Raw genomic sequence first — 72,089 nt, 5'->3', positions numbered from 1 at the left:
GAACTAATATACCGTTGAGACATTTTCAGTGGATGTATGAAGTAATTTCCTCCAGAAGTAAGTGTGTTCCCCAGAATCACACTGGGTTTCTTGTAGGACGTCATAATACATTTAGATTATTATGTGCATTAGTTTCAGATGTATTATTAAGTAAATACTTAATTCATATTTAATTACGTATTTACTTAATAATAATAAAAATAATTATAATTAATAATGTATATGTAATTGAAACAAATAGAACTACTAATAAAAATAATTATTATAGTGTTTTATAATATGTATTATTATTTGTAATTGTCATTACTGTTGTTTTTATTACAGAAGGAAGAAGAGATGGATGGTTATGGGACATAAACATCTAATTTAATAAATATGCATTAATGACACAGTTATAAATTCTCTTACTGGTTTCTGTGCTTTTAGTTTGTAGAATGTTGGATCAGCGTAAGTGATCTCATCATTACGAGTCTGATCTGTTCCTAAAAATAATAACACAAAAACAACAACAAAATGCAATCTTAAATTTTCTTTCTTTCTAAAAAAAAATTAAATAAATACTTTTATTATTTTAACACTTTTACAGATGTGTCAGCAGTAGGAAACTCTTACCTTCTTGGTCTGTTTTTCTGTGTCTCCTGTAGATCCAGTAGATCCCGATTGCTGCTACGATCAGCAGAAATCCAGCAGCCGCAGCAGAAATCAATGGTATCTGAGATTTGGAGCCTGGAGAATGTGAAGTAGAGTTTGAAGTAGATTATGGACCTGGTGTTGAAATGGCTAAAGAGAGTCATTAGTGTGAGTAAATATGTCTGATCTATAATAAACACTATAAAGAGCAGCACACAGCTGAGATTTTATAATATAAACAGAGTTTAGAATATATGTATATGCTACTTCAGATGAAGCTTTTACAGTCACAAGATATTTTACCATTCATACCTGAACATGTGTGACGGAGTTGACTGATGTCCAGATGTTGAGTCTGGTTGCTGATGGGATTGTGGAGCACACAGCTGTAGGTGTTTTTATCCTGATATTCCACCTCCAGAGGTAGAGAGAGACTGATGCTGAGATCAGACACACTGATGCTGGACAATAAACTGTTTCCTTTGTACCAGGAGAGAGTCACATGACTCACATTCACCACTGAACACAACAATGAACAATATGATGATGATGATGAAGAACAGTTTGAAAAGTTACATCTGATGACAGGAACAGGCAGACGAGCTGGAATAAAAAGAAGACTTCAGGGAGTAATTGACAAGACATTGCTGACTTGAAATGCTTCTTGATATATTGTTCAGTAATCTGCCTCTAGGGTCAGTTCTTCCTTTATTATGCTCGACTATTTTGTATTTATATTAAATAAAGTGTTGTATTTATGTTGCTATAAATTGAGACATCTTTAAATCTTAAAGTTAAGAATTTTATAATACATTGTATAATGTATTAATTCTAACACTGCACAACTTACAGAAATACTTGCTTATTTTAAAATATATTAAACTGAACTTTTTTAAGGAAATTTGAGTGTCTGTGCAAAACCCACTCACATAGTTCTATGGGTTGGCTGCTATAAGAAATAGATTTAAACATTAAACAAAACTATTAATATTTGCATCTCTTAAGTATATTCACCCACTGAAGTGTGAGTCTGAGACAATGCAAACATTTATTACATTGTATGCATTCTGTAAAGCTGCTTTGAAACAATGGGTATTGTGAAAAATGCTATGCAAATGTAACTAACCCAAATGTAGCCTAAACAGAATCCAACTTTTCATTAAAAGTAAACAGAATGAGGTATTTTGTGAAATTCCCTGAGGGATAGTAGTATATAAGGGCAGACAACAAACACAGTGAACTTTTCATAGTTTGTGAAAAGATGCTTTAGAGACCACCAGTTTGGAATTGTTCACCCAAAATTACAGTGTGATATTCATATCTATTTTTATGCATTCTTGTAAGCTGTGGGAATGATAGAGGACCATCAAGTGTTTTTGAACTGAAGAAGGCCAAATCATCATAGTTATGCCACTGATAGGAAGCCAATCTCAAGATTAGTTTTACTAGAAATAGTGGAAAGAACAAGCACACGTGTAATTGTGACTCACCATAGACAGTAACATTGAATCCGTATGTGGACGATTGTGTGCCTCTTTTGATGTTTACTGTATAATTTCCAGAGTCTGTGGTTCTGGTGTTTGTGATGGTCAGAGATCCAGTCTGATGATCCAGCTTCAGTCTGTCTCTGAATCCCACAGCATCACCATCAGATGTGTTGAAGATTTCATCCTCTTTATTGATTATAGCTATACGAGTCTCTGGATGTCCAAATGTCCATGTTATCAGATCATGTTTCTGTAATTCAGTAACACCAGTCTGTAGAGTGACTGAATCTCCCTCCGTCACTGGCTTCACTGCATCTTTATTACCAAACACTGGAGAACAGACAGAGTTTATTTTTCAGTCACTCATTAAAGTTCTTGTTATAGTTAAAATAAATGACATTGGTTTAATCAAGGTTTATCTTTAATCTTGTAGTTTTGAAATGATCACAATCTTTCTTCTTGACTTTGACACGAGACTCTGAAAACAAAGTAAAGTGAGCTTTTTTTCTTTTCAGAAAAGTGACTATTTGAGCTGATTTGACTCTAGTTGAGCTCAGGCCAGACCGTATGTGAAGGACCTTTAGCTCCAGCTCATGTTGAAATTAAACATCAGAAGTGAAATAAAACTGCAGCAGTTATTACATAGCAAAGCACCACAGAGACTGATCTGTTTTGAGTACATTTAACGGGACATCAGCATCTCTGGTGATGATATTAGGCAAGAAGAAACATAATTTTTAACAATTAGGTCAGGTCATCGTGACAACAACATCCAGTATATGAAGTTTTATGTGGAGCATTGCAGATAGGCTATACATGATCCTCATCATCACTTATGATCTTATAGTCTGTGAACACCAACAAATCTATAAACGAGAAACACAGATCTCTCAATTTCAACTGTTTATAGCTCTAATTTCACAAGGGGCAACTTTTAAAACTCTGAAATGACAGCAGTCTAGTTCTTCTGCTGTTGTCATTTAATTTTTATTTCTCACATTTATTTTATAAACAAAATCCCCCCCAAAAAGTCTGCACTCTACAAGATATCATTCAGAAGATACAGTATCCAGTAAAAAAAACAACAACAGAGCATAAAATAATGCAAATGTTTCAGCCAATAGCTTTCAGTGTTCATCAAAACACTACAGCAGGGGTTTCAAACTCAGTTCCCGGAGGGCCGCAACCCTGCTCCAACTAACATACCAATAAGCCTAAATGACTCGATTAGCTGGATCAGGTGTGTTTAATTAGGGTTGCATCTAAACTGTGCAGGGCTGTGGCCCTCCAGGAACTGAGTTTGACACCTCTGCACTACAGTATGATCTTCTTTGAAACTGCCATTTAATATCCATCAGTTATTTCAGTTACAAACAAAGACACTATACTTTTACAGAATCTCTAGATGATCTGAATGAATAGTATTACAGTCCCATTACAAAATAAATTAGTAAAGCTTTATTAGCTGTACATTTGGTTTTCAGAACGTAGCAAAGTTGCTTTGTTTTACGTATTTAAATAAGATGTATGCCCTTTCCCGCTTGTGCCATCAGACAGAAAAAGCCAACTGATGTTTAAAACACTACAAATTCTGATTTCATCATTTAAGATGTCAATGATTGAGAGACAAAGCACAAAGTAGATCTCAGAGTGAAATGCTAGTTTGATTCTTATACAATCAAATCTATGAAAAATATTTGAAACTTACCAAGCAGATGGCAAAAGCACAAACAGCAAAAAACAAAAAAGCAAAACATTTTCTTCAGCAGCTCAGAAAATGAGAAATGTATAAAATTCCTACAGAGAAGCTGTAATTACTTTAGATGAAAACTGTTCCTGTTTGTGTTAGTATGTGTCTGGTGTGGGTTGTACTTCTAGTCAGCTGTTTTCTTTTTTTCTTTTTCTAAACCACAGTCTCTCATGTTTTCGGAGCGCTACATGCCATCATATTAATGATAATGACCTGTCTCACTCTTGTAATGACTCATTTAATTTATTAATCTAGTCTAGAAACTTGTAACAGAATTTAATCTAATCTGCAGTCAAACAGCAAATACATACATGCTCAAATGAAACTCAAAAAACTTTACATAACACATTGATTACAGTACATTAAAAAAAGTATAATGACCTAAAAGTTAACTGGAGTCAGGAGTTTAAAAAGCTGGAAATAGTTTCTAGAACCTGGTTTAAAAGCCTTGCTGTTGATCAGTCCACTGTAATGCTATGTTCTTGTGCTGAAATAGCGGCAAATGCTCAATGTTAAGCTAAAGACTGGTTATTTCTAAACAAAATCACCATTGGATGACACCACAAAAGAAACCAGTCAAACCAAAAATTATTCAGACACCAGATATAATTTTTGTTTTTGTTTGTTTGTATGTTTGTTTTTTAGTGGCTGCAGGACACTATAGTTAAATAATGTAAGTGAGGATAGTGGACTATCAGTAAAATTGATAAAAATTTGGGACCAAAAATTTAATTTGACACTTTGACCATTTTCTAAACTATCGCGAATAAACTGATAATGTGAGAAATGTTGAAGGTGTCTGAATACATTTTGGTTTGACTGTATATTCCATGGACAGATGAAGCACACAAGTAATTTAACTTTTACATTTTAACAGAAGAGAATACACCATTTGAGGTTTCCCATAAGAATATTGCTAAACAGAAACGAAGTTATTCAAAAAGAAATGGTGTAAGATTCCTCCTGACCACTGTGTTGCAAATACAGGAAACACTTGGTGGAAGTTACTGCTGCCAGAGCAGAAACGACCAAATAATAATTAAAAAAGAAAAGAAAAACAAAATAAACACACTGAAAATGTATATTTTGTATGTTTTTATCTATTGAGTGATTGACTCGTGCAAAAGAGCATATTTCTCAGTAGTTTAATACCTCTTTAGCATTTTTAAGACTTATGCTATAGGCTACTACTTCTTTTTGCTTCCTCAATTTCAGTAGATGTTTGTAATAATTAAACTGTCAATTGCTTTTCATTTACAAAAAGACAAACATAGCTATCTCAACTTTATCACGTTGGTGGACACAGCTATTTCCTGTTGCCAAAGGTCAATGTCATTTGTGTTGTCAGACATCCCCAACCCTCCACTGTGTCGCTTAGTGCTTGTTGCTGGCGGTGTAAATGCATTTATTCATTTCAAAGAATATAGAGCATAACAGTTGGATTCCAGAAGTAAAAGCTCCATTCATTTTCCATAAGGAAATAGATTTTTAACCATAACTGCAACCAGACAGACCTGTTATGAGCTCTGATGTTGCTAATCAGTTCTATAGGCATTTTGTTAAAGCCATCTGCCATCTGTGTTCATTTGAATTATTTAAAAAAAATAAAATAAATAATCGTGCTTAATAGCGGAATCCATGGTGAAAACTACATTTCCCATTATGCTGTACAGACAATCCCAGCAATCAGAGAGCTGCAGCGAGCAAAGGTCCCTAAAAGACACACTTTTTTGACACACGCTATCTGAGGAAGGCTGGGTTCTTTTTTTAATGTGCCATGTTTGAATAAAGGCCTTTTAATATTTTGTTACTGAAGTGCCTTGGATTCGTTTTTCTATAAATAAATAGCATTTTTAGTGAGTATCAGTGTTATTGTTCTGCCCTCTGGGTATTATCTTGTTAGAGTAATTACCTCTAGCGGTCAATTATAGTATTGCGGCCTGAACCAGGAAGTTAATTTACGAATCTAATCTCATGGTGGAGATCGTTCCAGCTGCAATAATCCTTGTTGCGTTCCGAATTCTCATTAGCAAGAACTGCCTGTAAGTGATTTATAATTTCTATGTTACAGTATTTCTGCCAATAGATTTGTGGCATATTCATGTTGATTTAAAAATCATAAAACCTGTTTAATTCATGACTGGTAGTTTACCCAGATAAGCTATTTAGTTATGTTATTATTGTACAAGCTACAATTTCATCTTAATGTATTTTTTGTGTTTATTTTCTGTTTCACTCCTTTGTTCATGTCTACATGCAGTCTCTATTAAACGGAGCTAAAAAGCTATATCCTGACTCTTACGTTACTCATGAAGGGAGTTTGGTTGGCTGTCTAATATTGGTTAAGAACATCAATTGGAGGACAGTACAGTGAAAGGCACTTTGGTCAGAGAATTAGGACGTCGATTATGTGCCAGTAATAAGCACCATGGACAAAAATAAGGATGGCGACAGAGCTTCTCAGATGAGTGCTGGTAGCAGTCACACATCAGTATCAACAGCCAGCGCAGCGGCAAGGGCCCGTGCAAGAGCAGAAGCAGCTCGCATCCGTGCATCCTTTGTGGAAAAAGAAGCCAAGTTAAAGATTGAGCAAGCAGAGAGGGAAGCTAGAGTACTCCTTGAAAAGGCTAGACTTGATGCTGAATTGAGTGCTCTAACGCTGCAGAGAGAGGCAGCAGCAGCTGTAGCACAGGCAGAGATATTAGAGGCAGCTGAGGAACAGTCAAATGTACCAGATGACAAAAGTGCTAAAAAATCATTGAAGGAAGAATGTATGCAGCGTACTAGTGACTATGTTACACAGCAAGCAGAGTTAAAAAATGATTCACGCTGTGATGACTTTGTACCTGTAAAGCAAGAGGAAAGCTTAGTTACATGGGACAAGATACTTGAATCCTCGTCACGTAAACCTCATCCACAAATCCAGGTTAAATCTTCAGAGGAATGCATGGCCTTGTCTGATTCTTACTTTTCACCACTGAGAACAAGCCCTAACGCCCCAGAAACTAATAACCAACAGTGGTCACATCCTCAGTCAGGCGCTCGCATCAGTTTGAATGCCACAGCTCAATCTTACGCTCCTCTGCACTATGCTTCCCAGGCTGAATCAATCAAAGACTCTCCTATGGCAGACTTTGTTAAATTTCTGGCACGTCGTGAATTGGTGACTACAGGGCTCAGTCAGTTCAACGACAGGCCAACCATTCACGAAACGTGGTGTGCTGTCCACTGTGAACAGCATCTTTGATCCACTTGGCATGGTCTCTCCAGTCACGATACAAGGCCGAGCCCTACTGCGGGAGCTCTCGAACTACACCTCTGACTGGGATGCTTTACTTCCCGAAGAAAGAAGGAAAGAATGGGAAACATGGCGAGACTCTCTGCATGACCTAAAGCAACTGCATATTCCTCGAACGTACATTTCAGTTTCCCTCTCGGAAGCCAAGCTTGTAGAGTTGTGTCTTTTCTGACGCCTCCACTAAAGCAATCAGTGCAGTGGCTTACCTCAGGGCCATTGACAATGATGGAAATAGCAATGTCGGATTTGTCTTAGGTAAAGCCAAATTAGCACCACAACTCAAACCAACTATTCCACGTCTCGAACTTTGTGCAGCAGTATTGGCGGTCGAAATTGCTGACCTGATTCGGCATGAGATAGATCTTAGACTGGATGCCATAAGATTCTACTGCGATAGCAAAGTAGTCTTAGGGTACATACACAATGAGACAAAGCGTTTTTATGTGTATGTGCATAACAGGGTTCTTCGAATTCACCAATCTTCCCGACCGAGCTCAACCCAGCTGACCATGCCTCTAGAGGAGTTGCCGCATCTCAACTCAATGATTTGGCATGGCTCAAGGGACCACTGTTCCTTTCCAGACCTTACACATTCTTGCAGGAGGAGCAGGAATCCTATGAACTTGTCTGCCCAGAACACGACATCGAGGTAAGGCATGACATCCTTAGCTGTTGCACTCAAATTGGACTTAATGGTTTAGGGACAGAAAGATTCAAGAAATTCTCTACGTGGAAAGCTCTTGTAAGGGCTATTGCCCTTTTGATCCACATTGCTCAGACAATCAAATCCAAGAATGGTTGTGGAGAGCACGGAGGGTGGCATCAATGTAGTAAACCTCGAACCCCACAAGACCATTCACTAGCCCGGAATGTAATTTTGAAAGCAGCTCAATAGGAGAGCTTTCCTATGCAATATGCATCCCTTTCTGAAGGGAAAGCCCTTTCAAAAAGCAGTCCTCTCTTAAAACTCGATCCCATTCTCAATGAAGGCCTGATCCAAATTGGAGGAAGATTGAAAAACTCTCCATTAAGGTCCAAAGAAAAGAACCCATTGATTCTACATAAGCACAACCACGTCTCCATTCTGTTAGTGCGTCACTACCATGAGAGAGTAGAACATCAAGGGCGTCATTTTACAGAGGGAGCCTTGAGAATGGCTGGGTTCTGGATTATAGGAGGGAAAAGGCTGATTAGTTCAGTCTTACACCATTGTGTAACCTGTCGTAAGCTCCGCGGAAAAATGGAGGAACAAGTTATGGCAGACTTACCACCTGAGCGCCTAAACATAGATCCCCCATTTACCTACGTTGGATTGGACGTTTTTGGACCTTGGATGGTCAGAGCGAGGCGTACTAGAGGTGGACATGCTGAGAGTAAGCATTGGGCTATATTGTTCACTTGCATGAGTGTAAGAGCGGTGCACATTGAGGTCATCAAATCAATGGATGCTTCCAGCTGCATCAACGCATTGAGACGATTCTTTGCCATACGAGGACCCGTAAAGTAGCTAAGGTCCGATTGTGGCACGAACTTTGTGGGAGCGAGCAAAGAGCTAGGGCTGAACAAGTTGCAGCAGGAAGAAAGGTTTCTCAGATATTTCGGTGCGCGGAACTGTTCCTGGGAGTTCAATCCTCCTCATTCTTCGCACAGAGGAGGTTCTTGGGAACGTATGATTGGAGTGGGCCGCAGAATCCTGGATTGCATCTTACTGAGAGAGCATGCTCCTTTCTCCCATGAAGTCTTGTGCACACTTATGGCCGAAGTTTCAGCCATCATCAATGCTAGACCTCTCATTCCTGTATCAACCGACCCACAGTCTCCATTTCTCTTGACTCCAGCAATGCTGCTTACTCAGAAAGGGGCAGTCCCATCTCCACCAGGGGAATTTAATGACAGGGACCTTCTTCTCAATCAGTGGAGACAAGTACAGGCACTTGCCGATGAGTTCTGGCTCAGATGGAAAAAGAGTACTTACCAACCCTCCAGAGTCGCAGGAAGTGGAATGAAATTCGTCGCAATTTGCAAGAAGGCGACATCGTCTTATTGAAGGACAACCAAGCTGCTCGTAATACGTGGCCAATGGCAGTGGTGACTTCTGCAATAATCCTTGTTGCGTTCCGAATTCTCATTAGCAAGAACTGCCTGTAAGTGATTTATAATTTCTATGTTACAGTAGTTCTACCAATAGATTTGTGGCATATTCATGTTGATTTAAAAATCATAAAACCTGTTTAATTCATGACTGGTAGTTTACCCAGATAAGCTATTTAGTTATGTTATTATTGTACAAGCTACAATTTCATCTTAATGTATTTTTTGTGTTTATTTTCAGTTTCACTCCTTTGTTCATGTCTACATGCAGTCTCTATTAAACGGAGCTAAAAAGCTATATCCTGACTCTTACGTTATTCATGAAGGGAGTTTGGCTGGCTGTCTAATATTGGTTAAGAACATCAATTGGAGGACAATACAGTTATGTAAGCCCAATCATGCTGTTTTTTTGTTTGTTTTTTTTAATAAATAGAATGCTCTTTTTTTTTTTTTTTTTTTGCAGAAAAAGGTAAAAACTGTAACTGACTGCCATTATATGATTTATTGAGGTGCTTCATGGGATTCAAGTTAGCCTTTATGCTTTTTCCAATGGTAAGACAACAGAAAAAAGACAATCTCTGTCTTCAGCTCCAGTATGTTATTAATTAAGACCCTAAAGAATCATATCAACATGTTTCACGTTTTGTTTTTTGTTTTTGTTTTTCAGCAGGGAAAATGTTAGCTACATGACATATCCAGTGATGCAACTCAAACTCACATTATCATGTCCATTTTTAATTGAAAATATGGTATTTATGTGATTCACGTGTGTTTTCAACATACTATACAAATAAAAGTGCCTGTGCGCATATTTTAAAATAGTATTTGCAAATAGTTCAAAATGTATACTTCTACTATAGAATTAGACCATGGAATAGTGGCAAAGAAGCTAGAGAAATGATTTTAAGTCAGACCAGATACATTCCTACAGTACCATTATCAATAACTCCACCTTGGTTGTTTCCTGCAGTCCTCATACATTTTGATATGCTAGAGTTAATGAAAAGAATCTGGAAACATTGTAGCTGTTGTTGAAGATAGACTACAAACTGTATGTCCCAGTATATACTGATGGATCTAAAGATCCTAATACAGGGAGAACAGGTTTTGCTTTCAGTATTCAATCCTTAAATAATTCTGTTAATAGGAGAACATCAGATCATTTATCAGTATACACAGTAGAGATTATGGCAATAGCAACAGCACTACAGCGGATAGAAGAGACTCAAATCAAAAAGGTTATACTTTGTACAGATTCATGTTCGGCATTAAAGTCATTGAAATATTCACATCTCACAGTCGACAGGATATAGTAAATGAGATGAGAATATGAAAATCTTTATAGATTTAAGAATATGAACATCATGATATTTATATTTATGATGATATGATATTTATATTTATGTGGATACCGGCTCATACGGGGATGAAAGGTAATGAAAAGGTTGATAGTTTAGCAAAACAGGCTTTGGAAAATGAGGAGGTCATGAATATTTCACTCAAAGAAGTAATTAAAGCATATACAACGAAGGAGTGGCAACACAAATGGTATACAGTAAATACAGGACGTCATCTTTATGAAATACAACGAGAAGTAGGAGTAGTGAGGATAACTAAAAGAAGCACCAAATATTCTAACAAGATTAAGTGTTGGACATACTATGCTGAATAAAACCTTAAAAATAATAAATAAACATCCAACAGGATTATGTGAGCACTGTGGAGTAGTGAACGAGAAATAATGAAAAATTAACTTAGAAAGATGGGAATGGATGAATTAAAGCTTAAAAAATATAGTTACTTATGGACTAGAGAGTTTATTTCTTTATCTCAAGAGAACAGGGCTGATTAAGAGAATTTAGAGTTTTTTTTATTTATTATTATTATTATTGAAATGGGTAAATTCTGGTCCACACTCCAATACAGTAGGTGGCGATAATGCACCTTAATGTTGGTGCTACCCGCCATAAAATCGAAGAAGCAGCAGCAGCCATTTCAAAGATAGGTGGCGGTAATGCACTTATGGCTGTGTCCAAATTCAGGGTCTGCATCCTCCTTAGGATCCTTCCTACCCGGTTGAAGGAGGAGGGATCCTCCGACGTCCGCAAAACCCGGAAGTCGGTGTTTGTGAATTTGGACAGCCTACCCTTCTTTCAGTTCCCTCCCTTACCCGTTGCTCATATCCTGTCACCTAGCAACCGTGACAGCGCCAAGCAAGAAGCGGGAAAATGGACAAACAAAGAGTTATTCTCCTCATTTTAATTATTTTGGAAGAAATAAAGCAATTAAATAAATTAAATACTTTCTTTGCTCGTTGTCGGAGAGTTTTTTATATCAGACTACAAGACAGTCACATCCAGGTAAGCCATTATAGCCTATTTTTATTTGTTTTTAAGTATTCTACTAATTTCTCCTACAAATTCATTGAGCCGAAGCATAAACTTTAGCTTGTTTTGTCAGAGAAACTCCTCTCCCACTCCGCTACCGCTCGCTTCGTCCGCCATTACAATCTGCCGAAAAGAATTATGGGATAGGTAGGACGGGAAAGGATCCACCACACCCATCCTTCCAATTCGGGGAAAAGGAGGACGTATTTGAGGGCCACATTTGAAGGATCCTACGAATTTGGACAGCCTTCGTCGCGGCGCTGTGATGTAACATCCTTCAAATGAGTACTCCGAAGGATGCAGACCCTGAATTTGGACACAGCCTATGTCTGCGATCCGCCGTAAAGCAAGAAGAAGAAGCAGAAGTAGCAGCAGTGTTCAGATACTCGCCGTGCTTTTTTACGTTCACAGTAGTAGAAGATAAAGACTCTCTATATTAAGATCTAATCAAGACAATTCATCAGCACACTCTCAGTAGATAGAAAGTGTCTGATTCTCAGTCAGTCGTTGATTCTGTGACTCTGGCACACCTACAAACACCGGATCACATTACAAATAATATTCACTCACCATCTAACATTTTTCGGAAACTCCTGTTTTCTGAAATCTTCAGCAATATGAAAAACATCTCATTGTTCTTTATGTTCTTGTTTGCGGAAGGTAATCTTAAATAGTTCTTAAATATTTTCGGTTTCTGTTCTGGAGTTGTAAGGACATATGATAACAGTATAAATGTAGGACAGAAGTTTCTGTTTTTTATTGTAACTATATTGCGTTGCAACTTTTTAAAAGACAACTAGCCTATTTAAAACATATTTCTTGAAATTGGTCATTATTAATTTCGTGTTTTTAAAAAAAATCTATACTAGTTGTATAATTTTCCTACAGGTGATTATCCAGGTGTCTATTTTTGGCTTTGGGAAGGAAGATGCTGATAGTTTGCATCTTAAATCATCTGATCTGTTGTTACAGTCCCATATGAAATGTATATCTATCTTTTGGAACCGTGCTAGTTTAAATTTATGAGCATCACAGGCCTTTATACTGTTCAGATTATTATTATTATTCAATTGTATTATTAAACCTCAAATCTGACTTCTGAGGCAGCACAAGGGTCTAATGATCGACAACAAGCTATAGGAATTTAATAAACCAAGCAAATATTTAATTACTAAAATGCTGATTTATTGTTAGAAATTGAGTCTAAAGTTCAAAAATAGCTTATCTTATCTGAAACAATTGCAGTTATAGGGTTGTGGAAAGTCATAGACAATTACAGATATAACTATACTGCCTTTAAAATGTGTTCATATGAAGAATGTATTAATCATATCATGGCGTTCAGACATGCATTGGTGCCTCGGTATGCATTCTGGAAATAAATATTTACCAGATTTCAGATACAGCACATGAAGTCATGTAGGATTTTAATTTCATTTTCTGTCTGTGTAACTGCTCCTATTTGTTTTCCAGGTGTGTTTGGTGATAAAATGTCAGTGTCAGTGAAGGAGGGAGATTCTGTCACTCTGTCCCCCAAGTTTACTGAAATAAAGAAAGACGATGTGATAGACTGGAGGTTTGGAGACATTCTCATAGCTAGAGTAAGAAATAACAATGTCCCCTCAGTGTATGAGGATGCTCTTGATGGGAAATTCAGAGGCAGACTGACGCTGAACGGTCAGACTGGAGATCTCAACATCACAAACACCAACACCACAGACGCAGGAGATTATGAAGTATCCAACAGCATCAACACCTTTTAAGAGGACCTTCAGTGTCAGTCGTGAGTGTCTAATGCTTTTCAGTGTTATTATTAACTTAGTTTTCTCTCTGACAGTTCAACAGCATATTTAAAATAATTTTATGGTGAAACAGAAAGAAAAAATACAGCAAGCTCAGAGTATAGAGCTGTACAATTAATCATTAAACGACTGTGATCTCAATTCAAGCACGCAATCTAATTTCTAAATAACAGCAATTCTCTGGTGTCTATTAACCATTGACAAAGTCCTACCAGAGCATTCAAGTCTGCATTTACGCTGCCGCTGACACAGAGCAGTTATCATGTTTTGGTATGAAACAGCTTCACAAACTATCTTTTCAACTACACAGTATTATTTGTGTCTAACAGTCATTCATATTATCATAGAAGCACTGGAATAAATGTTTATGGTTTAGATGATTACATTGTTTTGCCACATGTATTTGTCATTGATTCATTCATTCAAACCATTTTTTTAAAGTAAATTATTCGAATGAGTGCATCATCAAACTGCAGCAATGAATATTTTAGCCTCTAGTACATTGTTTGTGGGAGAATCGCGATCTCTGAAACAAAACAACCATTATTCTCAGTTTATCAAGAATCGTGCAACTCTACTTGGGTACCCATTGTTTAACTATGTAGTAACACCAAATGTGTTTGACTGACAGAACCCTCGCCTTATCCGAATAGGAATAGGCCCTTTCCTGAACCTGTCGACTGTTAGTACTGCATGGAAATCAACATTTGATCATTTTTTTATTCTAAGTAACACTGAAGAAGATATTGGGGTTGAAAACAGAATTTAAAAAAAAAACATTTGTTGTTTGTCGTCACTGTATCCAGGAAGTCTAAAATGTGGTTTAGACCAGTCATGGTCTGAATAGTCACAAATATTAGTCATAATGTGAGCTCACAGAGATGTGTGTTTGGGTGGAGGTTTGAACGTCAAAACTATTATGTTGCTGAAATCAACTACACCTCTTTGTAAGAAATTAGTTTTTTAATACTCTTGAACTCCTCATAAGACCAGTAATCAAGTTCTTCGGTCTTAAAACGACAGTTCACCCAGAAATAAAAATTGTGTCGTCATTAACTAGTTTTAAACTAGTAATTATTTTAGTTGTTCTAAACCTGCATGAAGTTCTGTTGAACATAATGGAAGGTGTTTTGAAGAATGTAGGTAACCAAATGGATGCTGGTTCCCATAGACGTATAAAAAATGAATACTATGGGAGTCAATGTGGACCAGTAACTGTTTGGTTACCTACATTTTTGAAAAGATCTTTTGTGTTCAGCACAAGAAAAAAAAGAAATACAGGTTTGGAGGGAGAGTAAAGATGACAAAATGTTCATATCTGGGTGAACTATCCCTATAATGTAATGTTAAGAAAATGACATGACTGACACCGGTTGGTCTAACAACATAGTAACAACTGCAATTATTAGTTTAAATATCTGATAAGAAATTACATGAGAACCAGAATCTATCTTATTAATGTGTGTTTATTTATTTTTATATAAAACAAGCACTTTAAATATTGGGGTCAGAAATTTTATCGCACTCTTCTCTCCTAGAGGTTTCTAGAAACACACGAGTTTGTGTTGAATGTAAGAACCTTCTAAGTCACTTCCATTCAAGATGTTAATCACTTTTAATGTGAAAGCTCTGTGACACTTTAATTGCTGAAGTTATTTTGCGTTTGTATTTGCTTGTACGGTATTATAAACTGTGCTTTACTTTTATGCTATACCACATAGTTTCTCTTAATTGCACTAAAATGTAAATTTAAACAATATGGTAATGTTGAATTGTTACTGTTGTGTGAGTTTATTGATTCGATTTCTGATTGTTTCTGATTTATTTTATTAGAGAAGCTTCAGCTTGAAATTTGTCATTTTGAGCCATTTTGAGGAAAAAAATTGCCATTTTGAGCCTGATGCAAAACATCCACATCATGTTGCTTCTGAATAAAAGTAAGCTATTGTCCAATGTCCTGCTAGATTCTCTTCTCTCACAATTGTGCTCTAGCTTCTAGTCAAAGCTCTTAAACCACTGATACATTAATACACAGAAAAGAAAAAACATGGAACTACCAGGCAATTTTCATATTTTACATGAAAAAAAATTGAAATCAATGATAGAAAACTGAAATCTGTTGTCTATTGAAATATGTAATAGTTATGCTTAGCTCTACAATATTCTATCAGCATATTGGACACTTTGTTATTTTCATAATAGCCTTGTTGAAGTAGTAAGTTTGGATACATCTTGCTGTTTTGTCCTTTACAATTTAAAAATTGCACTGTAAAAAAAAAATGTTGAGCCAAATAAAAATTTTAAGGCAACCAGCTTCAGCACATTTTTTAGTTCTCTCAACTTATTTTTGTAGGAGATTCTCAACTTTTTATTGCATAAACTTAAAACTAGTTGAAAAAACTCAAAAATGAGTTGAAGCTGAAGCTAGTTGGCTCAACTTCTCATCATTTTCTTTTTTTTTTTTTTACAGTGTGGGAAAATGCGGTTTTCAAAAATAGTTTTTTAGGCAATTGTTTGTAGGGCAGGGGTGTCCAATACGGCTCCTGCAGTAATACCCCTATTTTGGCTATTTCTAAAAACGGAGGTAGATTTAAATATAATGAAACTAAAGGAAAATGGGAGGTGAGTGAGAAAGGACACCTGGCAATTCAGTACATAAGAAGCAAATATTACAGTTATTTACTGTATATAGTTATACAGATGAGTCCAAAGATGAAGATAGTGTAGGCATAGGAATATACCAGCACTGAATGTAAGTATTGTGAAAAGATTAGGCCTATCTGATCAGCTGTCAGTTTACACAGCAGAGATGATGGCTATTATTGTAGGGTTGTAGTGGGTGGTGGAAGTAAAACCAAACTGTAATGTTGTGTTAATGCTGTAGCAGCCTTTTACGGTATTTAAAATATGAAATCTAACAGAGAAGACTTAATACTAGAAATCCATCAAAGTTTATTTAGATTGTGGACACTTCGGATAGATGGGAGATTTTGCTGGGTACCTGCTCGTGTAAATGTAAAATGAGAGAGCAGACAAAATCGCAATCAATAAATAAATAATAAAAACAAATCAACCAGGATGAGCAATATTATAAATATTCATTTTGGTAAAGGAGAAGCTAAGGCAATGATCAAAAATAAATGAGGAAATGACAGGTCAAATGGGACATAGATAATAGTGGAAGAAAATATAACTGTGTACAGAAATCTATCAATGCACAGGGTGTGAATAAAGGGAACAGAAGGGAAGAGTCAGACTGGCCGAACCAGACTGAGGTTTGACCACACAGTGCTAAATAAAACATTGTTTTTGTTAGGTAACAGTCAATCAGATGAACATTTGGAATGTAAAATCACAGAAAGGGCAGCACATTTACTGCATAGCAAGTCACTGAATCCTCAAACCATCTTGACAGGTAGCAGTTCCCAGGTTGGAGAAGGTGCAAATGATCCCTCACAACTCTGTATCTGGAGATCAAATCATCTCTCAGGGTGAAATTTTCTTAAGTATACCGTTCTTTCTGACACAACTTTTTGTCTTGAGCTAAACTGCTTAAAAAATGTTTTTAATATAAATTGATTCAATTACATCTGAATACACTTTTGATTGTGCAGTTTGTGTATATTCTTGTATATTACTTCTAATGAAAACTGAGTTTGTCTTGCTAACTAACACCAGTGACCCCTTAGAACACAAATATAAAGGATGTCTTTGATTTGAATCTGGCAAAAAGTCACACTGAATATAAGATGCCAAATATTAATTGATGAGTAGTCAGTACAATATATAACCTAGGGTCTGGTTTTACCCCCAAATTGAACATACATAAAGATGAGTTTCAAGCTGAATGCTAACACTGTATTGCTTTGTAACATCTGCAGGCATACTTTCTGTACAAATAAAAACATTGTAGCCAGTCTGAAAAGTGTGTCATGTTCTGTCAGGTGTGATTTAAGCCATGCATGTTCTGTTCCTGTGTATGTGTTCTTTTTTAATAGGGGCTTTAAGGGGTGGGTGTTCTTCTGAAGAGCAAGTCTGCGCACTCGTGTGTGGGTGGAGTTTTTTTTTTCGAGAAGCGTTTCAGTTTTTTCGGAGCCGATGATTTTCACAAGCATTTATGTCATTAGTCTCAAACTCAATTCCTGGAGGGCCGCAGCTCTGCACAGTTTAGCTCCAACCAGCTCCAAATCACACCTGTTTGGAAGTTTCTAGTGATCCTGAAGACCTTGATTAGCTGGATCAGGTGTGTTTGATCAGGGTTGGAGCTAAACTCTGCAGAGCTGTGGCCCTCCAGGAATTGAGTTTGAGACCAGTGATTTACGTTAATAAAAGCAATATCCTAGAATCAAGTGAGTCTTTTCACTTAGTTTGATCGCTACAATATGAAAATGTATTTTTCTTTTTTTTATTGGCAGAAAGACAGCTTTATCATCTGCTTTGTCATTATAGCCATCTTTCTAGTGTGCTTTTAAAAAGTACTGACATCATTAATTAGGGATTTGATCAATTTCCCGTGACGACGCCTGCATACAGCACCTCATCCTCCTGCTTGACTCTCTGAAAGACACAAAGAGACATCTCAGATCTGTTCATTTTTCAAAAACACTTACAAAAATAGATTGTTCGCTAATATATTAAACATTCAGTGTGGTAGTCTTCAGGGTGATAAGATGTACTGGGCAGTTTGACCACTTTTTGTTTTTTTTAAGATTCTTATTGCATCACATATATTGTAATGTCAAAATAATGTAATGTAAAAATACTAATTTATTATCAAAAACTGTGGAAACCAAAATTTAACAATATATTTTAAAATGTAATAAAGTGGAAATGTAAGTGCTGCGCGTTGGGTTTACTGTGTGAATTAAAACTTAACTTCACATTAGCAGGTCAATACATTGTAGTGCTGTTCCTCCAATTTCATGAAACTTTTTTTTTTTTATGGTTTCATATACATTTCAGAGGCCATTAACATCAGTGTGTTACATAGGGTGTTTAATTTGAGGTTTTTGTCAATTCTATCAAGCAAATGTTTCTTTATTACACTCATTTGTGCATAAATCATCAGAAATGTGCTATTTTTTCTCACATTGGCTTTCTGATAGCCCCAGTTTCTGGTGAGACAGTTCATCAGTGCCTGTTTAGTGAAACCACGCTTAACATGTTAGAAGTGCATTTACAGTTGTGTTTATGAGGATGAGAGATCTGTATCTGACCCTGGCCATGTGTTTCTTCCCCTGTTTGGTCATTTCTCTAATGAATATTTTGAAATGTAATCTTATTTTATTAAATATTGGAGTTAGGGGTGGACCACATATGCTGGAAATCAGGTTGTTATATCAAAATGATGAAGAAATACAATTCTAAAATAACACTACCAGAGTTACTCAGTGAGTCAGTGAATGCTAGGCTGCTGTCACTTTAAGACCAAATGCATTGATCAAATAAATTTACACTTGTTCGATTTTCTCCCAACAGCTTGAATTCACTAAAAAATAACCAGCTGTGTTTATGTGAATACTTGCCATGAATAGCATCACCTTTAATAGCGCTCTTTATTTTCCATTTTTTCTTTGTTGCTCTAATATGTCAATAACTAAGCCATTCAGTGCTAATATATTTATAGTCTTGTATGAATATAAACAATATATAGCTAAATCTCTGAGCTGCCATTTTGTATGAGTATCATTGCCACATTCAGGGCCGTTAAAAAGGTCTTCGATGCTTAACAGTCTGCAGTTCTAGTCTAAAGCTTTAGGATTTTTTTTATTATTATTTCTCAGCATTTGTGAGTATGAATTCGTGTTTGCATGATTAAAATCAGACATGGAGCCCTGTCCACTATATATACTGTACAAACTTGTTTGCACATTTTGCACTAAGTTTGCACATTTATTAAGCTCTGCATCTCATTTAAAAAATATATATTTTTCTTTTTCTAATCAGGCTGAGGTCCAATGGACTTCATGTCGTCATGTAAACCATCTTTATTTTGTATAACTTTTTATTTATGGATTTTTATGCTGTTGAGGCATTTTTATGTATGAAGTCAGTTCCTCTCAAGTACATTATTTTCAAATGTATTATTAATTAAATACTTAATTCATATGTAGTAAATTATTTACTTAATAATAATAATAATTCATAATCCATAATTACAAATAGTACTACTGATAAAAATAATAATTATTGTTTTTTTAATACATATTTAGTAATATTAATCAGAATTATTGTCATTACTGTTGTTTTTATTAAAACAGAAGGAAGAAGAGATGGATGGTTATGGGACATAAACATCTAATTTAATAAATATGCATTAATGACACAGTTATAAATTCTCTTACCGGTTTCTGTGCTTTTTGTTTGTAGAATGTTGGCTCAGCGTAAGTGATCTCTTCATTACGAGTCTGATCTGTTCCTTCAATAATAATTAAACCAACAGAAAAAAAAAATACAATATTAAATTTGTTTCTTTCTTTTAAATACTTCCTTGTTTTTTATTGTTTTATTATTATTTTTTATACTTTTACAGATGTGTCAGCAGTAGATAACACTTGCCTTCTTGGTCTGTTTTTCTGTGTCTTCTGCAGATGCAAAAGATCCCGACAGCAGCTACAATCAACAGAGATCCAGCAACAGCTGCAGAGATCAGCACTGTCTGAGATTCAGAGCCTGGGGGATGTGAAGGAGAGTGTAAAGTCTGTGATAAATGCTACAAAAAATATTATTAACCCAAATTTAGCCTAAACAGAATTTAACATTTCATTAAAAATAAACAGAATTAGGTATTTTGTGAAATTTATGTTATATAAGGACAGACAACAAACACACTGAACTTTTCATAGTATGTGAAAAGATGCCTAGAGACCACCAATTTGCTATTGTAAACCCCAAATTACAGTGTTACATATGGGACATTTTGTAAAATCAATTAAAATCAAGAATCGGTGATTTGTTAGTTCTCTTTAACCTTTTTTTAATTGACGAAAGTACAAAGAACAAGTTTTGAATGTTTGACTGACCAACTTTAGTGTATTTTGTATATAGAAGAATAGATATAATAGGTGAGAGGATCGTGATTGGGTGTAAAAGGGACATTTCAGTCTTTGCCAGGAAAGCTGGATCATCATTTTGTGACTAATTTCATGACAGAATTGACAGGAAATCATATTTCTCAATGCAAAACTTTCACCATCTACTATGCATAATATTGTGATTCAGGGAATCCAGCGAAAGCAGTATGTGTGAGGCATGGTAGGACAGTTCAGTTGACTGTGCACAACCTTTGAGGCCTCAGATGGCATTGCATAGGAAACCATCATGCTGCATGATGTCCATGGTTATTTAGATCAAGACAATGCCAGGTTTCATTTTGCATGTGCTACAACAGTGTGGTTTTATAGACACGTGTGGATGTGGATCAGTCACCTATTGAAAATGTATTACTATTAAGTCATAAAAAGAAGAATCAGACAATGATGACCACAGACTGATGAGCAGCTGAAGTCTTGTATCAAGCACAATTGTGGAAAAACATTACTTGCAGAACTTAAAAAAAATTAGCATCCTTAATTCCCAGACTATTAAAATTTTTAATTAATAGGACAATGGATGTGACACAGTGGTAAACATGCCTCTGTCACAGCTTTTTTGAAGTGTGTTGCAGCTATCAAAATCAAAATTAGTTTATATTTACAAAATAGAATTAAGTTGGATTGGATAAATAATTGGAAATCTGTTCTTTGTACTTTTGTCAATTAAATAAAGGGTAAAGAGATCTTGTTTGTTCTTGTAAGCTGTGGGAATGATGGAGGACCATCGAATGTTTTAGAAATTAATTCCAAATCATCAAAGTTAAGCCACTGGTAAGAAGCACATTTTAAGATTATTTTTCTAATGAATAGTATAGACCGAACAAGCTCACCTGTAATTGTTGACTTATCATAGACAGTAACATTGAATCTATATGTGGACGGTTTTGTGCCTTTGATGTTTACTGTATAATTTCCAGAGTCTGTGGTTCTGGTGTCTGTGATGGTCAGAGATCCAGTCTGATGATCCAGCTTCAGTCTGTCTCTGAATCCCACAGCATCACCATCAGATGTGTTGGTGATTCCATCCTCTTTATTGATTATAGCTATACGAGTCTCTGGATGTCCAAATGTCCATGTTATCAGATCATGTGTCTGTAATTCAGTAACACCAGTCTGTAGAATGACTGAATCTCCCTCCGTCACTGACACTGACTTCACTGCATCTGTATCAGCAAACACTGGAGAACAGACAGAGTTTCTCAGTCACACATTATGTTCTTGTTAAAGTACCTTAGCATTGGTTTAATCAAGGCCTATCTTTAAGCTTTTAGTATTGAACTTTCTTGCGACTCTGAACACTGCGGTGAAGTGAGCTCCTTTTTTTTCCACAGAAAAGTGACTATTTGAGCTAATTTTCATCTTGAGCTCAGGTCAGACTGTGTGTGAAGGACCTTTAGCTCCAGCCCTTGTTGGACTTAAACATCAGAAGTGAAATAAAATTGAAGCAGCTATTATGGAAAACACAGAGACTGATCTGTTTTGATTACATTTAACTTGACATCAGCATCTCTGGTGATGATTTTAGGCTGTAAGTAGAATTACTGACAATACAACTTTCGACCATTAGGTCAGGGCATCGTGACAACAACATACTGTATATGAAGGTTTATTTGGAGCAATGTAGATATATCATTATCATCAGTCATGATCTTAGTCTTTGTTAACACCATTTGTGGTTGTTTTCCAAAAGTCTATCATCGAGAAACACAGATCTCTCATTTTCACCTTTTTATTGCTCTATTTTCAACAAACTAGTTGTTCTGCTGATGTCATTTCATTAGTACATGTTTTATTTCTCACGTCCAACAAATAAAAAATAAAAACCAAACCAAAAATAGTCTGCACTCTACAAGATGTCCTTCGGAAGATATCGCAACAGGGCATAAAATAATACAAATGTTTACATACAAATATAAATGACTGATTTATTATGATCCCTAGAGGAGCTGAATGAACAGTATTACAGTACAGTCCCATTACAAACACACAAACTGTATATTACCTGAATAAACTGATACAAATCAACAAAGCCAGTTATACGGCATTATCTGTACATTCGGCTTTTGATACTAAAAAAAACATTTTTAAATAAGATTAATGTTCTTACGAGTCTGAAATTCTGATGGGACATAAGCTGTATTTATATTGCAGATACTTGTACCATCAGACAGAAAAAAAGTCAGCCGATGATTATAACATTACCAACTCTGATTTGAGAAATACACTGAATGTGAGACCAAACACAGAATAGATCTCACAGTGAAATTCTAGTTTGATTTATGATTCTAGTACAACTGAAACTATAAAAATATTTCAGACTTACCAACCAGATGCCAAAAGCACAAACAGCAAAAAACTAACGAACAAAACATGTTCTCCAGCAGTAAGGAAAGGAGAAATAAAAGTCTGAGATGAAAACTGCTGCAGTGTGTGTTAGTACGTGTCTGTTGTGGGTTGTACTTCAACTCTGCTGTTCTTTTTTTTCTAGACCACAGTCATGTTTTACACAGAGCTGTCTGCCATCATATTAATGATACTGTATTGATTTATGACCTCTCCCACTCTTGTTTGGACTAGATTCATTTAGTAATCTAGTCTAGAAACAGATATAGCTTAATTGTCCGTTTCCAAGTAGAAAAAAAAAACTGCAAGAGGCAATTTTAGGCCAAAGAAAGTGAACTCTGAATGTGAACTTAATTTACTAATATCTGAATTTCAGCAAAGACTAGTGATATAATTTAAATTAAACACAAACAATGTATGTTTTCATGACTTTGAGAAAATGATGGTTGTTTCTGCTTTAGCTTCAGTAACTTCCACCAAACATTTCCTGTCATTGCAACACAGGGGTCAGGAGGAATCTTGCAACATTTCTCTTTGAAAAAACATTGTTTCATTTAAAGCAATATTCTTATGGTCAACTTCAGAAGACTGTCTTCTGTTAAATGTAAAAGATAATTTACTCATGTGCTTTGTCTGTCTATGGAATATGGCTTCTTCTGTGGTGTCCTTTCATGCTGTTTGTGTTTTTTGTTTAGAAACAACCAGATTTTCCTTCAGAGAAAAAGTATTTCACGAGCTGAAGATTCTTATTAACATTACGAGCAGAAGCATTGCTGAACTTTCTCCATTTATAGAAAGAGCATATTACGCTGGACTGATCAACAGCAAGGTACTTCAAGAGAACTTTTTTTTTTTTTTTTTTTTTTTACAGAAAATTACTTCCTGCTATATTTAAATCAACAAACCTGAAACTGAACTCAGCAACTTCTCCATTCATGAAAACATACATTGTGTTTAATTTGAATTCTATTACTATTTATGCTGACATTCAAATATAATTAAATGAAGTTACGATTTAAAGCAAATGCTAAGGTAGTTTACATACAATTTATATACTGAAAACAACGAAGCAAAAGGAAGTAGAATATGCTAAAGGTTAATAACAATTACAAATCATGCTCTTTTTTTCATTACAGAATAAACACAAAATTAACAAATCAAATGTTTTTTAACTAATAAACCTTTATAAATGGACCAGTTGTGAGCTCAGAGGTTGTCAATTGATTGTTTATGCATCTGTTGTAGCCATCAGTTCACATTAATAGCGAAATTATTGGTGAAAACTGCATTACCCATAATGCTGTGCAGAAAATTCCACCATTTTGAAAGTTGCAGTGAGGAAAGCATGTCAAAAGACACCTTTTGTACTGCAAATGTAATCCTCCTGCTCTCTCAAAACACTTAAATATTTATATATGCATAGTTTGCATTAATATTTCTTCTTTTTTCCATTTGATTGTCATTTGTAATGCTTCATGGGATTGCAGTTCTTTCCCTCGCCAAAGGTCACAGTCTTGTAAATGTGTTGTTTTGTCCAAATATCGTGTAAGGCTTTGCTTCAAATAAAAGTTTATAATGATGTGATTCTCCTCATAGCTGGTTAGCATAGTTCATGGCTTATAACGCTTTAATCAATACTTTTTTAAATTGCATTGCACTCTAGCTATATTATGTGGATTCCCTTCACTGCCTCAAATGTAGCTTTGCTTACACATACAATTATTATTATATATATATATATTAATTTGGAGTAAATTTTTATTTTTATTTTAAATATTGCATCAGCTATTATATGAGTACACCGAGGCCTACATGTAAGTAAGCAGGTAAAACTAAAATGCATAAATACAAGTTGGTTATTTGTCTGCATGCTACCTTTTGTTGGATGCTGGGTAAAACTAAATATTTTAAATGGTTTTTATTAGGCTATTGATGTTATTATTCATTCCTAATATAAAACTGTCTGATCTATCCACAAAATATTTGGCAAAAAACAAACAAACAAACAAACAAAAACGTGCATCTACACTCCCGTCCGGAAGGTGGCGGTAATGCACCTATATGTCCAACCGGAAGTCATATCAAAAGAAGACGTTGCCGCGCCCGTGTTAGATACTCTGTGCTCTTTTGTTTTCACAATTATAGAAGATAAAGACCCGTAAACGCTTTCTGCAGAACACAAATGTAATTACTAAAATTAATCAGTACATTTTCAGTCGATATAAAAGTCTCTTCGTTGATTATTAGTCAGCGATTATTTCTGTCGATCAGTTTTATTCTGTGGCAGTTAAGGCGGAGCCGATTACAAAATAATATCCATCGACCATCTCCAGAAACTCGCTTTTTGACGAAATCTACAGCGATATGAAAAACAGTTTGTCGTACTTTATGCTCTTATTTTTTACGGAAGGTAATGTTTATCTTTCTTTCTTAAACTCTTTCGGTTTCTCTTTGTAAAACCCGTGTCTGTAGCTTATCTTGTTCACGCTGTATTATTAAATGAATAAATAGACAATAATGACATTTCTGTATTTATTGTAACTATATTACGTAACAATTCAAGTGTAATACACTCCACACTTTCTTAAAAGATGTCTATTATAGTTTTAAATTAATTCCGTGTTTTAAAGGCTGTATACTTGAGCAAGGCACCGAACCCCCAACTGCTCCCCGGGCGCTGCAGCATGGCTGCCCACTGCTCCGGGTGTGTGTTCACGGTGTGTGTGTGTGCATTTGTTCACTACTCACTGCTGTGTGTGTGCACTTGGATGGGTTAAACGCAGAGCACCAATTTCGAGTATGGGTCACCATACTTGACAATACGTCACGACTTTACTTTACTTTTTTATACTATTAGTAGGCCTGATATTTTTAAGGTGTTTATTGTTTTGGGGGGGGTTGAGAATGCAGATGTTGATAGTTTGTCAACATATATGTTGTTCATTCCCATATGAAATATATTTAGGCAGCTAAGTATAGCGATAGATGACATTTACAGTAAAACAGTACGCAATAATAACGTATTGGGGTAAATTATAGTTTTAATTCAAAATAGATGCCACCTTATTGGGACAATAAAGCCCTCCCTACACCTACCCGATACTCGTATTTTCAACTTTTTGATTATTTTCTTCATTTTTATTGAAAATAAATGCCTTTCCGATGCCATATGAGATTTGAAAAGGGAGCCCAGATAGCACACGTACGTCTGCAAGATGTCTGTTAAAGATCTCTTGATCTGGAAAGCACCTGCTGTCTACAAACGTGTGGCAGACGTCTTTCAGATGTCAGTTTTACCTACATTCTATATCATAAACATCTTAAAGACATCTAATAGATGTCTATTTGGCGCACAGCCATATCACCCTGTAGCCCAAGACTGGTTGCCCACTGAAGCTAAGCAGGTTTGAGCCTGGTCAGTACCTGGATGGGAAAACTTCCTGGGAAAACTAGGTTGCTGTTGGAAGAGGTGTTAGTGAGGCCAGCAGGGGGCAACGCCCCAGTATAGTGACGGGGACACTATACGCCCCAGTATAGTGACGGGGACACTATACACCCCAGTATAACAAGATGGCGCCGGTGAGATCGGCTGCCGTCACGACTGCTCCGACCAAACTTTGTCTTTTTTTGTTATTTTTTCGTATTGTTAACTATATACACCGGTTTCTTTTTGTAAGATGGCCATTCTTACATACGACAGGGCCACTCTTATTTCTATTGGTGCACAATGCACTAACCTTTCGCCGATTTTGAACCCGGACCCATCCTGGCCAAGCGAGATCCTGAGGAGGAACAAAGGACCCGACCCGTACCGGCGTCCTCGAGGGAAACGAGCCGGCGTCAGGAACAGGCTGAGGGCTCGCGCACACCGCGCTCCCTTACCAAGTGTCCTGCTCGCCAATGTCCAGTCGCTGGATAACAAACTCGATGACCTCAGGGCAAGAGTCAGGTTCCAGAGGGACATTCGGGACTGCAACCTTCTCTGCTTCACCGAGACATGGCTGAACCCAGCGGTACCAGACCACGCCATCCAGCCGGCCGAGTTCTTCTCGGTTTACCGCATGGACAGAACGCTGGACTCGGGGAAGACTAGGGGAGGTGGAGTATGTCTGATGGTGAACAAACACTGGTGTGACGGCGCGAGCATTGTTCCCCTCTCACGCTCCTGCACACCGAATCTTGAACTTCTGACCATCAAATGTCGCCCTTTTTATCTCCCTCGGGAATTTAGCTCGGTCATCGTCAGTGCCGTTTATATTCCACCTCAAGCGGACACGGACACTGCGATATGGGATTTACATGAAACACTACACCTTCACCAGACACAGCACCGGGACGCCGCATTCATTGTTTTGGGAGATTTCAACAGTGCCAACCTCAAGCGTGCACTGCCGAACTTCCATCAGCACATCAGCTGCCCCACCAGGGGCGAAAGGACATTAGATCACTGTTACACCCCATACAAGAACAGCTACAAGGCACAGTCACAACCACCGTTTGGGAAATCGGACCACGCCGCCATCTTCCTCATGCCTGTTTACAAACAGAGGCTGAAACAGGAAGCCCCGGTGCAGAGGGAGGTCCAACGCTGGACGGACCAATCGGTGGCCGCTCTGCAGGACGCGCTAGATGACGCAGACTGGGACATGTTCCGGCGCAGCTCTGATGACGTCAGCTTGTTTACGGAAGCGGTTGTGGGATTTATAGAGAAACTAATGGATGATACGGTGCAGAAAACCATCATCAGGACGTTTCCCAACCAGAAGCCGTGGGTGGATAAAACCATCCGCGACGCCCTGAGATCCCGCTCCGCTGCCTACAACACAGGGCTCATCACCGGGAACATGGATGATTACAAGGCTGCATCTTACAGCGTGCGCAGATCGGTGAAGGAGGCGAAGCAGCGCTACGGGAGGAAACTAGAGTCGCAATTCCAACATGGCGGCTCTAGGAGTCTGTGGCAGGGACTTAGAACCATCACGGACTATAAAACACCACCCTCCAGATCGGGGAATGCGGACGCCTCTCTGGCTGACGAGCTGAACACTTTTTATGCTCGCTTCGAGGCTGCAGCTAATCACGCTAACGGCGCTAGCAGTGCTAACTGCATGCACGCTGAGGAAGCCGGTGAGGACAACGTATTCACCATCACGGAGCATGACGTGAGGAGGGCATTCAAGAGAGTGAACATCAGGAAGGCAGCAGGACCAGATGGCATCACAGGTCGGGTTCTGAAGGCCTGCGCTGACCAGCTAGCACCGGTGTTCACCGAGATCTTCAACCTCTCCCTGGAACAGTCCATAGTCCCCTCATGCTTTAAGCAGTCCACCATTGTTCCTGTCCCCAAGAAACCGCAGCCCACCTGCCTAAACGACTATCGCCCTGTAGCCCTCACATCAGTGGTGATGAAGTGCTTTGAGAGACTGGTCAGAGACTTCATCATTGCATCACTACCAGACACACTGGATCCACTACAGTTTGCATACAGACATAACCGCTCCACGGAGGATGCCATCTCACACCTCCTCCACACCACAACAAGTCACCTGGACTGCAGAAAAGGGAATTATGTAAAAATGCTGTTTGTGGACTACAGTTCAGCGTTTAACACCATAATTCCCTCCACACTCACCTCCAAGTTGGAGGTCCTTGGTCTCAGCACATCCTTGTGCCAATGGATCTCCAGCTTCCTGAAGGACAGACAGCAAGCCGTACGGATGGGTAAACACACCTCATCCTCCATCACCCTAAGCACTGGAGCCCCTCAAGGTTGTGTTCTGAGCCCCCTGCTGTACTCACTGTACACTTATGACTGTGTGGCCACTTCCAACTCCACCACCATCATTAAGTTTGCTGATGACACTGTTGTGTTGGGCCTGATCTCAGACAACGACGAGACGGCCTACATACAGGAGATTAAGAACCTGGAGAGTTGGTGCCAGGTGAATAGTCTACACCTGAACATCAGCAAAACTAAGGAGCTGATAGTGGACTTCAGTACGAAGCAGGAGCGGTCGTACCAGCCGATCACGATCAGCGGGACTCCAGTGGAGAGAGTGGACAGCTTCAGATACCTGGGTGTTCACATCACGCAGGACTTGACTTGGTCCTGTCATACCAGCACCCTGGTGAAGAAGGCCAGGCAGCGTCTGTACCATCTGAGACGCTTAAAGGACTTTAGACTTCCCTCTCGGGTGCTTAAGACTTTTTACACCTGCACCATCGAGAGCGTCCTGACGGGCAGCATCACTTCCTGGTTCGGGAACTGCACTATGCAGGACAGACGAGCCCTCCAGAGGGTGGTGCGTTCAGCGGAACGTACCATTCACACCGAGCTCCCTAACCTGCAGGACATCTACAGCAAGCGGTGCCTGACCAGGGCCAGGAAGATAGTGAAGGACCTCAGCCATCCCAACAATGGACTCTTTTCTCTGCTGCGTTCAGGGAGACGCTTCCGCTCCATGAAGGCGAACACAGAGAGAATGAGGAGGAGCTTCTTCCCGCAGGCCATTCGGAGTCTAAACCACTCTCCACTCTAAGCACATCACCCCACACTTCCACTTTGCACATTTTTCAAGTACAATCTGCACTAATTTGTAGAAGGTACGGAAGGATAAATGAGTGGGACTTACATACCATTTGTCTTTGTCTTTAGTATCCTTTTACTCACTTATACACTTTACTGCACTGCACAGCACAGCACACGGACACTTTATCACTGACATACACTTTACTTTTTATAGAATCTATATAGAATCATATTCTATTTTTTATTCTCATATCTATTTGTTATTTTATTTTATTGCTAGTTTATTCTGTATATATGGTTACTGTACTTTTTCTATTTGTATTTTTGTAAACTTGAGGTTTTTCTAATTTTGTTGGACAATTTGTTGGACAGTCGTACAATACATTTCACTACATGTCGTACTACGTATGTATATGTATGTGACAAATAAAATTTGAATTTGAATTTGAATTGAATTTGAGTATAGGTCCTAACGCCCCAGTATAGTGACGGGGACACTATACTGTCAAAAAGCACCGTCTTTCGGATGAGACGTTAAACCGAGGTCCTGACTCTCTATGGTCATTAAAAATCCCAGGATGTCTTTCGAAAAGAGTAGAGGTGTGACCTCGGCATCCTGGCCAAATTCCCCATTGGTCTCTGACCATCATGGCCTCCTAATCATCCCCTTACATTGATTGGCTTCATCACTGTCTCCTCTCCACCAGTAAGCTGGTGTGTGGTGGGCGTTCTGGCGCACTATGGCTGCCGTCGCATCATCCAGGGGGATGCTGCACACTGGTGGTGGACGAGGAGACACCCCCCCTCACAATGTAGAGCGCTTTGAGTGCTTAGAAAAGCAGAAAAGCGATATATAAATGTAATTATTATTATTATTTGACATCTAAAAGGAAACGTCCTATAGATGTATTGCAGATGAGCAAACACCCTAAATAATACGTCTTGCAGATATAAATGCAGACATCAAATAGACGTCTCGGAGATGTACGTGTGCTGTCAGGAAAAAAAAAGTTTGGCAAAAGGTGGGTTCGAATTCGAGTCGATTGCGTCAAAAAGCATGCGCCTTATACCATCTAAGCCACTGAAATTAATGCAGAATGGGCATCTTTTTTTAGTGTTGATAACTCAATCACACGTTGGTGGGTGGATTTAGTGTAAATAGAATTTGCCAACAAGGCGGGCTATTTGCACTTAGTGTAAATAGACACTCCCGATATTTATGTAAGTGTTTCTTTTTGAACCCTGTTAGTTTGCATTCATGAGCACAGAATGTGAAAATCAGAACTTTAAACTGTTCAGATCATTTTTATTTTACTTATGTATGCTGAAATTTGATATGACCTACAGCTTTTGCTTACAAAGGTGCTTCACAAAACGGATTTCAGACAGACTTCTGAGGCAGCAAACGATCTACAACAAGCCATATACTTTGGTGTAAAACCAAACAAATATTTAATTACTACTGATTTATTTGTAGAAATGTAACTAAGCTGCCTCCAAAATGTGTTCATATGAAGAATGTAGCAATCATTATAGCATTCAGACATGCCTTGGTGCCTCGGTATGCATTCTGAAAAAAAAAATATATATATATGTATATATTTACCAGATTTCAGATACAGCACATGAAGTCACATAGGATTTTAATTTCATTTTCTGTCTGTGTAACTGCTCCTATTTGTTTTCCAGGTGTGTTTGGTGAAAACATGTCAGTGAAGGAGGGAGATTCTGTTACTCTGTCCCCCAATTTTGCTGAAATAAAGAAAGACGATGTGATAGACTGGAGGTTTGAAGACATTCTCATAGCTAGAGTAAGAAATAACAATGTCCCCTCAGTGTATGAGGATGCTCTTGATGGGAAATTCAGAGGCAGACTGAAGCTGGACGGTGAGACTGGAAATCTCACCATCACAAACTTCAGAAACACAGACGCAGGAGATTATGAAGTATCCAACAGCATCAACACCATTAAGAGGACCTTCAGTGTCAGTCGTGAGTGTCTAATGCATTTCAGTGTTATTATTAGCTTATTTACATAATTTCAACAAATTCTCAACTTAAATTATCTGGAATTGAATTGTTGAACATGCAAGATGCACATCTTGTCCATGTGTCTTGATGAATCTAGAAATTTGCTAAGCAAATTTTAACACGTCAAATTTTATATATCACGTATGCCCTTTTTCCCAAAAAAATTAAATCTGCAAGACCTTACAACACAAAAGTCATGTGATCACTGACAAATCAACAGCATATTTAAGAAAACACAATTTTACAAACTCAGAACCATAAACATAACCTCTAAAAATGAACAATAGTTTTTCTAATAATAGTTTAACCACGAAATAACACCAACGGTCAAATAAAACCTTTTTCTGAATCCGCCAACTGTTGGTACTCTTTGTCATCACTTTATCCAGGAAGTCTCCTCCAGACTTGAAATGTGGTTTGGACCGGTCAAGATCTGGACAGTCACAACCATTAGTCATAATGTGAGCTCACAGAGATAAGATATGATTGGGTGGAGGTCTGACCAACAAAACAATCCTGTAGCTATAATCAGCTCAAAGACAAACCATCGCTTTCTCCGAAATGTACTTTTAATGCATGTATTTATAATTTTCTCAGATGAACTCCACGTAAGACGCTAACATTAAGTTCTTCAGTGTAAAAAGGAGTAGTTCGGCCAGAAATGATCCAAATAATTCTGTTCCAAATAAAACCTTCTTCTGTTAAACAAAACGGAAGATTTTTTGAAGAATGTAACCAAACAGTTGCTGGTCCCCATTGAATTCCATATTATTGGGGAATAAATGAAATTCAATGGCTACAAGCAACTGGTTACCAACATCCTTCAAAATATCTTTTTGTGTGCAGCACAAGAAAAAGAATCCGGTTTGGATCAACTTGAGGGTGAGTGAATAAGAGACTACGACATGACTGGCACCTGTCGGTCTAACAGCATGACAACTGTTGGCATGTTTACAGAGTATTTGTAACGGTTAAATCTGCATTATTTAGCACTTACAATGTTCTAACTGAATTCAGTCTTGTTTTCACATCAAACTTCTGCTGTAACTCAGTAAAACAGCATCAACAGTGAATAAGTAAATCTTGCAATCAATAGAAACAAAATCAGGTTTATATTTACTATGTTTTTGTCTTTTCTGACGGTTCATACTTTATAGTGTTTATTATAGATTGGATGTATTCCCGTGACGGGTTCACAATCTCAGTTGAGATGAATCAAGTGAAAGCTGGTGATTTCTAGCAACGGTTGAAAGTTGAACTTTATGCAAATGAGCAGTGAAGGGATGTACTGACTGCCAATGAGAATGCAGAAAGAGATCTGACCCTATAAGTCCCTATAAGAAATACACCATTACAGTATTAAATAATAGTGTAAAAACAATTCCCACTTAGAAATAGTTAGTCATTTTACAAACGGTTACAAAGAAACAGCAACACATTGAATTAATTGTGAAATTTTGAAGTAGAATATCAGAAAAAGTATTTTCTTGTAAAACCAACATCTGTGTGATCTCCATCAGTGTTATTGTGGCTTTACTCTAACGACTGTCTTGTCTTTAGTTCGCTCAGGTCTGTCTCCAGGTGAAATAGCAGGGATTGTTTTTGGTGTTCTTGTGCCGCTGGTGGCTGCAGCTGTTGGTGTGATTTACTACAAGAAAAAAAGTCAAGTTTGTAAGTATTACAGATGATACGATGTGAGAAAACGTGCTGTGGATTGTGAAGGTGTAGCAGGTGATGTTTAGTCAGGTTTAAAGCATTTTGTGCTTTTTGTTATTGTATGTTTGTGACATGGTTTTATTCAAGCTGTTCTTTATCTTGCAGCATTAGAAATAAATATTATTAATACACAAATATTAAAGATGCCAGTCATATGACAGAAAGCAGGAGGCAGATTTTGTTGATTTGAGTAAATGTTTGATCTTTGTTCATTATTTCTCTGTTTCTACAGTATGAGCTTCTGTGACAGATGATGACTGACTCTGGTAAGTCTTTCGGTGTAATAAATGAATTTATCATCATTAACATTTATTATTTTAGTAATGTGTTGAATAGTTTGAATGAAGGATTGTGAGTTTGTTTGACTGGACAGATTAATCATGTCATTGTCAGTAGTTCTCCTTGGAAATGTGTGACAGAAAAGCACTTCCTGATTTCTGTTAAAAGAGACTCGGTCTGTTTTATGTCATCTGTTTAATAAAAAAAAGTGTATAATGTCTAAATGAAATGAAATCTCACCTTAAAATCGCAAACTTGAGATATTTAGGAGAAAAAAGTGTTCTTAACATTAATAATATTGTATTGATATTCTGTACTATATCCAGGGAACATCCCATGGATTCTGTTAACAAACACTTTTATGTGAGATACGTTTTATTATTTTTATTTATATATTTATTTTTATTGTAACTGTCTATTGAAATCTTTGTTTTTGTTTTTTTGGTCAGATTCCTGGAGAAATAGTTTGCCAGAGAACACAGTCCTGAGATTTTTCCAGCAGCTTTATTGTGAACCCATTTATCATTATAATAATTTAAACATTATTTAAAGTCATATTTCTCCTCACGTGAGCCTTTAAAATCCTCTGTGGGCAGGTAAATTTAATCAACATTTCACATCCCATAAATAATAGTCATTGCATATAATGCATACTGGATAAATAAAATTAATTATTAGCGAGGTATTGTATGAGAACCTCTGACCAAAGTGTTTAATATAACATAAGCATGTTTCATCTTCAGTGTCATGTGACACTCTCTCTACTACTACGGGTTTATGTGAGTTTGTGTTTAATTCAAGAACCAGTTGATTGTTAATCTCAGCGTGAAAACTTGTGTAACGCTTTATTGCAGGAATTATCTGCACATTTTTATATTATTTTGCCTTTCTATTTGCTTTTATTTTGAACCGTGCCTTATTTTTATGCGATACAAATTCACTGCACTTAATTGCACTGACATGCATCTATCTATGTGTTGTGTTTTCTGAAGTGAATCTGTTCATCTGCTTGTCTGATTGTTAAAGTAAATAAAATAAATAAATAAATATGGTACTGCTGATGATTTATCACTATTGTGTAAGCTTATTGAACTTCGGCTTGAATTATTTGTATTTACCATTTTGAGCCTGATACAAAAACAATATTAATAGTTTATAATCTAAGACATGTGCTAAATAAATAAATGTAAATAGGCTGAACTAAGCTCTGCTGTCATTTATAGAGTAATTGAGAGTCTCTGTACATCTAACACTCAGATGCACTAAACTTTCACCTTTACTGACGCTGACTAGCTGTTCAACTCTAAATAAACTGTAATTAGTGTCTAATAAACTTTCTCTTTCGTTTAATTATAGTGGATGGTGGAGCTAATGTTGGGGAAGCCAGTTCCTGTTTAAGAACAGTAGGTGGCGCTATAGTGCTGTATTTATGCTGCTTGTTGTAGATAAACAGGCATTTTTTCTTTTCCTTTATTTGTAGATTTCTGCGCATATTGTAAACTTTCCCGACATTTCATGATTCATGTCAAACAATTCCAAACAAGGGTTGTTTTGTCCTTGAAATGTACAATGGGAAATGTAAATTATAAGTTTATTTTCCCAGCTGTGAGCAGTGACCATATAGTTCCGGTTCTGAGGGAGTTGACCTTCCTTTGGTATGTTTCTGTTTGATATTTCCGTCTTCCGAGTCCTTTTCCGAAAAACAGCTTTTCGTTGTAAAACACAAAAGTGTCCTAGCAACTGTGTACCGTTACCAACAGAGGAGGTCATTTAGCGTTTCACACTATTGATTCCGAAAATGTTTACTGTGAGGTTTTGATATAATATAGTGTCATATTTACTAGTTTAGAAGTGAATGTTTATCATCTCGCCGCGTGACGTCTCATGCACGCGCATCTATGCAACAATGAAGCTCTGGACTTCCGCTTGAGTTAAATACGATTTAAGTGGCTTTATGTTGCACTTTTTCTTCATAGACGTTGGGATGTATCACTTTCTGAGCAACGCAAATTAAGCTTAAATAATATTTCAGTTATAGCACGTGCTTTTATTGTACACAGTGATCGTGTTTACGTTTTTCACCTGGTGGACGATAAAACAGGTGACAAAATCCCACAGTCTTGCATCGACTTGGACCCCGAGCAATATGTGTCTCTTTAGTAAACCACCTAGGAACCACACAGAACATCTTAGCAACCACACAGAACATCCTAGCAACCGCAGAACACCTTGTCAGGTGGAGCAGGTGCAGATCTTCACAAATCAATGACAGGAGTTTAACAGCTTCAGCATCCCTCGAGGTGAGACTTTCTGTAGCAAACCTTTTTTTATATATATACATTATTATATTCAATTTTATATATATCTGTAGGCCTACATGCGTTTAATTTAATTTTAATTTTATTTTTAATTTTTATTTTATTTTTTTGGCGTTGTGAAGCGCTGAATTAAAATCTTTTGTACCGGTTATTAGGTAAATCTTTTGAAGGCAGTTCATGTAAGAATATAAACTGTTGTATAAAATAGCAATAAACTGGTTTTAATTATGTTTTCTGAAAGAGGCACTGTATACTGGACTGCAAATCACACGAATAATCACAAATCACCAGCATTAATTTCTATATAAATCTTTATATACAAATTTAATAGTATTTCTGCAATCAAATAATGTGTCCGGTATTTAATGTCGACCGTTTAGAATCAAACCAATCAGATTCGTGAATGAACGATTCTTTGAGTCGGTTCTCTTGAATGAATTGGTCAAGCGGGTTAGCAGAACGGTTTGAATCAGTTCGCGATTCAGTCTGAATGATTCATTAAGCTCTGACTCACTGAATCGTTTGGAGCGGTTTCTCTCTGGAAATGTGATACACATACATAACCGATTTATATCTTCAGCTTATATACAGTCATTTGAAACAAACCTGTCAATGATAAAGACTTTTACTTTGTTTATAATGAGTTGAGTATATTTGTTAAAGACCCTTTACTGCAGATAAAACCATTTTTAGAGCATGTACAATAAAATGTTTATAGTGTTTAATCAGCTTTTTTCTTTCTTCCTTGCTTTAAATATTTTTTGCTCATTTTCCTGCAGTTAGGCTATATTCAAACAGTCATTAATCTGCAGCTCTACTGTGATCTGTTTATAGCGCCCCCTATCTGTTAACAGCAGAGTTATTCTAGAGAGAAATGCTTGTTGTAAACACTAGTGAGCGCTAGTAACAGTGTATGCCAATGCTATTTTGTCCCTTTAGTTCCAGTGACTCAGGGCTAATCTGGTTAGCATGGCCTTGTTTTTTTTTTCTCTTTCAAAAACAATTATACAGAAGTATTTAACTTCAAACATAACTCACACACAAAAACAAAATAACAACAACAAAAATAAATAAAAACATGGGGGATACATATAACAAATATATATGATGTATGATAAAGCATTACATTTTACAAATATAATTTTTTAATATGAGAGATGTTTTTATACATGTTTTGTTTCTGGTAATTGAATTCAGTGAGTCATAAAATATATTAAGTTCTTTACAAAATAATTTAAATGAGGGACTAATAGATGTAATTTTTGCTTTATGTATATGGAACTTCCCAAGAAGAATTATCACCTTTAACGTGTTATCAACTACATCCGATCCAGTATTACAGTTCAAAAAAAGGATCATAGATTCATCTATTTTAAATATTTTGTAAAATATATCAAAAACTAACATAGATAAGCATGGCCTTGTTAGCCCCTGTGGTCAGATAGTATAATTATACCATTCTGCAGGCAGAAACAATCTCTTTCCATTGATGGATATTTAATAATAGGAGAGTGGATATTTAATAAAAGTCCCTGTTTAAAAACTATTAATAAAAAAATGATAACTTCCTAAAATAGATAATGCACATAAATTGTGGTACATTATTACTGCGTTATTACAGCTTGCATTAAATCATGCATTGCAATGCTTTTATTTAAAATGCTTCACTTGTTTTTGAGCTTAACTGTTAGATTTGAGGACATGATGCTCTTCACAAAACAGATATGTAGACCCATCTGTGATCTGTCAAGATCAGTGGAAACTTCTCAGAAATAACACAAAGTGTTGCTGGAGCTGGAAATAACTTCTGCTGAAAATAACACTTCTTATCTGCAGGATCACATTAGTATTAGTAAGGTCATGAATATAATAGAGTGATGCATATGCCACTAAATATCAATCTTATATTTCAGATACACATAATATATTTTTAATATTTCACATTCACACAGTAAGATCTCAAAGACAGTATGTTTTTGTCAAACATTTGTCATTCTTTACTTTATTTTGCAGTAAATCTTTGTTTCTCAGAAAGAGGAAGTGAAATTGTGGAAGTTCCTCAGCCTCGAGCGATTCACAGGAACACACACTCACACTATTCACGCTTCAAGACATGCACACTACCACAAACGTCCAGTAATAGCCACATTCTCATACACAAACTGTCTACCCGACAGATGCAGACATATTTCTTCCCATAACTAAAAATGAGGCCTTCTGTTTTTGAGTCTGTGGAATACAATGTTGTAAAAACACACCAAAACATCTGTTTCCTGCTAATATTTATAATGAAGTTAAATACTGTCACTCTGCAGATTTTATTGCTCACGTTTTATATGTATTGACTAGTGATTTGTAATCTGATGCACCGAGGAGAATAAGCTGCAAGAACATATAAAATGGCTGTTGAAAGTCATCTGGGATTTCCTGAACATACACAGAGTAAAACTAAACATATAGGCTACTTGTGAACAAATATCTGATCGAGGTTCCCATGTGAGCTCTCACATCAGTAAATTTTGGTAATATATTATGAAGTTTTTCAGGGCTCACAAAATGTCAAAATCCTTGGTTGACCTTCGGGCAGGCATTTTTCAGAAATGAGTAGCCCAAAATGTATTTAACTAGCCCGAATAATAGAGACATCAGCTGAAATTCACTGCAGACACTTCAAAAACTTCTGTGATTTGTATTTTTCCTTCAAATAACAAGTCAAGAGAGTGGGGGTGCAACGGATCGCACAACCTATGGTTCCGATCATATTACGGATTTTGAGTCACAGATTAGGTCTTTTTTTTTTGGATGAGCAAAATCATTTAAAGAACACTTTAAGTACTTCTTCGATACCACAGGGAAAAAAACAACTTTGTAGCATAACTAATACAAGTCACAAATTTTAAAGGCAAGTGAACTGTCAAACTAATAGCAAATAAACCAAATTCAAGCATAAATACAATAAAACAAAGTTACAAATAAGGTCTAACGTTAGTTTTCAGGGACAGAAATGTAATAATTAAGTTTAAAATAACATTGCATTGTCTTCATTGTATAAATTAAATATAGATTCATCTTTTTATATTTATCTTTTTTTTTGGATTCACACGCTCCGGGCGACTAAGTCCCCAGGAGTTAATGAAGAATATATTTTTTGGTGATGTATAATTTTATTCCTACACTGTTATATGTGTTTTTCTTATTTGGTTTTTTGTTGTTTTTTGTTTATATATATATATTTTTTTTTTTTTTGTGTGTACTAAGCAGCTAGTCCTAGCCACACCTACATATTAACCAGCTGTTATTGATGATTCATTAATTAACACCAGTCTAAGAATACCTGTTTGAGCAATTGATGTGTCCTGAAGGAGGCTGTTTTTGCTGAAACGTGTAGATCTACTTTTAACTATTTTGTAATGACTTAAGACCAGTACATTAAAGGCTTTTTTTATCTTACCACGTGAGTGCCTTGGAAGTATTTCGTCTATATAAAAATATTAATCTATATTTAATTTATACAATGAAGACAATGCAATGTTATTTTACACTTATTACATTTCTGTCCCTGTCGCTTAGACGGTGTTTCAGTATTGCCCCGCCCCTTGCCAAAACAGCAAGTTCGTCAATATTGCCATATCAATTCAGACCTCGAGAATATTGAACAAGAGGATCGTGCGGAACATTTGCACGCACGGATATTGCAAGACATATTAAAGTGGTAATGATGTTGTTGTTTTTGGCTAAATCACGTTTTAGACAGGATGTCAACAACAGCTTAAAAATAACTGCATTGACTACAGATACGTGCAACGGTAATATGTTTTATGTTTCTTGTTCTTTAATTCTAACATTATAACATGAATTGCACTGAAACTGTTATACAGTTGAATTTATTTATACCATAGTCCCACAGACTTACACTATTTGTTGCGCAAATTAATTCTCTACCAGCAGGAGGCGCTGTTGGAGCAGAAGAGCTCAAGGTTTCCCCGGTAACGCTGCACACAAAACAGAGCTCTGCTCAGCTGCTTTATCAGACATTATATGCAAGATTAAATGAAAATAACATCCATAATTTTCTGAAAACAGTTGGTTACCATCAGAAATACAGTGATATAAAAGCACCCGCACTGGGTTTCGATTTTGAAACGTGCAGAGCTCAACCAAGAGTTCTCCCCACCCTCCGACCAGTCGAAGGCGGGACCCGTAGGCGGGATTTACAATTTGTGATGTCACAAATACAGGAAAACAACTGTAGTCCAAACGAGCCGTTCGTTGTAGTTCTTGAAAAGGGATTTTTAAAAAAAACAGAAATCTCCCTTTGGAGTGGACTTTGAGATTCTTAACTTTGTAGATCGTTTTATGTCCAAACATACACACTACACACTGACTAAAATTCAAAAAGTGAAAAAGCATAATAGGACCCCTTTAAGTTTGGAATTCATTGGCAGAGAAGGTAGGGGCAAACATAAGGTCCTTCGGAACGACAGAAATACAATCAGGTGAAAGAGCAATATTAGATATTATATACTAATTGATATACTAATATTAGATTAATCTTTGTTGAAAGTTGGGTTTGGTTGTTTGATGGATAACAGTAGTGACACAGACACCAGCAGGTTTTTATAGGCTGCAGTTATTTTATGACCGATTGCATGGATCCGATATTGATACACATGCAATTTCTTCACTGGTTATGTTCACGCAAGACATAACTGTCTGTGTTTATGAGAATACTTGCTGAGATAGGCATTTTGAGATAATTTTGTGTAAATGTATCCGTTCAAGCTCAAGAAGATGTGAAAGAGGAATCAATTCTGTGTTTGCGTGCTGTCTGAAATGCCGCTCAATGTGTGCAAGCTTTGCGTAAAGAAAACAGTGCAAGAGTACCGTATTGAATTCTCCTTCACCTCTTCATGTGCTTCAGTGGTTTAAAACACTTTAATGTTTGAATTGGCAACACGTGCAAATGATCAACTACGATCCGAGCCTTTTGGTCAGGGCGGTGATACATTTTGGTTGCCCGACTGGAAGATACAACAGCCCCGGGACATCGGACTAGCGATTTTACAAGCCCTGATTTTATAAGTAACACTGTGCATTTTGACAAAATGTGTGTTCAATTTGAAATGGTTACTAATGTATGCAAATGTCTGTTACGTGTAAATGAATTATTGGATTTCTGAGTTCTTAAGAGCTCAGAGGACACTGTATAGAGCAGGGGTTTTCAACCTTTTAGGACATGCGCCCCCCTAAGTTTGTCTAATTTCACTCGCGACCCCCCCCCCCCCCCCCCCCCCCGCATAGCATTAAGAAACATAAACATATAACCAGTTTACCTGATTCAGTGTGATGGCTGAGCTTGTTTCTGAGATAACAACATGCCAATCTGTGGTTGGATTTCTGACATGACTAACCGTAAATCATTTTACACTAGGGGTGGGCGATATGGGGAAAATATCATATCACGATTTTTTTTTTTTTAAATATCACGATTCACGATTTTATCACGATTCTTTGTCATGTTAGTTTTACTATTTTGGTTTTACAAGTTGTCTGAGCATTACAGCCAAACTAGAAAGACAAAACCTTTCAAGGTAGAAAAAAAAGACATTGAAGATATTTAGGCCAAAGTGGGCAAAGATAAAAATCTTTGTCATCATTTTATCTTTCTTATTAAAAAATAAGAACAAAGATACAATGATGTATGAAGAACAGTGATGAAGAACAGTGCTTTATTTTCAGGTACAATGGGTGTATTTAACAGAGCATTCAATGAAATTGAATGAACAAATATAAAAATAAAACACTAGATAGACTGATTGCTAAAGCAACTGTATTAAAGATTTTCAGTCAAGAATAGTGAGTGATTTTTCTCTTTGCGTTTTGTTGTTTTGTTAACGTTACATGACTAGTTCCCCCAAAAATAAATATTCAAAAATATGACAGTCATCTGTCTGTCAATTCTGTCATAATGTTTTATTTTTATACCATCATTTACTCAAAAGTTGTTTTAAAACCTGAATGAGTTTCTTTCTTCTGCTGAACATAAATGCTATTTTGAAGAAGGTGGAAAACCAAACAGTTGCTGATCCTCAGCGACTAGGATTACCCTCATTCTTCAACATATCTTATTTTGGGTTCAGCACAAGAAATTAATAGAGGTTTGGGACAACATGTGAGTGAGTAAATAATGACAGAAATAAAAATTTAGGGTGAATCCCTTTAATGACAGTCGACAGCATGTTTAGTGTCCTGTCTCTTTAAGAGCTGCACGCATCTAATATACAGGCACGCATCCGTTTCTCTCTTAACTCTTTACTTTCATTTTAGAGATAACCAACTGAGTCTGTATGTAAACCTTGTGTGTTTTGACAGTATTAGCGCAAAAGATAAGTTAGTTGAGTAATCTGGCGCTGTTAGACAGGCTTTTTAGTGCGCGCGCTTCAGGTGTATCCGCTCAGAAAAAGGGCACGTCAGACCAGCGCGCGAATTAAACATTTAACCAGCAAGGCTTGTATGCAAATAATATACTTTTGCGATCGCGAATAAGTGCAGTGTCCTGTCTGAGTAACTCTACTGCTGTATGTCGTGTTGTACAGTATATAGAGACGGAGGCGCCAGAACTGTATTTGATATAATGTGTGCTGCAGCACGATACTACGATATTTCTTCAAAAGCAGATCGTGGAGACATTTTTATCGTCCACGATCAAAAATCGTCATATCGCACACCCCTATTTTACACCATTCTCACTGATTGCCCCCTAGCGGATGGCTGAAGAATTGAAAGCGCGTATTCATAAATCTTCAAGGCAATGTCTCTGAATTAATTGATGCTCGCGCCCCCCTTGACAGGTGCTGGCGCCCCCCTGGGTTGAAAACCCCTGGTATAGAGGATACATGTTTATATATGTATATGTATTTTATACAACTGAAACATTATTATGCAGGATCACAATAATCAAATCAATGAACCCCCCCCAAAAAAATGCATTGGAACGTATTACAAAGCTACTTAGGCCTATCTGATGCAATTAAGTGTATTTGTATAGCACATTTCTCACATGCCAGTAATTCACTTTTAAATTGGTTTAGGCTTGGAGTTTATAATAAATAATGTTTTTAATAAATTCCAATATAATTTATTTATTTTAAAATGTATTTTTTCCACTGTTGTTATATCAAGTTTGTGTTTCATTTTATTTATGAGTATTTAACATTTATTTATGACATAATTTGTTCTAAGTTCATGTATGATAAATGTCTGTTACTTGAGGATGAGTTTTATGATTTTTTGAGAATGGGATTTATAATTATTTCTACGAGCTCAGAGGACACTAGACTCACAAACTTAAACTAAATGTGCAGAATCTGTTCACAAAACAGGGTGTTAATTAGGACCTCAAGAATAAAATCTCTTGGGCCAGTTGCATAAACGTAGCCTCTATACAGTGTCTTAGAAACAAGTCTGACCAACTAGTAGTTTGCTGAGTGTTAAGCAGTCTTACTCTTTGGATTCAACTGAGACTAACCTATGTTTTTATGTAACTAAATAAATGTTTTATGCAATTAAATCAGCTTTCCCTGTTTTTAAGTATGCTTAACCTTTGACCTTTATTTTAATTGAAACACGTTACATTAACAGGATCACAAAAAGCAACCATTTAAAAAATGCTCAGGAAAAAAAAAAAGAATTACAAACAAAACAAATAGAAAAATAAAAAAAGGTAATATTGCGGTTCAGAGTTTGCATGCATACAAATAGTCAATAAATACTTGTATTGCTTTTTTTATACAGAAAGCTTTGTTCTGAAATGTGCTAGTTTCATGCTCTTAACCTGTTACTTTAGTTATCTTTCACATGTGCGCTTCTTCCATGTTTGCATTATCACATAAGCTTCTTCTAACACATGCTTGAATTTTATACAGCTTTGTTGCAATAATCGCCAAGTGTGCATGTGTACTGACTGTGATCAGAACATCACTGAGGAAACATTCAATTAATGAGAATTTAATTAACGTCTGTGGACAACACTAGCGTACACCACATCATCCTCCTGTTTAGCACTCTGAAAGAAAACACAGAGATAGAATATATAGTTTTATTGGGAAGCATACTCATTTTCATTTGAAAATTAAAAACACTAAACACACTAAATGCGACTCTGTTGAAAATGACACAGATGACACGATCTTACCGATTTCTGTGTGTTTCTTTTGTAGAATGTTGGATCAGCGTAAGTGATCACTTCCTCATGGGTCTCAGCTATTTCAATAATGATGATGATAATAATAAAAGATGCTTTAAATCAACAATTAATCACTAAATCACTATTTTCATCATACAAGATACATTAAGGTTTATTATTAAATTATAAACTTATTTGTTATAATATTTAGTATATGTTTTACAGATGTTTCAGCAGTAAGTAATACTTGCCATGTTGATCGGTTTTTCTTTGTTTCCTGCAGATGCAGAAGATCCCGACAGCAACAAGAAACAACAGAGATCCAGCAGCAACAGCAGCAGAGATCAGCACTGTCCGAGAGTCTGGAGAACCTGAAAAAGGATCTGAACTACGCTGTGAAGTAGGATGTGGAGGAGGATGTAAAGTTGTTGTTGGTGGTGTAGCTGATGTTGTAGCATCTTAAGAGAGACAGTTTTTTAGTGTGAGTAAATGCATAGGAGTAAATAGTAAATCTGTAACTAACACTATGAAACCTCAGCACTAAATGTGTATTGCAATGTCATTCAGGATGAGTTTATTGTGATGATAAACTCATTATTTAATTTATTATGTCATTTATTTCCACCCTGTCTATTCATAATCTGAATGAAATGCTTGGTTTTGGCCCTGGTAAAGATGAACAACAAGCAACATGTCAGATAGCCGTGACACGACACATAGAATAAAATAATTGGCCAATAAAACTCTCAAAGATGGTAGTCTAGTGTGTTAACGGAGACCAACAATTATTTTGATAGATAATAGAGCAATAATGTGTCTTGCTTGAACAACTCCTAATAATTACTTGTTAGTGTGTAAATATAGGATGTCCTGTTCTTATCACTTCACCTACTGGGCATCAGTGGACATGGAGGAAATAATTTGTTATTATGGAGACAGTATTTTATGGACATGTTTCATAGTGTAATGTCATAATGTCGATGAATAGAGAACAAGTCTATTTTGCAGCTTGGTTTCAATAAATTTGGATTTCTGATACTTTTTAAAATATGTCTAGTGCAATCATCTGTATATGTCAAATAATCAAGCACAATTTGATTTATCATGTGATAAAACCTTTAAGCATCCATTCAGTCCAGAGACTTCCCCAGGTGAGCTTCCAGAGTGACCAAATGCATTTGTGTTTAATTGGAAGTCAATGCAGGAGATGCTTGCAAAAACTCTTTTATGTGGAGATGGTTCATCATATATGCACCTGACTGTGCTTTCAAGACATATTCATTAGTGAGCTTCATGATAGAAAACATTAAAACAGTATGAAAAAGTCACATGAATTTTCTACCAGAAGTAAGAGGCCTATTTCATTATCAGGCATTTTACATGGAATTACTGTCAAAAAAAATATGTAAAAGAGTTTGAAAAAAAAATCACCATAACACTTATTTTAATAAATATACCAAATCTGTAGTGTATATAATAGAGTGATCTGTAATACTTTACTCACCATTGACCGTAACATTGAATATGTGTTTATCCTCAGAGCTGCTGCGGCTGATCTCAACTTCATAAAGTCCAGAGTCTGTGGTTCTGGTGTTTGTGATGGTCAGAGATCCAGTCTGATGATCCAGCTTCAGTCTGTCTCTGAATCTCCCATCAGTACCATTAAAGATCGTACTGTTCACTCCATTCATTTTAGCTATAAGACTCCTGTTAGTTCCAAATTTCCACTCGATCTCATCATCTGTCTGTATTTCAGTAACATTAATCTGTAGAGTGACTGAATCTCCCTCCAGCACTGACTTCACATCAACACTAAACACACCTGAGGAACAAACAGAAACAGCTTCTCAGTTACACATATTATTATTTTTCATAAAGCTTTAACTGAAGTTTGAAATGACTGAAAATCTTTGAAAGTTACAGAACAGCAAAAATCAGAAACAGCATTGTAGCAAATATGAGACTGGGTGCAAAAGACAAATACTTGAATTCACGTTTTAAAAGCAACTAAATAAAACAGTGTAAATCTCTTCTTTCTTTTTTTGATGGTGAAACTGAACATTAGTTCCACACAAATAACATCTTAATGGAAAAATATAAACAGCAAATGGGAATAACTGACTGAACGTACAGAAGTTCTGTTTGGTATCCTATCTTGACAGGACAATGACACAAATCTGGATAATTATAATTGATAAATAGTGAATAATGTTGATTAGACTACTGCTCTTAATTTGTATGTGATGAGAAATCGCTAACTTGAATCCAGACTACATCTCATAGTAATATCTGAGAATAAAAGCAAGATCAAATCTTCTGACTGATTTAAATAAACCAACGAAAACATGTTTATAACTTACCAACCAGATGACAAAAGCACAGACAGAAAAAAACAAGTGTATTTTCTTTCAACATTTTCTTCTAGCAGCTCTGGGGTTTGAAATTGGAGTTTAAAAAGATTAGCTGAGAGCGTTGTGGTCTGTAGTAAAGTCATGTAGGAAAAATCGACATCTGCTTCTGTCTTTGTGTCTCGGCTGAGTGAGCATGCGTGTAGCGTGTTGAAGCTGTAGTCCAGTTTCACAACAGTAACATGGGCTGTACCATTGTTTTAACCATGCTGCAAAAAAAAAAAAAAAATCTAATATCTTCAAGAGTGCATTTATTCAACCAGTTCTATTGCTTGAGAGAATTAATTAATTTCTCCCTAAATATAAAATTATTCTGTTGCCCTCCTAAATTAGTGGGCAACAGTGTGGGATATGATTTTGCTTTTGAACTGGTACATTAACATTAAACCTTGTCCCAAAAGGCACAGTTGATGTGGATTTGTGATCTCTTCATCTTGAGTCACACATGTTCAAGAAGTCCACATGACTTCGGATATTTCATTTGTGATTTTATGATCCTATCCACCATTTCTGCCTGTCCCTGATGTTCACATGTCTCTGTTGCTGGTTTTTACATTGTGTGTTTTTTAAAAACAGTGATCATATACCATCCCGAGTAGGAATTCAGTACAAGATTTAAAAATATATCTCTTAAATGTACAAGCTAGTGTCATACATATAAATTTTTCAATACATGTAGATTCTGAATATTTGAAACAGTTTCAATACTCATTATTCACAGCATTGCTTTCTCAAGTATGAAGGTCAGAAACAGCTCTAAGTGGGCAGGGCAGCTCAAAGTAGGCGGGGCTAAAGTTCAAACACTAATTGGTTCATTTATTGTGGTGATAGAAAGAAATAATGGCAGCAAGTACTGATTACAATCTTAATACTGTGGCTTTTTATTTTATTTAAAATGTTATGTCTAAGAGCTTTATCCATAACACTAAGAGTGTTATGTTTTCATTAGTGTGAATGCAAAATGTGTGTTGTGTAAAGGAGTTTTATTTTCTTTGGATTAACAAATATAATGTACAGTACATACTTGTCAGATGGCCTCTGTAACAGGCTGTAATAAGCAAAAAGGGAATTGTAGTAGTTTTTAATCAGAAAAGACGCTCATACCTGTCAATAGTGTTGTGTGTTTGTGTTGGCTGGCATGTTTTGGGGGCGGGGTTTGTACAGAGAACTTGTGGTCGAAGGCATGGGGTGTGGTCTAATTCAGTCAGGCGGAAGTTAGCAAATAGTTAACGTTGTCTATGATTTTTGCTATATACATCTTTACTGCTGGTGCTCATAGGTGTTATAAGTCGCACATATAAGTGCTATAAGGTGAACTGTTTGAAGAAAATGTTTCATCCATTTGCTTTTTGTTGTTTGTGCTGTTGGCATCTTTTTGGTAAGTTATAGAAACATTTATAATGTTTTACAGTTGCATGGTAATTGTTTGGAGCTATAACTTCAGTTCCACCATAAAATCTCCACTGTTATATTTACTAGCTTATAACACTATACCAAATACTAAGTTAACATGTATGAAGAATTGTGAATTCAAGTATCTGTCTTTTGCACCCAGTCCTATATTTTCCGCACTGCTGTTTCTGTCTTTCTAACTTTCCAAAGTTTGTAATCATTTCAAAACTATGGCTAATTTCAGTTAAAGCTTTATTGTGACTGAGAAACTGTTTCTGTTTGTTCTTCAGGTGTGTTTAGTGTTGATGTGAAGTCCGTGTCAGTGTCAGTGCTGGAGGGAGATTCAGTCACTCTACAGATTAATGTTACTGAAATACAGACAGATGATGAGATCGAGTGGACATTTGGAACTTACAGGAGGCTTATAGCTAAAATGAATGGAGTGACCAGTACAATCTTTAATGATACTGATGGGAGATTCAGAGACAGACTGAAGCTGGATCATCAGACTGGATCTCTGACCATCACAGACACCAGAACCACAGACTCTGGACTTTATGAAGTTGAGATCAGCCGCAGCAGCTCTGAGGATAAACACACATTCAATCTTACTGTCCATGGTGAGTAAAGTATTACAGATCACTCTATTATATACACTACAGATTTGGCATGTTTATTAACATAATTTGATTAGAAGATTCAACTTTACTGTCATTGTATAGTACAGATACTTTGAAATATAAAAATGTGGTGTGGGGGGTGAGAGTGATTTGCTGTTACTCTGAGTAAATTCAGACACACGAGAGAGCAGGATCCAAGTGCAGCTTAATATTATAATTATAACAATAACCAAGATAACATCCATGTAAGAAAACACTAGACAAGGAACACACAGAACACAAGGTCCGTATGTACACAAAGATAACAAGGTTAACCAGAAATATGTTGAAACAAGCAACAAACTAATCAACAAACTACACACAGACTACAAAAAAAAAAAAAAAAAAAAAACAGGAAAATACAACACTTAAACACAAAAGTCCAAAATGGGAAATATCTGACAGAGGCATATAGTTGATGTACTGTAAATAGTTTGTATAGTTGATGTACTGCACAGCTAAAGCTTTAATGTGTGTAATTGAAAAACTGTTCTTCAGGTGTGTTTAGTGTTGATGTGAAGTCAGTGTCAGTGCTGGAGGGAGATTCAGTCACTCTACAGATTAATGTTACTGAAATACAGACAGATGATGACATCGAGTGGAAATTTGGAACTAACAGGAGTCTTATAGCTAAAATGAATGGAGTGACCAGTACGATCTTTAATGATGCTGATGAGAGATTCAGAAACAGACTGAAGCTGGATCATCAAACTGGATCTCTGACCATCACAAACACCAGAACCACAGACTCTGGACTTTATGAAGTTGAGATCAGCCGCAGCAGCTCAGAGGATAAACACATATTCAATGTTACGGTCAATGGTGAGTAAAGTATGACAGATCACTCTATTATATACACTACAGATTTGGCATATTGTATTAACATAATTTGATTCGAATATTCAACTTTACTGTTATTGTATAAGTACAGATACTTTGAAATATAAAAATGTGGTGTGGGGGGTGAGAGTGATTTGCTGTTACTCTGAGTAAATTCAGACACACGAGAGAGCAGGATCCAAGTGCAGCTTAATATTTTAATTATAATAATAACTAAGATAACATCCATGAAAGAAAACACAAGACAAGGAACATACAGAACACAAGGTCAGTATGTACATAAGGATAACAAGGTTAACCAGAAATCTGTTGAAACAAGCAACAAACTAATCAACAAACTACACACAGACTACAAAAAAACAAGAAAATAAAGCACTTAACCCTCTGGCCCTCTAGGAGTCACACTTGCCTCCTTCGCGGTCAAAAGTGTCCGAAGCCTTGAAATGTAACTTCTTTTTTTTTCAGGAAAATCAATGTATTATATTTTTGTTCAACAATTTTTTGATTATTTATGATTTAGAGGGAATTTTATGATTCTATGCAATATTTATACAATTTTAATGAGCTACCATTTTCTCCATTAGAATTCATATATATTATTTATTTATTTATTTACCATCTGGAGGCATTAAAAAATAAAAACTTGTGTAATGTTGTATAACCTTCTTGTATTAGCACCCTATATAGATATATACAAAGGCTTTTGGATTCCCGTTGTTTTTTAGACATCATTTCTTCATTTTCTTTGCATTTAGACATATATTTAGACATTCTTAAAGACTACTTTTTGTCAAGGTTTAGATATTTTTGATTAGATAAGTATCAGGTTTTACATTATGATTACAGTCAAACATTAAAATATTGTTAGAAAGGGAACACAAAGAAAGCATTTTTGTTACTCAGTATTTGATAATTAAAAAATCTAACAAAATAAGGAATGGATAGTGATCATACAAAACATTTTATACAAACATTATGTAATTAATTCATGTTTTATTCAGTGTAATTCAATAAATGTTACTAAAACTTCAGAAGGGAACTGCAAAAACAATCAGTATCAAACAGTAGATGTTAAAAATATGAATAAAAATGTAATAATTATAAACAATTTTAACTATATATATATATATATATATATATATATATATATATATATACAAACTGTAATTATTTTATGCATTGCTGCACATGCAACAGATATCAGGAACATCTGTTAGGCTGAAATATGATCACACAGTAAATTGAAGAAAAAGAGGAATACAAATAGAAATAACCATAAATAAATAGATTTGTAACTATTTACATACAAACAGTAATTATTTTACACATTGCTGCAAATGCAACAGACAGTGTTACAGTGTCTCTTGCACACTGGAAGTTTGCACTTTATGCAAAAACTGCTGGTTTTCACATCCTTTGGCCAGCACATTTGGCACCTTTTCTTTTCTGTTAGAGACTGGTCATAGAGCCGTGGAGGGATCAGCTGCAGAGGCACCTGCCGTGGAGGGGCCACTCATGGACAGATCAGCCATGGAGGAACCAGCTCTACAGACACGAGCCATGGAGGCACAAGCTGTGGAGGGACCAGCCATTTAGGCACGAGCCGTGGAGGGATCAGCTGCAGAGGGATCAGCCATTGAGGCACAAGCCGTGGAGGGGCCACTCATGGACAGATCAGCCATGGAGGAACCAGCTCTACAGACACGAGGCACTAGCCGTGGAGGGACAAGCTGTTGAGGCACAAGACGTGGAGGGACCAGCTGCGGAGGGACCAGCCATTGAGGCACAAGCCGTGTAGGGACCAGCCATATAGGCACAAACTGTGGAGGGACCAGCCGCAGAGGGGGATCAGTCATTGAGGCATGAGCCGTGGAGGGACCAGCCATATAGGCACAAGCTGTGGAGGGACCAGCCATTGAGGCACAAGCCGTGGAGGGGCCACTCATGGACAGATCAGCCATGGAGGAACCAGCTCTACAGACACGAGCCATGGAGGCACAAGCTGTGGAGGGACCAGCCATTGAGGCACAAGCCGTGGAGGGGCCACTCATGGACAGATCAGCCATGGAGGAACCAGCTCTACAGACACGAGGCACTAGCCGTGGAGGGACAAGCTGTTGAGGCACAAGACGTGGAGGGACCAGCTGCGGAGGGACCAGCCATTGAGGCACAAGCCGTGTAGGGACCAGCCATATAGGCACAAACTGTGGAGGGACCAGCCGCAGAGGGATCAGTCATTGAGGCACGAGCTGTGGAGGGACCAGCCGCAGAGGGACCACCCATTGAGGCACGAGCCGTGGAGGGACCAGCCATTGAGGCATGAGCCGTGGACCAGCCATTCAGATGATGACAGATGATGAGATCGAGTGGAAATTTGGAACTAACAGGACTCTTATAGCTAAAATTAATGGAAAGACCTGTACGATCCGTGATGGTCCTGATGGGAGATTCAGACACAGACTGCAGCTGGATCATCAGACTGGATCTCTGACCATCAGAAACATCACAAATGAACATGCTGGAGTTTATGAAGTTGAGATCAGCAGCAACTGTACAGAGACTAAATACAGATTCAGTGTTGTTGTCTATGGTGAGTACAGCTTACGCTGTTATACTACAGATTTGACATATTTCTATTAGTAGTTCAGCTTTACAGACATTGTACAAGTTCACTTGAATTATGTTCGCAGTTGACATACTGTACCACACATTGATGCACTTTGTTAACATGCTTTAATTAGTGAGGTGAAAAAAATATCTGGATTGGATAGATGAATTTTTGTTCTACTCAGAAAAAGGGACACGTTTGTGCCTTTTTGTAGTTCTCGTATTTGTAATGTTCAGGAGCAGGCAGAGGATTGGATTTTCTTTTTTTTTCAGCAGCGGTTTAATAAGAGTAACCAAATAAAGAGACAACCTGAAACAAGGAAACAAAAACACAAAGAAATGAAACACGAGCAGATTGGCAACCATTACATTTTTCAACTGACAAAGTAGCAAGGGAAACACAAGGGGTAACAAGCTTAACATGGTATCGAGTTAACATGTCCAACCTGGGGAGAATAATCAAGGGGAAAAACTACAAACAAGGCACAGGAATCACTCCAACATAAAAGTCCAGACAAGACACATGGAACATGGAACATAAGTATCTGGCATGGTAGGGAGCTCAGAGGAGCACAGAGTATGTCCTCCTTGGCCGTGACAGGACAGGCAGAAGATTTAGGAGCAAATGTCACTGCCTCAGGAGGAGTTGTAAACATTTATTTGGCCCAAACACAAATTGGCAGCTACCATCACAGCAACACAGATGACAGTGGAACAATTTCCAAGACCACCGGCTTTGGGACCACCGGATTGGAGGATGACGCAGAGATCGCTGGGTTTGCACCAATCACAGTGTAGATATGCTACACTGGACATCAGTCTCATCCACCACCAGTCAGGTCCATTGGCAAAGATGGTGCAGGCTGATTATGCTAGTGGCAACCCAAGCTCCGCAGCCACCCCCACCTCCATGTCACTATGTCACTTAAAATAAATGGCTGTTTACTTGAGCATCTTGTCCAGCCTAGTCTCAGCCTCAGATGTCACACCCACGGACTCCTGCCTAAATGCCTGATGCATACGAGTCGCAAAATTGGAAACACTTTGGGAATTTCTAAGTTGTCATCAAATTGGTTAAATTTGTCAGGATTTCTGGGAAACGCGTGTGTCACATTATTTTCCCTGATACCAAAGCCCCTCATGGAAGAAGAAACAGAGATTGTCTTACTATAGGGAGATGAGAGGGTCTGTATTACCAAAGTCCCTTTAAGGCAAGACAAGTCACTCGGCGGCCATCTTTGAAATGCCTCTTGGGCATGCAAGTGCAGCCCCTATCTCTTTGTATGGGGAAGCATCAAATTCTCCAAAACTGTTCAATAAGCTTACAATTAAATTTCATATTTGAAATCACCATTAAATCTGACAACAACTGTGTCATAAATGTTGTTTCTTTTGTTCAAATAGCGTTATAAAAAGCTTATTTTTCAGGCTAGATCAGCCAGTGTGCATGCGCAGTCCTAGCTCACGTCTCAGAATTCTTACTGTTTATATAGCAACTGGGACTTCTAACGCCAACTGCAATGATTTGCTGACTTAACCGATTAGCGACTGAGCGGCCATATTAAGCGTGGCATTTTTCCCCATTCAAAACTATAGACCCTTTTAGGGCCGACAGACCGTGTGTAGTTCTATGGAGAATAAGAGGCATGTTCTGTGACGACCAGAGAGAGGTTAAAAGGTCTCCTAAGGAATTCCAGTCTAAGTCTTTGTCTTGTATGGGGGGAGACCTGCCCAAGAGAGTCTGTAGCTCGTGATTTTCTATTACAGGTTTACATGTGACCATCAGTCTTGATTACTTGCCCCAAATTTGACAGTCTCCTAATTTGACAGTAAGCTGTTCTGTGAAAGAGGCTTGCTGGTTAGTTTGCTTGCTTCAGACTAGTTGGTGCTAGGATTTGGACAGATTTATGACGTTGTCCTGTTACAGCTTTGAGGCCCCTCTTTGTGGAATCTCAGCTTCTCATGTTCTGATCGAATCTTAAATTTGTCTGATTCAGTCTCTGATATCCTACATGGCCATTATGCTTTTTCGGCTAAAGGTTGCAGGCTTGCCTTCTAGTGGCTTTAGAAGAAAGCCGTCTTGTTTACAACTGTGACAATGAGCGCTTATCAGGATCAACTAAATGCTGGATTGTCAAAAGTATGTGAAATGTAAAGTTTGTGGCAAAGACTCTTTAATATAAGGTTCCCAGACCTTCTGCTCTCAGTCTGAAGGTATGGTTATGTGAGACTATAGCCACTTTCACACAGTAATACCTGTAAATTGGCGTAAAATTACCAGAATGACCTTACCGGTAAATTCAAAAATGCACTGTTTACACAGGCAATGGGATTCCATCTTATTTGGGTGCGCCTCCCAGTGTTGTGTTTGTAAACCATGAAGGGGTATACTCATTCATGCAGCACTTTTGGTCCAGAGACATCATATTACACAACTTCAAACTGAACTACACAGCACGGAATAATGCATCATGTGTGTCAGAATGTTATGACTGGCCCAGAGCTCTGGATTGGCCTGGAGTAGACGTCTTACATCAGCACGTCTACCCATCCTGTGTTCAAAATGGCTTCACAGTTCCCAGTGTTGCCTAGAGTGTGCACATCCCCCTCCCCCGTCCATCACATGTCGAGGGGTTTTCCTATTCAAAAAGGAAAAACATTGAGAAAGTGTGCACAAGCACGGTCATCACACAGCTCCATTGACACCGAGAGCATAGGTTGTAATTTAGATATGTTTTTAAGATGGAAAAATGCAGTTTTACAAATGTTAAAAACATGTTTTTCAAAGAAAAGATTGCTATCAAAAAGTACACCTAGCTTCCTAACTGATGACAAAGAATTTACAGAGCAGCCATCAAGTATTAGACAGTGATCTAGATTATTACATGCAAAAGTTTTTGGTCCAATAATTAATACCTCTGTTTTTTTCAGAATTTAGAAGTAAGAAATTGCTAGTCATCCAGTTTTTGATATCAACTATACATTCCATTAGTTTTGCAAATTGATATGTTTCATCGGGTCGCGAAGAAATATAGAGCTGAGTATCATCAGCATAACAGTGAAAGCTATCACCATGTTTCCTAATGATATCTCCCAAGGGTAACATGTAAAGCATGAAAAGGGGCCTAGTACTGAGCCTTGAGGTACTCCATACTCCACTTGTGATTGGTATGATACTTCTTAATTTACTGCCACGAATTGATGGTGGTCAGATAAGTATGATTTGAACCATGCCAGTGCACTTCCTCTGATGCCAACATCATTTTCTAGCCTTTTTACAAGAATGTTGTGGTCGATTGTGTCAAACGCGGCGCTAAGATCCAGTAGCACTATTAGAGAGATACAACCACGATCAGATGATAAGACCAGGTCGTTTGTAACTCTAATGAGAGCAGTCTCAGTACTATGATATGGTCTAAAACCTGACTGGAAATCCTCACATATATAATTTTTCTCTAAGAAGGAACATAGTTGTGATGGTACTACCTTTCTAATATCTTTGACAGAAAAGGGAGATTCGAGATCAGTCTGTAATTAATTAATTATTTGGGGTCGAGTTGTGTTTTTTTAATGAGAGGCTTAATAACAGCCAGTTTGAAGGTTTTTGGGACATATCCTAAAACAATGATAAGTTAATAATACTCAGAAGAGGATCTATTACTTCTGGAACCACCTCTTTTAGGAGCTTAGATGGAACAGGGTCTAACATACAGGTTGTTGGTTTAGATGATTTAACAAGTTTAAACAATTCTTCATTTCCAATAGAAGAGAATGAGTGGAATTGTTCCTCAGGGGATTTATAGCGTACTATCTGATGCGATACTGTGGCTGACAGCTGCATGGTTACAATTTTCTCTCTAATAGTTCCGATCTTGGAAGTAAAGTAGTTCATAAGGTCATTACTACTGTGCTGCTGGGTAATGTCTGCACCTGCTGATGTTACAGTTGTGGTCAGAATTATTGGAACCCTTGGTAAATATGATCAAAGGAGACTGTGAAAATTAACCTGCTTTGTTAATCCTTTTGATCTTTTATTTAAAAAAATCACAAAAAGCTAACATTTCATTGGATAATAAGAATTTAAAATGGGGGGAAATATCATTATGAAATAAATGTTTTTCTCTGATACACATTGGTCACAATTAACGGCACCTTTTTATTCAATACTTTTTGAAACCTCCATTTGTCAGTTTAACAGCTCTAAATCTTCTCCTATAATGCCTGATGAGGTTAGAGAACACCTGACAAGAGATCAGAGACCATTCCTTCATCCAGAATCACTCCAGATCCTTTAGATTCACAGCTCCATGACGGTGCTTCTTCTCTTCAGTTCACCTCACTCATTTTCTACAGGGTTCAGGTCAGAGGACTGGAATGGCCAGCAGAAGCTTGGTTTTGTGCTCAGTGACCCATTTTTGTGTTGTTTTTGAGGTTTGTGTTTGGATTATTGTACGGTTGGAAGATCCAAACATGGCCCATTATAAGATTTCTAATAGAATCAGTCACTTATTGATTTTTTATCTGTTGGTATTTGATAGAATCCATGATGCCATGTGTCTGAACAAGATGTCCAGGACCTCCAGCAGAAATATAGGCCCACAACATCACAAATACAGCAGTATATTTCATTGTACACATGGGGTACTTTTTATCCCTGTGTTCACCAAACCCATCTTGAGTGTTTGCTGCTAAAAAGCTCATTTTTTAGTTTCATCTGATCATAGAAGCCAGTCCCATTTGAAGTGCCAGTCCTGTTTGATAACTGAATATGCTGGAGTTTGTTTTTGGATGAGCTAGGAGAATTTTTCTTGAAATCCTCCCAAACAACATGTGGTGATGTAGGGGCTGTTTGACAATTTTTTTTTTAAGGTTTTCTGACCCCGAGACTCAACTATTTTCTGCAATTCTCCAGCTGTGATCCTTGAAGAGTCTTTAGCCACTCAAACGCTCCTTCTCACCGTGCATTAGGACGATATAGACACACGTCCTCTTCCAGGCAGTTTCATTACATTTTCTGTTGATTGGAAATTCTTAATTATTGCCCTGATGGTGGAAATGGGGATTTTCACTGCTCTAGCACTTTTCTTAAAGCCACTTCACTAATTTGTGAAGCTCAATTATCTTTTGCTGCACATCAGAAATATATTCTTTGTTTTTTCTCATTGTGATGGATGATTAAGGGAATTTGGGCTTTGTTTTCCCTCCTATTTATATTTCTGTGAAACAGGAAGCCATGGCTGGATAATTTCATGTTCATAATCACCCTAGAGTGCTCAAAATTGTGAATATGAATGGGAGTATACTTCAGAGATATTTTACTCTTAAGAATTTCTAGGGGTGCCAATAATTGTGTCCAACGTGTGTTTGAGAAAAACATTTATTTCATAATGATATTTCCCCCCATTTTAAATTCTTATTATCCAATGAAAGGTTAGCTTTTTGTGATTTTTTTTAAATAAAAGATCAAAAGGATTAACAAAGCAGGTTAATTTTCACAGTCTTCTTTGATCATATTTACCAAGGGTTCCAATAATTCTGACCACAACTGTATATTTTTTGTTAATTTAGCCACTGTATTGAATAAATACTTGGAGTTGTGTTTGTTTTCTTCTAAAAGAGATGTAAAGTAAGCAGATCTAGCAGTTTTTAAGGCTTTCCTGTAGGGGAGAGTATTTTCCCGCCAAGCAATACGAAATACCTCTAATTTTGTTTTTCTCCAGCTCCGCTCCATTTTCCGGGCTGCTCTCTTTAGAGCTTTTCTACACGGTCTTTATATGGTTGTAAGTGGCAAGTGTTTTAAGGGTGGTGTGATGGCCATGGTCTCACATCGTATCAGTGATCAGTTCCTGATATATTGTGTTTCTTACAAGATCTTATGGATAAAGTCTTTTCCACTATCAAGGTCTACCTGGCGGCTATCTCTGTCTGTCATGTGGGCTTTGAGGGCTCAACTATCGGGCAGTATCCTCTAATCCACAGATTTATGAAGGGTGCTCATTGTTCTTTGCCAGTCTTCAGAGGACTGTTCTTGAATGGGATTTCTCCATGGTGCTGGAGGCTCTGTCTCAATATCTTTTGAGTCCCTGGGAAGAATTTCCCTGAAACTGCTGTCTTTCAAGATGGCTTTGATCTTGGCCTTGGCATCAGCTAAAGGTGTCAGTGAGCTACATGCACTCGGTTCATTTTTAACTATGTTTCATGAGCATATAGAAAATCATGTAAAATCAACCAAAATTAAATTTTCTTCGACAATTTCCCCCTTTTTATCACTCATTGATAACTAATTATAAAACAAATTAATTACTACATCTAGAACTCTCACTACTTTATCAAGATTACATGCATATTTTCTCATAAAACAATAATGATAATCTCAAAGCAAATTTAAGTAATTACATCACATTTATTAAGTTATGATCACTCTTAACTTCTTGAAATCAGAAAAACATGTTAAGGCTTTTTGTGCAGGGACAGACCCTAATCTTAAGCAAGCTAAACAGTATAGACGCAGATGGGCTAAACACTAATCAAAAAGCCCCATGACTCAAATACAGGGTATTACCTTCTGAATTAGTTTAGCAAATTTCACTGTAGCTTCCACTACTGGTCGTGTCTTCATCACCCGATTTCTCTCTTCCCAGATTCAAAAACATGTCATCAGAATAAGCCGTCATTTTAATATTCACGCTAGACACGCTAGTCTTCACCAGTCTCTGTACTGAGCTGAATATGAACTGAAAAATGCATGATAAACATAACAACAAAAGCAACAATCCTGTCGCCACAATTGGAAACACAGTGTTAAACAACCAGTAGCCCCATCCTCCCCACAGATGTGTTAACCATTCAAGCCATAGGCTGTTCACTCGTTCAGGCTCTTTTACAGCCATTCTCATTTGGGTGATGTTGGTAAATGCACTCTGTGTTTATACAGGATCCTGGCACTTGTTGACACACATCTCCGATCTCTTACTCCCTCTGTTCCTCCTCCTGAGATACAGATGGAACTTTTCTGCAGTGGCTGGCATGAATCCGCGTTGCCCTCTCAGCTACCTTCACAGCCTTGTGAGTAGTCAGAAGCACCTGGAACGGTCCCAACCACCTTTTTGCCTTCCAGCTCTTTCTCCTCAGATCTAATGAACTATGAAATCATCATGTTTAATGTCGTGCAAGGGCGTTTCAGCAACTGCCCCTGGGCAGCTTTCACCTGCACACAGACATTAGACAACAGAGAAGACATTTCTTTGCAGTAACTCAACATACCTCTATTGATGGCAACTGTTGTTTTCCCCCTTCCATTCCCATAAATGGTGGTCTACCAAAGAGAATTTCAAATGGGCTTAGGTTTCCCATGATCTTTCTCTCATCCTCATGTACATGAGGACGATCGGGAGTGCCTTAACCCATGTGGTGAGTCCAGTTTCCTCTCAACACTTAGCCCCATTATTTCAGTCAGCAGAGACTTTGCCACTGCTGCTGCGTCCTCTTTTGATGTTGGGAAAGCCTCGACCCATTTGGACCCCAGCACCAAACAGTATTTCTTCCTTCACACAGGGACAATTCAACAAAGTCTATCCTTAGATACTCAAAAGGGCCTGTCAGTGCTGGCTGGGATGCTTGAGATCATTTTTATCCCTTTTGGTATTAAAGATGAGACATCTTTTCCAAGAATTTTCAGCAAAAGTTAAAAGTGAAAAAGTGAAGTGATATACTGCCAAGTATGGTGACCCATACTTGGAATTCGTGCATTTAACCCATCCAATGTGCACACACACAGCAGTGAACACACACACACCGTGAACACACACCCGGAGCAGTGGGCAGCCATTTATGCTGCGGTGCCCGGGGAGCAGTTGGAGGTTCGGTGCCTTGCTCAAGGGCACCTCAGTCGTGGTATTGAGGGTGGAGAGAGTGCTGGACATTCACTGCCCCCACCTACAATCCCTGCCGGCCCGAGACTCGAACCTGCAACCTTTGGATTAGGAGTCCGACTCTCTAACCATTAGGCCACGACTTCCCCAAGTTGTGAACCCCTTGTAAATCACAATTCTTTCATCAATTTCACCATTCCCCGTTCGATACATGGTCTTTCCCATGCATCCCTTTAGCATAATGGGCAAAGAAATGTCGGGGTAAAAAAGGCTTGCCATCACAGCTCATCCATGCACCATCAGTCATTTTACAGCCACACTGTTTCCACTGATTTTTCTCTGCTCCGGAGGCAAATGCCTGCATACTCTGTAAGGAAGAATAAACGTCATGGTTAGTCTCAGATAACAAAGTCTTTTGACTGCTGAGCCGCTGTGGCCTTCGCAGCTGCGTCTGCTCTGGTATTTCCTGCGGATACAAAATCTTTGTTATTTGTGTGTGCTGCACACTTGCAGATGGCTACCTTATCAGGCAGCAGAATGGCCTCTAATAAAGCTGCCACAAGAGGACCATTTAATATTGGGCGCCCATCTGACTTTAAAAATTTTCTGTTTCCCCACAAGGCTCCAAAATCATGCGTAACACCAAATGAGTAACGTGAATCGGTGTAAATTTTGACGCATTTTCCTGCCATAAGTTTACACCCTTTTCTTTTCTTTGTCGGGGGGGCCATGAGCACTCTTTCCTCTTGAGCTTCTTCGTGGGGGGTTTCAGGAATCATTTTGGGGTCTTCCTCTATCCGCGGTGCTGTTGGTCTTTTTGGTGGAGAGCAGTCGAGGTCAGGGTCCACTTTCAGGGCTTGCAGCTCAGCCACGGGACAGTGATGATATGGAGGTGGTGCGTGTGGAGAGACAGCAAAAGCATTTTTCATTTTTCTTATCTTTCCCATTTCTACATGCTAGTTCTTTCTGCATTGCCCTTCTTTCTCTCTTATCTGCTTCCCCCATCCAACAATTCACTGTTTGTTCACATTTCCCACTCATATGCTTCACACAACACCCTTTCTGCTTTTTGCTTCCCTCTTCAACTGATTACTTTACTACAATTAATCTTGTGACACTCAATGTTCCCTCTTTTGGAAAATCATGATACTTAATTAGTTTCCCCATGTCTTGCATGCAGTTCTGGCCATATAATTTTTGCATTTGACAAAATACCGGTGTATCATATTTAGCGAGCTTGCTCTGGGACTTCCCCATACTGGCTGTTTCTTCTCTGTGGGCCTCTTTTCGGTGCCTATAATCTGTTAGACATCTCCAACAGATCCAATTTTTATCCCAAAGCCAGCCAGGTGGAGTGCTCCCTGCAGCTCCAATTAAAACCCGCACAGTTTCAATTTCCCCTCTTAGAAATATGTTAACTGCATTGAGCGTGACCTCAATTTTTTGCCGATCACGACTCGTTGCCCATTTTCAGTTTCTTTCTAGAAAACTTCTTAACTATGCTGTCCACGTAATCTCAATCTTTCTTAGAGACTTCTTGATTACGGACTTCCACAGAGCCAGACCCACCAATATGGTTTATCCCTTTTCTTAATTCTAATTCTACTTTCAAAACCCAATTCTTTAAATGATTGATTTATCTCTTACCAGAGACTTCCGTTGCCACCTGGGTTCGTTTACAGATTCCAGTGGTGTCCCCTTCGGGCCCTGGCAGTCGGTCCCTGTCGTCCCTTCAAACCTATTCGGGGTTAGGGCTGGACTCGAAGTCCAGGATGTACGGTCACCGTCCACTCTCAGGTCCAGAAGACACATCCAAGGAATCCCACTTCTGACGTCAAATTGTAATGGTAAATTAAAATCACTCTCAGCATGTAAGTTGTCTTTAAAAAGGTTTATTCTTTGCAAAGAAGGTCAGACAGTCATACAGAAACACACAAGTCGCTGCAGAGTGAGACTCCGAAGGGAGGGCTCCCTGCACCTTATATCTCCCTCGGCCTTCAAGGTTACAAACTCCTAACAGCTGTACTTTTCCACTCACGGTAAGAAACTAGAAAGAAACAGTCCACTATGTTTGATGAGGATATAGAAAATCATGTAAAATCAACCAAAATGATTTTTTCTTCGACACTAGCCACTAGGGGTGGTGATGGCGCAGTGGATAAGACACATGCCTTTGGTGTGAGAGACCCGGTTTCGAATCCACTGTGAGACATATATAGCAATTGTAAGTCGCTTTGGATAAAAGTGTCAGCTAAATGTAAATGTAAATGTAGCCAGACTTGGTGCAATTGGATGCTTCTGCAGAGGTCAGGTACAGATGCTCTTCCCATAGGCGGATCTCTCTACTCTCTGTTTCAGAGAACCGGGGTTAGGACAGTGACCTATTGTTTCCTTCCCACTGTTGTTGAGAATTTTTTTTTTTTTTTTTTTTTGCTGTTTTCCTTTTTTTGTACTTTTTTTGTTTGTTTAATTTTTGTTTGTATAATCTGTTGGTCTATTTCTGCATGGAAGGCTTCTTCTTTTGAATTGGGTTGCTGTGATACATTTGTGGTTGTTACTTGTTTTTGTTTTTTTGTGTGTGTGTGGGTTTCACTAAAATCATCCCATCATGCAGTGAAACCCAAGTGATTATTAAATTTTGAATGGGTTTTAGTACCATATTAGTTATTGTGGTTATATGTGATTATTTTGATGTGAAGTTATTTATTGTGAATTATTGTTGAATCATTGTCTCATGTTTATTTTATTTGTTGATGTTGTTGTTTGGTTGATCTTAATTGGTTGAGACCCATCTTTTTTTTCAATTGTATTCCAATAGATGTGGGGTGAAGTAGCCTATTCTAGTTGTTTTATTAGTAATAGTAATAGTAGTAGTAGTAGCCCTTTATTGTCACTAGTCACAAGTACCAGCGAAATTAGCCATCAACCTGTCCATACATACACAACATACATACAATACAATATGACAGGGGGTAGACAGGACAGGAAGACAGGGAATTGAGGAAGAAATACAGCATAACATGAGAAAGGGGGGGAGAAAAAAATAACCCCCAGACTATGCTCCTTTGGGAGTACAGTGTGAGAACAGGAAAAACACCCCAGCAACAAAAGCACATAATCAATACAACATAGACACACGACTTGCAACGGGGGGTAATCCAGCTCCGGCAAGCAGCCATCCGGTCCTGCAGCCCTCTCAGCGCTGGTCACAGACCCGCTTGTCAGACTGGCGGTACAAAGCGGCAAAGGCGTTGGATGGGGTTTGGGAGGTGAATGCATATCTGTATATATGTGCGTATGTGTGTGTGTATGTGTGTAGATCGTGTATTTTTTGTAGGCCTGGAGAGCCGCCACGCTGGCATTCAAATCAAGTTGTCTCAGTCCGCAGATTGTGATAGCGACACAGCAATTGCCATGGAAACGGCCTTGATTGGGACCCAGACGGAGTCGACAATCAGCAGGTGTCATTGGAAGGGGGGAGGAATGCAAGAGCGTTTCACTGCAGTGCTCTTCCAGGGGTTGTTTTCCAGCCAGGACCTTGTCCCAGGCAGTACTGGTTGTTTAGGGAAGCCGAAAGAAGATAAGATTGCGATTGTTTGGTCTTGGGGCGAGTAGCTGCATACCAATTTCACAGCTACTCTCTTTGTCCATTCTGGTCTCCAAATCCATCAATTTTTCTTTCCAAAGCCGTGAGCTTAACCGTGATGGAATCCATATTGCGGTTGATAGTCCCAGTCTCAGTGCTGACCGCTCTGCCCACTGCTTCAATCATGACGGGCAGCCTTGTGAGGCTTTGGACAGCTGTTCCCGTCTCCTGAATTTCTTCGATAACCCAGGGCTAAGCCTAATCCAATCAGCAGAAAACCCGTTATCATGGTTCCGAATAGGTAGATGTCTTCAATGTCCTCCACGGAAAGAGCCGCCAGACACATGACCCGCCATCTCTCCCACGCGTCCATCGTGTAGCCAGTTGCGAACGTTCCGACCGGACAATTGGGTTCCCCCGAACCCAGGCTTCTGGTCGAGAAGATGGTGTCAATTGCGTTGAGAGACCAGTTGATCAAATCCATGATTTTTCAGTTTGGAGAGCAGTGCAGAAAAAGTCTCTCAAGTATTAGAAAATAGACGAGACGAGAAAGCAAGCAGGGAGGAGAGGAGAGAAAATGTGACCGCCTTCGCTGAGAGCCAAACGAGAAAATAATTTATTCAAATTTTTTATTTTAACTGTTAACTTGTGTACACTGGTGTCCAGATCATTAAATTCATTATGTACAAAGTATTATCTTTTGGGGTCCCCCTTGTCTTAAAAAGTGGGGTGGTGTAGTCAATTCTGCCAGCTTGATTAATATCCTTCTATATTGTTCAGGTCACAACTGGAAATGTTACAACTTCTCATACTGGTATATTGCCAGAACAAATTTGCTGGTATTTCTGAAAAGGTCCTGTTCACCCATTATTTCTTCACGATAATTTACCAGTATTTTTCCAGTAAAGTCTGTATGTGTGAAAGGGGATTATGACCAGCCTGACTTGGCTACATCAAGTGTTGTTTGTTAACTTTCTAAATGTACAGTTCTGTTTCATGTTGTTCTTTTATTTCCTCAGATTGCACATTCTGTTGTTATTTTCCTGAAGCTATCACTCGATTGGTCATCTCTGTTCTGGTGGGCGTGGCTGCTGCTTTTATTGTTGTGTATGACATCACATCCAGAAAAGTTGAACAGGAAAGAACGGAACAGCCATCATCATCATCATCATCAGACCCTCACAGATGAATTGTTTTGCCAGACCCAAATTTAATTCAGAAAACAAAAATCTGGATTTATAAATTAAAGCCCAGTACTTTTAATGATTAATCCATTTCCTCATAATAATAATAATATATTATTTAGGCATTAACAATGGACCTCTCTCTAAATATCATTACTGTCAGTGTATTTCACATAAAAAGGGGATCCTGCCGATCTACTTAAATAGATGGCAGTACAGCATCTAACAGCACTGTGGTATCTGTACTTAAAAGATTAGTTCATTTCCAGAATAAAAAAAAAGTACTGATAATTTACTCACCCCATATCATCCAAGATTGTCATGTCTTCCTTTAAGTGGAAAATAAATTAAGGTTTTTGAGGAAAACATTCCAGGATTTTTCTCCATATAGTGCACTTCAATGGTGGCCAGCGGTTGAAGGTCCAAACTGCAGTTTCAGTGCAGCTTCAAAAAGCTGTACACGATCCCTAGCCGAGGAAAAAAGGTCGTATTTGGTGAAACGATAGGTCACTTAAATATATATTTTAATCACAAATGCTCGTCTTGCACCAACCTCAAACATTACGTAATCATGTTGGAAAGGTGATGTGTGACATAGGTGGAAGTACTGACCCAGTGTTTACAAAGCGAATGTGCAAAGAAAGTCAGACGCCCTTTACAAAAAAGGTAAAACAACGATGTTGGGCAATTTTGAAGTTGGAAGAGAAAATGAGATGGAGTTTTTTTGCCCTACCCTAACCTTTTGAACCGAAGTACACAGACATTTCCAATGTGATTACGTGATGTGTCAAGTCGCACATCGCAGAGCTAGTGCAAGACGAGCATTTGTGGTTAAAAAGTATATACATTTAAATTTTTTTTTTTTTTTTTTGGGAAAATCTTTTCAGTAGATAAGACCCTTATTCTTTGGCTGGGATCGTGTAGAGCCCTTTGAAGCTGCTTTGAAACTGCAATTTGGATCTTCATCCCGGTGGGTCACACTGGAGTGCACTTTATGGAGAAAAATCCTGGAATGCTTTCCTCAAAAACCTTAATTTCTTTTCGACTGAAAAAAGAAAGACATGAACATCTTGGATGATATGAAATTTTTATTCTGGGAGTGAACTAATCCTTTAAAGTGCACAAAGAAAAGTGATGCTAAGCTAAAGAAAAACTGTGCCCATGCCCATCGGCTGATTTTAACCTGTGGATTTGTCTGGTGCTTCACAATGGTTAATATTAGCATTATTGTAATATTAATATTCAGTAAGTAATACAGCTTCTAAACTAATATGACATTCTTCAACTATACCTTAGGCTGGGTTTTTTTTTTTATGCATGGCTGGCATAAAACAATAAAAATAAATAAACATAGTACTGTAGCTCATTAGTGCCACCTACTGGATCAGTCTCATTCTATGTTAAAAGTGTGCTTTAATCTGTACATTGAAATCTGTTCGTATAATGGGGTGTATAGTTTTTGAAATAATTTACTTTTTTTCAGTAGTCAGTTATTGTTGTCCAAGTTTTTTTCTTTGTCTGTATCCCATTCAGCTTGAACACAGCTGTTAAAATTGTCATTATTTAGATATTTAAAGTTGTTTTGGAAATAAATACGTGTTCAAGGGCCAGTGTTTGTATGTGGTTTTATTTGTTTTGCTACAAGATAAATGGTTCTAAATAGCACCAAATTAAGGTCCTTCAGCTTGTAGCAGAACCCTTTTTAAGGTTTTATTTATATAAAAAAGACATGTTTTGAAAGTGCTATACTTTAATGTTTATATAGAACCTTTTTAGTAACAGTTTATTTTCATTAATATCAGTATATTAGAATATTTATATAATTAATGTTATAATTAAGTATTATTTATTAATATTGTTTATCATCCCTCTATCTATTTGGTCTTATGATATATCTTATATCTTAGTTGTACTAATTTAATATATCTTGTAGCCTCAGGGTTTTACATAAAAACAACAAGTTGTGTCTATTATTAAAAAAAAATATGTGAAATTGTAGCAAAATTGGCACTGAACATATAATAAATAATATAAAAATGCATAAAGTACAACACAAAACAGAAAAAGAAAATCAATGTAATGAAGCTCTATGACGCCTTTAAGTCCATCATTATGTGCATATTTTTGTGTGATTGAGTGGCAGTTTCTCTGCAGAGGATCATGGTTGTGGGATGTGATGCATCTGAAATACACAATTGAGTTTAAAGTTACAGTGTGCCTCTTCCAGTTGTTTAAAAACTAATTAAAATGATTGTTATGAAAGCCAAAAGTAGCAAAATGGACAGTGTGAGCCCTACCCAATGTTAAAAGAAAAAAGTGATATAAATTATGGGATGGCTTTAATATTATTTTGTGACCATGTTTATAAAACCAAGTAATTAAAACAATACATGGCAACACTTTAGAATACTGTTCCAGTGAGACTGTGTTGATTAATGAGAACGCATGAAAAACACAATATACACATTCTAGTAACTACTATGAAACTCTGATTAATAAATTAGTAAGTAATATTGCTCAGTCGAATGTGGTAGTCCAGTATTAGCAAATCAGTAGCTACTATTTTTCTATTCTTCCCTGAGAACTACTGTATACAGGTTCATAATATGAATAATGCATAATGTATAATTGATTCTAAAGTAGCAAATGTTTCTATGTATTTCCTATAATAACACATTAGCTGATGCATCATCACCCTGAACATGTTAAACTTATAACTACAAATGTTGCCAATTTAAAAGTAAATTCACATTGTTCTTAAGGGGATCTTCCCCCATCATATAGTACTACATAGTATCTATAATTAGTGTATAGTTAACTTACTCAGATGCATGTGCTCCAAGTATAAATGAAGAGACACCACAATCTTACTTCTAACTTTCTTGACGTCCGTGGCTTTCGTTATAGTCTCGCTATGCGCATGCGTCTGATAGAGACTTCAGCCATTTTAGACAGCAAACTGAACTGCGCTCTTACTGTTCTCGAAAAGAAGCAATATAGACCTGACTGTTTCAAAGTAAACAACTGAGGTCATTCAGTGAATGCTAATCGGTGTAAAAGTCTTCATGTAAGAAGTGTCTTTGTTTTCTGTTATTCGGCTCGTGCTGCAGATCTGTGGTTCAGGGTGCGGCTCAGAAACGGATCTCTGAAAAACACTCAGGATTTCAATAACTCTCCGGATCATATTCACGCAACTCTACATCAAGATGAAGATCGCACTTACAGTTGTTCTTTTTCCATTATTCACGATCGGTAAGTTTGGTTTTTGAGCATAACTGCAGCACTTTCGGTTTCGTTTTTCTACACGCTGGAAATGAGCATGTTTTTATTTCCTCAATTTTCGCATTCCCTGCTGAGTTTATAAATATAATAAACGTGATCATATTTATCAAGGTGAAGAGCACCTTCTTGTGGGCTTATAGCCTATTGTTCAACAACAAATGACAGCATGGCCTAATAGTCCTGGGCCGGTGTGCTAAAATATTGAGATACTATTTGGTGTCAATGGGCAGAGCATGCATGAATATTCATCAATTTCCTGTTTCGCGTTAAAATATTAATGCATTTTCACCGGATCACAAAAACTTTTCAATAAGGTAATTATATGTCAGCTTCGAACTAAGTTAAGTTTAAAATAGCCCATAATTGTTCGTTTAGGCTATGCACAAAATGGTTATCGTTAGGATATGCTACAAGTAGTCTAAATGAGCCAACAGATGCTAAATATTTTCTTAAATTCCTCTGTTTTGCTATTACAAGTATGTCGATTGATAACGTTTTCTAAGTGTATTGGCTATATATGGTGGCATAATAAAACTTGCTCACTGATTGAGAAAAACATTTTCTTGCTAAATGAATTAAAATGTTGTTGTTTTTTTTCCAAGCACAACCTTATAAAACATGCTTAATTATTTGACCAGTTTTAATGTTTTACATTTTGTTCCTGAAATCCACACTTTTTTGGAATCGGGATAATCAAAGGTATCCCAATCCAAAGTTTTAAATAACACACACTGAAGGGTTTCTTCAGATCTAATCCAATTTCAGTCATTTATAGTAAATTATATCAGATTTGCAATATTGTGCTGTAATTATATTTGGTTTACTAACTGTTAAAAATTTCTTGCAAAGTGTATTAAAATGTTTGTTTTGTTTTGTTCTTTCCACTGGGTTAAACAAAGCACACCCTTATAAAACATGTTTCAGTGATAAATGGTTTTAGCAAAAATGACACATAATATTAAAAACATGTGGGCATCCTTGAATGGCCTATTCTTCAATAAGTATGAACAATCTGACTCCACTGACAATCCATTAAATTTGAAATATGATTTTCTTTTTTAAATCCTCTACCAACATTTATACTGATTTCATTGAGTTTGTCCATAGAATATACATCCCTGTTTGCCATTTTTTATTTATATAGAAATTTATTAGATTCTTAAGAGATAATATACCACAGAACTCCTATGATGTGTGCTTGGCTTGTGTTGATAAATATCTGCTGGTCATATCTGCTGGTCTGTATCTTTGTGTAAACAAGACTTATAGGCTGATGAATTGTCATCTTAGTCAAAGACATGACACCCTTAAGTCCCTTATTATTATTATTATTATTAGTCCATTATGCCACATTAAGCCTTTAGCTGTATGGGAGGACAAGTTAAAATTTGCGTATTGTGTTCATGGCCGTCTGCTTGCCTTGTAGTACATTTAATAATAAATATACATCGAATTTTATCTTTTAATTGCACAATGTATTAATAGATTAAGCCATATTAAGCGTTTATGGTTTTCTACGGGAGAAAACCACTTAACGAGAAAATTTGCGCATTGTTCATATTCTATATTAGTTTCTTTTTTCTTGTCTTCACCACCTGGCTACTGTTGTAAAATGTTGAGAGATTCAAACAAAAAATAATCAATAAATAGAACAAAATAAAAAAGACTGCAAGTGACGTCACCTGCGGAAGTGCAAGTGTCTGAGAGTGCAAGTCTGCAGCCAGACCCTTCTCCAAAATCAGGTTATATCTTTATTCAGCAAAGGGAAACTACTTTTATCTTTGACATGAAAATGTACAATTTACTATATGGTATATATTTTAATAAAATATAAAACCTTTGAATGGTCATAAGTTTGTAAAATAGAAAGAAAAGTTTGTTGAAGTACTGCAGGATTGCTAATTTCACAACTTGACCAACGCATATTTGAGTCTAAATTATTTTCATCTGAATCACAATGCACTATGATTAAAGACAAAAATGGCGTGGTTAAAGATTTTTCACATTTTTGCACAAATTTCTAATTTTGTCTTTAACCACATGGTGCATTTTGGCCACTAAATGTATCGTTTTGAACAAAAAAAGATTTATAGAATATTTATATTCTAATTCATGTGTGTAAAAAAAAAAAAAAAAAAAAAAAATCAGTTTTCGCTTTATGATTGAAAACATTTTTGAATGATTGAGCAAACGATTAGGAATGGCACAGAATAATCATCACAACAAACTTTTTTTATTTTGCCACAACGGATACATTTTGACAGTTATTAAACAACACATTTTAAGGACTCTCAAGGTAAAATCAGAATATTATAAATATGCTTAACAGCTATAGGCTCATTTACTTAGAGTGTAGCCTATCAGCTGTACCTCAGGTAAATCATTACGCCAATAATAAACACGACACAATCTATAAATTATTTTGCATATTAACAATTATACTCTAACCATAATTTAATTCTACACTGAAAGATAATTACTTTTGAAAAGGTTTTGTGATCCAGTAAAAAAAACATTTAAATTTTCAGAATTGCATTAACATAAAAATCAGGAAACTCATGTATGCTCCGCCCAGTGACACAAAATATCCCAGACACCGAATATTTCTTCTGCAGATTATAAGAGATTTCCACTGATTATGATTTCTGAGTGCTTAATAAGTTTCATTTTTGACTTAATGTTTCTGTTTGTTCTGCAGGTTTGTTTGCTGATGGAGAGTTAGTGTCAGTGACGGAGGGAGATTCAGTCACTCTAAAGTCTGGTAAAACTGAAATAAATAAAAATGTTGGGATTCAGTGGAGGTTCAATGAAATTCGTATAGCTAAAATCAGCAGTGACTCTGGTGAGAGATGGGTTAAACCTGATGGGCCATTGAAGGACAGACTACAGCTGGACAGTCAGACTGGAGATCTCAAGATCAGCAACATCAAAAGCACAGACTCTGGACTCTATAAACTAAAGATCAGCAGCACTGGTGTGTCCCCCCCTGAGATGACATTCACTGTCGAAGGTATGTCATTTTAATATAGCGTTCTTTAAATCGTTATTTATCACCCTACACCCTCAGAACACATTTGTGCCATTAACGGTTTTTAGACTGTTTAGTTTTACGAAAATTTTAGAAGACATTTTACCTCTGTGTTTCATTTTACCACAGTTTCACAAAGCTAAAGTCAAACCATTCTGTTGAAATGATGCAATTTAATTTACATAAAAAACATGCACCATGTATGTAACATCTCTTTTGAAATGTGATTTAAAAGGAGTGGTTGCCTATAATTTCAAATAGCTTCAGTTATTTTTAAGGCCTAATAGGGCAAATAAGCATCTTGTTTATGTAGTCTTTCAGCCTTTTTTATCAGTCTACAGTGGTGTGAAAAAGTGTTGGCCCCCTTCCTGATTTTTTATTTTTTTTGCATGTTTGTCACACTTTAATGTTTCAGATCATCAAACTAATTTAAATATTAATCAAAGATATCACAAGTAAACACAACATGCAGTTTTTAAATGAAGGGTTTTTTTTATGAAGGGAAAACAAAATCCAAACCCACATGGCCCTGTGGTTTATCACACCTGAGTTCAGTTTCTCTAGCCACACCCAGGCCTGATTACTGCCACACCTGTTCGCAATCAAGAAATCACTTAAATAGGACCTGCCTGACAAAGTGAAGTAGACCAAAAGATCCTCAAAAGCTACACATCATGCTGAGATCCAAAGAAATTCAGGAACAAATGAGAAAGAAAGTAATTGAGATCTATCAGTCTGGAAAAGGTTATAAAGCCATTTCTAAAGCTTTGGGACTCCAGCGAACCACAGTGAGAGCCATTATCCACAAATGGAGAAAACATGGAACAGTGGTGAACCTTCCCAGGAGTGGCCGGCCGACCAAAATTACCCCAAGAGTGCAGCGACGACTCATCCAAGAGGTCACAAAAGACCCCACAACAACATCTAAAGAACTGCAGGCCTCACTTGCCTCAGTTAAGGTCAGTGTTCATGACTCCACCATAAGAAAGAGACGGGGCAAAAATGGCCTGCATGGCAGAGCTCCAAGACGAAAACCGCTGCAGAGCAAAAAGAACATAAAGGCTCGTCTCAGTTTTGCCAGAAAACATCTTGTTGATCCCCAAGATTTTGGGAAAATACTCTGTGGACTGACGAGACAAAAGTTGAACTTTTTGTAAGGTGTGTGTCCCATTACATCTGCCGTAAAAGTAACACAGCATTTCAGAAAAAGAACATCATACCAACAGTAAAATATGGTGGTGGTAGTGTGATGGTCTGGGGCTGTTTTGCTGCTTCAGGACCTGGAAGACTTG

General features: G+C 37.3%; 4 protein-coding genes across 11 annotated transcripts in view; 2 read left to right on the top strand and 2 right to left on the bottom strand.

Annotated features, from left to right (window-relative positions):
• The window catches only part of LOC306874835 (CD48 antigen-like), a 7,460-nt gene extending 3,480 nt beyond the window's left edge, over window positions 1–3,980 (bottom strand). Inside the window, exons 1-5 of the mRNA XM_079425113.1 lie at window positions 3,826–3,980; window positions 2,121–2,447; window positions 943–1,233; window positions 613–726; window positions 409–482 (exon numbers count right to left, since the gene is read on the bottom strand). Coding sequence (XP_079281239.1) covers window positions 409–482; window positions 613–726; window positions 943–1,233; window positions 2,121–2,447; window positions 3,826–3,874 — 855 coding nt within the window. The 5' untranslated portion in view covers window positions 3,875–3,980. The remainder of the gene's footprint in view (window positions 1–408; window positions 483–612; window positions 727–942; window positions 1,234–2,120; window positions 2,448–3,825) is intronic.
• Window positions 3,981–16,378: 12,398 nt separating this feature from the next.
• On the bottom strand, window positions 16,379–22,984 carry LOC306874954 (uncharacterized protein). 2 transcript variants are annotated; one of them, XM_079425293.1, is made up of 5 exons: window positions 22,863–22,984; window positions 21,370–21,717; window positions 20,004–20,117; window positions 19,790–19,863; window positions 16,379–18,002 (listed from the first exon to the last, which is right to left on the bottom strand). In XM_079425293.1, exons 1-5 carry the CDS (start codon window positions 22,909–22,911, stop codon window positions 17,949–17,951), a joined length of 639 nt encoding a protein of 212 aa, XP_079281419.1. In that variant the 5' UTR covers window positions 22,912–22,984; the 3' UTR covers window positions 16,379–17,948. The 2 variants fall into 2 exon arrangements, with proteins under 2 accessions (XP_079281419.1, XP_079281420.1); XM_079425294.1 differs by having other exon boundaries at window positions 16,380–18,002; window positions 20,004–20,118; window positions 21,389–21,717; window positions 22,863–22,966.
• A 1,959-nt stretch (window positions 22,985–24,943) lies between these two features.
• On the top strand, window positions 24,944–34,508 carry LOC306874961 (uncharacterized protein). Of its 7 annotated transcripts, XR_013784674.1 has the most exons (8): window positions 24,961–25,292; window positions 25,513–25,599; window positions 31,101–31,403; window positions 32,289–32,324; window positions 33,003–33,113; window positions 33,391–33,424; window positions 33,764–33,800; window positions 33,887–34,508. XR_013784674.1 is itself a non-coding variant. In XM_079425301.1 (7 exons), the coding sequence occupies exons 1-6, from the start codon at window positions 25,247–25,249 to the stop codon at window positions 33,393–33,395; spliced, it is 588 nt and encodes a 195-aa protein (XP_079281427.1). In that variant the 5' UTR covers window positions 24,950–25,246; the 3' UTR covers window positions 33,396–33,424; window positions 33,887–34,508. The 7 variants fall into 7 exon arrangements, 4 of the variants coding, with proteins under 4 accessions (XP_079281430.1, XP_079281427.1, XP_079281429.1 ...); XM_079425301.1 differs by lacking the exon at window positions 33,764–33,800 and having other exon boundaries at window positions 24,950–25,292; XR_013784672.1 differs by lacking the exon at window positions 25,513–25,599 and having other exon boundaries at window positions 24,957–25,292.
• A 35,819-nt stretch (window positions 34,509–70,327) lies between these two features.
• LOC306874607 (uncharacterized protein) overlaps window positions 70,328–72,089 on the top strand; it is a gene marked incomplete at both ends in the record, with an annotated part of 341,414 nt that continues 339,652 nt past the window's right edge. Inside the window, 2 exons of the mRNA XM_079424755.1 lie at window positions 70,328–70,343; window positions 70,468–70,779. Coding sequence (XP_079280881.1) covers window positions 70,328–70,343; window positions 70,468–70,779 — 328 coding nt within the window. The remainder of the gene's footprint in view (window positions 70,344–70,467; window positions 70,780–72,089) is intronic.

Source organism: Barbus barbus, assembly GCF_936440315.1.
Source record: "Barbus barbus genome assembly, chromosome: 9".
Lineage (NCBI taxonomy): Eukaryota > Metazoa > Chordata > Actinopteri > Cypriniformes > Cyprinidae > Barbus > Barbus barbus.
This window is presented reverse-complemented; position numbering and strand designations above follow the sequence as displayed.

Coding starts and splice junctions, on each gene's coding strand:
- LOC306874954 (XM_079425293.1), bottom strand. CDS start 22,911: ATGTTTTGTTCGTTAGTTTTTTGCTGTTTGTGCTTTTGGCATCTGGTT. Junction 19,864..20,003: donor CAGAAAAACAGACCAAGAAG/GCAAGTGTTATC, acceptor TTATTATTGAAG/GAACAGATCAGACTCGTAAT. Junction 18,003..19,789: donor AACAAAAAGCACAGAAACCG/GTAAGAGAATTT, acceptor TGTGTCTTTCAG/AGAGTCAAGCAGGAGGATGA.
- LOC306874961 (XM_079425301.1), top strand. CDS start 25,247: ATGAAAAACAGTTTGTCGTACTTTATGCTCTTATTTTTTACGGAAG. Junction 31,404..32,288: donor GAGGACCTTCAGTGTCAGTC/GTGAGTGTCTAA, acceptor TTTTGTGTGCAG/CACAAGAAAAAGAATCCGGT. Junction 32,325..33,002: donor CGGTTTGGATCAACTTGAGG/GTGAGTGAATAA, acceptor TCTTGTCTTTAG/TTCGCTCAGGTCTGTCTCCA.